At 42.5% G+C, this 71063-nt stretch overlaps 5 protein-coding genes across 11 annotated transcripts in view; 2 read left to right on the plus strand and 3 right to left on the minus strand.

Annotated features, from left to right (window-relative positions):
* Positions 1-3568: 3568 nt before the first annotated feature.
* Positions 3569-13848, plus strand: LOC309594221 (ovocalyxin-32-like; the record flags this gene model as incomplete). Its single annotated transcript, XM_082319627.1, has 6 exons — positions 3569-3796; positions 10678-10740; positions 11673-11847; positions 12549-12685; positions 13537-13599; positions 13690-13848. 6 exons carry the CDS (start codon positions 3569-3571, stop codon positions 13846-13848), a joined length of 825 nt encoding a protein of 274 aa, XP_082175753.1.
* Positions 13849-17365: 3517 nt separating this feature from the next.
* GFM1 (G elongation factor mitochondrial 1) lies at positions 17366-41459 on the minus strand (the record flags this gene model as incomplete). Its single annotated transcript, XM_082319110.1, is given in 19 exon segments — positions 17366-17788; positions 18588-18641; positions 19565-19725; positions 20210-20354; positions 21455-21617; positions 28460-28542; positions 29524-29661; positions 30058-30114; positions 30762-30863; positions 31561-31698; positions 32765-32849; positions 33836-33990; positions 38051-38201; positions 38796-38912; positions 39644-39848; positions 40071-40203; positions 40688-40840; positions 41362-41429; positions 41432-41459. Coding segments are annotated over 19 exon segments (2268 nt in total). The 3' UTR covers positions 17366-17656.
* Positions 22441-28436, plus strand: LOC309593935 (latexin-like). Its single transcript, XM_082319111.1, has 6 exons — positions 22441-22570; positions 23597-23659; positions 24253-24427; positions 25057-25193; positions 27265-27327; positions 28120-28436. Exons 1-6 carry the CDS (start codon positions 22442-22444, stop codon positions 28213-28215), a joined length of 663 nt encoding a protein of 220 aa, XP_082175237.1. The 5' UTR covers position 22441; the 3' UTR covers positions 28216-28436.
* A 1080-nt stretch (positions 41460-42539) lies between the features above and the next one.
* On the minus strand, positions 42540-59705 carry MLF1 (myeloid leukemia factor 1). Of its 6 annotated transcripts, none has more exons than XM_082319504.1 (9): positions 59590-59705; positions 55879-55947; positions 54326-54488; positions 51173-51217; positions 48684-48770; positions 47692-47820; positions 46434-46593; positions 45695-45827; positions 42540-44731 (listed from the first exon to the last, which is right to left on the minus strand). In XM_082319504.1, exons 1-9 carry the CDS (start codon positions 59634-59636, stop codon positions 44629-44631), a joined length of 936 nt encoding a protein of 311 aa, XP_082175630.1. In that variant the 5' UTR covers positions 59637-59705; the 3' UTR covers positions 42540-44628. The 6 variants fall into 6 exon arrangements, with proteins under 6 accessions (XP_082175630.1, XP_082175629.1, XP_082175633.1 ...); XM_082319503.1 differs by having other exon boundaries at positions 48684-48773; XM_082319507.1 differs by lacking the exon at positions 55879-55947 and having other exon boundaries at positions 48684-48773.
* Positions 59706-70734: 11029 nt separating this feature from the next.
* The window catches only part of RSRC1 (arginine and serine rich coiled-coil 1), a 175392-nt gene continuing 175063 nt past the window's right edge, over positions 70735-71063 (minus strand). For both annotated transcript variants that reach the window (XM_082319340.1, XM_082319339.1), the window contains one exon: positions 70735-71063. This exon is cut by the window's right edge and continues 1187 nt beyond it. The gene's annotated coding sequence lies outside the window, so the exon portion shown is untranslated.

A 71063-nucleotide genomic window follows, 5' to 3' on the forward strand; every position in this document is an offset into this window, starting at 1 on the left:
GTAAAATGCTTACACAGGATATAGAAATAGTCTTCAAATATGAAACAAATTAGAAATAACTGGCCTCTAAACAAGCATTTGATGTATGAAAAAAGATGGTAAGAAAAAGAAAACCTCAGAATGCTTTTTAGACCGGCTGCCTGAAGCAACCCTCATTTCCATTTCTATAGGGTCCAAGTCAGATGTGACATAAGCATGATGCAAACGGCCGCACAATCTTAACGTTGGGAAATCTGCCACAATGTACAGTTTGCTAAAGAAGAACAGAGAAGGGAAGAGTGAGAGAGGCTTATTAACATGTAACTTACACCACCGCTGTCCTCTTTGAGTCTGGACCAAGTTAACTGGGATGAGAGGTAAAAAGACATTATAGAAGGACAAAGCCTACACGCACGCATTCTAGCTAACTAGAATATATATGTCACTTCAAGTTACATCACTCACTTCGGTTCCTTTTGTTCAGATGTTACATGCTGTAGAGCTTCATTTTTACTGTCACGAAAAAGTCTGAAGCAAACGAGCGGAGCCTAGCTTGAGGCCTGGCTCTTAGAGGGTGCACTTTCAGCTTTTAAAGGACACACAAAATCCAGGCTTAAAATAAATACATTTTCTAAATGTTGTGGAAGCAGCAAATGGCTGTGTTTGTACATATTCAGGAACATCCCCCCCGACCCTGACCTGGACCTGTTCAGCATTTGAGCTTTTGTTTTCCCAAGTCAAAATGCTTTGTAAATTCAGAGTCATGTTGGATCAACAGCAAATTATAGCAACGTAATCTCTACAGCAACTTAGGAAATTGCCATGGAAATTCCTTCTTGTCCCTGCTTTGTGATACAGGTTCTCTGTCCTTGTCGTACTGACCCTCGGGTCTCGGTTACTCACAACCTTTTTGTTGGATTTGGGAGGAAGGAAACAACCCTATCACTGACAGCGATGCTGACCGAGAAAGCAGGAAAAGGAGGAGAACACAAGAGGGAAAAGGAAGTACATAGAAAGCCATGGATGGGGTCAAAGCCTCACGGCTCAGCACTGAGACATCAGGGGTTTGCAGGCTTTTCCAGCACAAGTGACAAAGAGCCAGAGCTACAAGCTCTTACCTCTTTTGAAGCTCTTAACTCTCATTTAAGCCTCCGAACTCCCACAAAACCTAAGGCACCAAAACCGTGAGTGTGAAACCTCTGTGCAGGGTGATTTTAACTTCTTTCCTTGAACAGGGAGAGCCGCAGCACACGAGTACACTAATGTCGCGAGTTGGAGAAGCTGGCCCCTACAGCCCTCGCCTCTTCCCTCCCCACCCTCTGTTACGCGTCCTCCACCAAAGCTTTTCTCACCAGATCCCTGCTTCACCTCGCTGCTTGCCCTTCCGTGGCCCGTGCTTCCTCCGCTCCCACGACGTCCTCAGCCGCTCATCCTACCTCCAGCGCGCTGCTGTGAGAAATGAAGTGTGGGAAGCGAACTGGTAGCATCAGGAAACAATTGGCACTGCTCAAACCCCTCCAGTGTCAGCTAAGGAGAATCACGCTTTGTATTTCATTTTAAAAGTAACGTTGGAGCTGTCATCGCACCGAGGATAAATGAGAAATGACTGGATCTTGGTTGCTTCCAGCTAAAGAGAAGATATTGGAGACAAACATGGCAAGTGTGCCAATAAGGAAAAAATTAGCCTGCTCCCTCTGCAAAATTTTGTAAACACTTCCCCAAAAAATATATGAAAAATGCCATTACCCTCTAATAAGCGGCTGTGTGACTCCAGATATGATGTTAAGTAAAGCAGTGCATTGTAAAACTGGGTGAGAAGTCAATTAATCAAAAGTTAACCTTTCTATATGGGCTATAACTCATGCAGATGGAAGTTTGGCCCCTAAACCAGATAAAAGAAACTTAATTTGCTGCATAAGTTATTGACAGTGTCAATGACGACTGAAGACAAAAAGACCCAAACTGCATAGCTGCACACTTTCTGTTGGATGCTAAATTTACTGAAATTGTCAGAATTTACTAAAACTTTACCATCTTCTAGTACAATTGGTATCAGAGAACAAATTATTTTTTTTATTTTCCTAATACAAGTCCTGGAGGAAACTGCCACACAGGTTACACAGACTCTCTGGGGATGAAGACAGAAAGCTAAATAATGTCAAAGAGAGAGATGGGAAAAGAACATGTTTGTACTTCTGTCTGGAACCAATTACAGAAAAAAAATCATTAGGCTCGGGTAGGAGTACAGGCACTGTCAGAGGATACTGGGCTAGATGAGCTCTTGGCCTGACCCAATACGGCTGTCTTCGTCTTACATTTTCACTCAAAACATGGCCCATTTTTCTTGAGGTACTTCAGAATTTGTTACAAAGAATTTGTTAACAAGCAACAAAAAGGAATAAAGCAAGCTGCAAAAGGGACAAAACAGAAACAGCACAGGGTTTCTGGGAAGGTAAGAAAAACCAGAGGAACTACATTTGCATCTGCTGCCCCAATGGAAAGAAAGAAAACAGCATGCCAGAGAATGTAAAGATACAAACTATTATTTATTGACAATATTTCAGGAAGGAAAATCATAATCACCAACAAAGTCAGGGCAATTAAATGAGTTGGGTGGCACAGAAAACTGTGTAATAAAGAATGTTATTATGCCTTTATTGTAATAATTCTTTCCCTCACTTAGGAAAGCCTCAAAAATACTGAATTTCAAGTTTATGAAAAAATGTTACAGTAATATAGGCAAATTAATGCTCCACGAGAGACAGTTTGAGTCTTTAACCAGAGTTCTGATTTACTTCTTTGAAGTCCCAGCCCAGAAGCATGCCCCAATACACATGCAGAAGGATAAAAATAGATTCCCAGCTGTGCATACTAATACCCATCTGCTCGAATGGTAATAGAGTAGGTCCTTAAAAAACGAGCATTTTTAACCCAGGAAGTATTGCAGTCTTTTACGTTATACCACATTCAGTCTCTCCGAAAGAGATGCTTCCAAGGCAGCAAGCCCATTTGCGCCTAAAAAATCATCTTTAAGGGAAGCTGGCCGCCGAGCTGCTGTCGCACTTCATTTTCTTCACGCTACGAGAGATACGCCCGTACTGCTTCCAAAAACCTTCGCTTAGTGAGATTTATTGCCGGGAGGAATGCTTCCTTCTGCTTCTTTCTGCATAGTTTTTGGAATATTTCGGTTGTGTCTCAGGGAAAGCGGTGTCTCTAAGCCAGCCTGGTTAGTTTTGGGAAGGGTTGAGTTGTCGCCTCACCTCACATAGGCTCCTCTGCTGGCTGAGGGGGCTGGGGCTTGGCTGAGGGGAGCCTCAGGCCCCCCGGCTCCCCTCAGCCAAGCCCCAGCACCCCTCAAGCACCCCCGGCTCCCCTCAAGCCCCTCTCCCGGGCCGAAGCAGGTGGGAGGGATGAGGGGAAGGGGAGTAGCCGGAGACAGGAGTTTCCCCGAGCGCTTCCCGGCACTGACAGCGGGCGGAGGGAGGGCGGGAGATAGCGGGCCGGGCCCCCCCGCTATTAGTACCGGCCCTCAGCGGATCCCGCCTCAGTGCGGAGCCGACCCGGTCACTCACCGCCTCTCAGCAGCACCATGCAGGGGCTCAGCGCCGCGCCGCCCGCCGCCTTCCTCCTCCTCCTCCTCCGCCTCAGCGCGTTGCTGCTGCCGGCGGCCGCGGCGCCGGGCGCCGAGCGGGAGCTGAACCCCAGCAGCCGCCTGGCCGCCGGGGCGGCGCGGGTGGCACTGCAGTACCTCAACTACCAGGCGGCCTCCCCCGGCGCGCTGCGGGCGCTGGGGCAGGTCCGCAAGGCCACGGTGAAGGTAAGGGGGAAGCCGGCGGGGCGTGGGGGTGGCTGCGGCTTCGGGGGAGAGCGGGGCGGGCGGGGGGCTCCCCGGGCGGTCTTGAAAGTGATGCTGGGAAAAGTACAATTAATAATAATTATTATAATAAGAGTGGGGCAATGGTGCGGAGCTGAGCCGCCCTCAGGTTGGCGTGGTCCCGTCCTGGGCACCGGGCACCTTCCCGCCTCCCTCAGGGGGCTGCTGTCCCGCCGCCCCTTCCTCCGGGGGCTCGGGGCACCCCGGTCCCCTCAGAGGGGGAGTGAGGATCCCTCTCCAAAGATCATTAACTTACTCGTGATTTAAACATCCCCCAAATCCAAGCCCAGCACCCCGTATGTTGGTTGAGGTTGCTCCGAGTGCCCTGTCCTGGAATCAAAAGCAGCGTAGCGCAGATGAGGGAAGGAGGAAACCGAGGCACCTGGCGGGCACACGATGGAAAGAAAACTGTTTGAAAAGGAAACATTTTCAGCAGAATCGCTTCTACTTTGTGTGAGTAGGGGTGGAAAGGACTTTGGCTTTCTATCTCTGGAGACCAAGAGCTCAACTAAAGGCGATGCAGTTCCCATCAGAAAACATACCTTTATCTTCCAAAAAACGTGCCAAGTTGAGGTGACAGAAAGGGGCGGGAGTCCTAGACAGAAGCGGCTACAGGGGCAGAGCTTGTCAGGGCTGCTCGAGGAGGAGCCCAGGGCTCGCCGGGCATACCTGCGCCTGCCTGCCTGGGTTCCACAGCCTGCCCCGGCCGTCAGCCCCCCGCAAGCACCTGCCTCTCAGCCCAACTCTTCCTTCGGCCACAGGTTGGTTTGGTTTTATACAGCTTACTCAGTTTCTGAAAGTAAGAGAACAGGCAAAAATTTTGGGGGAACGTTTGTCCAAGGCTGTAGATCCTGGAAGGAAAGCACTGCCTTGCTGGAGAGCTGAGGAGGGTCTAAGCTATCACAGTGGATGGGATTTAAAACCGGCCCTCTCATCTTGTCTTTCTCGCCAGGCTAGTGCTGGGCAGCTCCCTAAAGCGAGGGCTGCTTGTTTTGGATTCCCAGTCTGAAGTGCCAAATGCAGCACAGGATTCCACTGGATCCTTTTCATGGCTCTGGCATCTGAAAAGGAGATGTTACAACATTTGTCCTTCAGCATCTGCACGGCTTGTTCAATTCAGGCCCTCACTCTTAAAATTGAGAATAAGACAGTTTAGTGTAAAGTCTTCCCTTTCAAGAAAGAAGTTCCAAGCCAGCCTAAAGTGCTCAGGATGTACTACTGTGGTCCTTATAACATTGAACTTGAGCCTCAGTCTTTCACATATATCCCAGTTGACAGTGGTTCCAAAACAATTTGAAGCCTGTGTGAGTTGCACACCATATTTAACAGACCAGAATAATTTCCAATTAAATTTGACAAAACACGAGCTACTGCATAATGATTCAGAACTTGTGTATTACTTTGTGTAACACAAGGCTGAAAGATAGTGTTAGTCATGCTACCTGTCTGGGAATGCAAACATGGTATCCCGCTATGGATTTATCTGAGACCGTACCCTTTAGGTAACTCTCTGTTCTCATCATCATTCCCAAACATGTCGTTAAACATATAGTTTAATAGGTGCTGAGCATGGATGTGCTAGTGTGACATTTAATTCTCCCTATGAAATTGCTGCAGACACCTATGACAGAAATTTACTATGATATTTCATACTTCTCTCGAAATGTACAAGTGCTCCTGTATTTACTGGGCACTTTACTGGGTAGTACACATATGTATGTATGTATATATTTACATATACAAATGCTTGTGCCTCTTTTAAGCACAACCGACATGGCCTCTGGTAGCAGCGTGTAGTAAAGAGACATCAGAAGTAAGGGGTTGGTGCAGATCCTCTTTCCAACCCCAGTGTAACTGAGTATTTGCAAAGTAGTTTGGTTGCAGGGAGGGGAAAGGGTTTTTTCCACTCACTATCAGCCACCTGCTTTTTAATATAGGAAAGAAAGAAATTGGTTCATTACAGAGAAGTGAAATGCCTCATTGTTTCCTCACAGTACTGATGCTGTAGGAGCTCGCTGTAACCCCTTTCTACAGTTTATTTCCCCTTTTTCTTTGCACGCACTGTGAAAACAAGAGGAGAAATGTACTAGACATGGTCACTTCCTTCTTTCCTGTCCTCCACTGTAAAAAAATGAAAAGAATTTCCTGGAAGGAATGTGCTATATCATGTGAATGCAAGAGACAGAAATGTTGGGGTTTGGGGGATTTTTTGGTTGGTTGGTTGTTTTTTTTTGTTTGCTTGGTTTTTGATTTTTTTAATATATTTTTTATGAAGGCTAGTTTCCTATTGGTTAGTATATTACTGGGTCTAGTACAAATAGGATCATTTTATCATGGAATTTAATCATGAGCATTGTATTTTAAAACTAACATTATTAGCCCACTAGCCAGTGAAACTGTGGTAATTAGAAACAGGACTGGAGACAGTCACCAGTACGGTAACTCTGTTAGACATGAAGGATTTTTCAGGTTCAGATAAAATGAGTCTTCAGTGCTCTTCTCTCCCAGCAACAAATAGTAGAGATACGCCAAACGTATAATAATTCCTACCTTGCCATTGGCTGCAGTTTTCTTTTTGTTGTCCCTCTCACTGACGTGGGTTTTTTCTTAAGTGAGTATCTTCTAGGAAACAGCAGCATCTCATGGAATTGTTGACAGCTGCACTTTAAAATACATTTTTGAGAAGAGAAGCATTAGCGTGTGCCAGCTGAAGATCCTAGAATTCGAGAGAAACTTTCAAAACGCTGACGTAGCAGTCTCCCATACCAAGCTGTCCCGGAAATCATAACTGAGCAGTAGGTAGGTGAATCAGGAAGTGAAGTCTAAAGGTAAAATTAGGTAATCTCTTGGCTAAACTGCAACAATTGCTTAAATTGGACTACAAAATACAATTTTACAGATGGATATTTCTCTTCACAAGCTCATCTTGACACAAAACAGTGTAATATCAGGACTACGGTCCTAATATTAGAAGTCAGTTAAAAGATTTCTACTTATTTCCAACAGTCAGGACCCCACGTTAGGGTGAGAAACGTAAAGTCAGTGGCATGGTAGGTAAATTGTCTAGGGAAAGCTAGATACAGAGCAGAAGAGAAAATGGCCATCTCTGCTGGCTTTTCCCTCCTGCCTGGGGCAGCCCGAGAGCTCACCTGGCTGCTTGTGGATCAGACATCTCCAGCGCCTCCAGAAGCCACAGGCTACCTCAGCTGGCTTGCAGGGACCCTGGCAGGGCTGCGAGGTGGGAATCCCCCTAGGCAAGACCCCAAAGGACACGTCTCCCGCTCCTCTCTCAGCAGTGCCAGCTTCTCTGTGCTTAGTGATCAGGTCAGCCCTCTGATCCAGCAACCGAAAACTGGTCCCAGGGAAGAAATGCTGGTGGGGAAACACACAGGAGAAGAGAGGGAAACCTGCAGCAAGGGGTGCGGGAGGGATCACCCCTTTCCGTGCCAGTGGGAAGTTAGAGCAGTTTAAACCAATTGCGAAACTGCCTCCTTCGGGACCTGGAACAAAACTGCTTTTAAATTGCTATTCTGGCCTTTACAGTACTAAAAATCTGTCATGCCAGTTGCATTAATTTCGAGCCCAGAAATAAAACAATCCCATGACCCAGATATTCAGTGGAAAAAATTAATTACTCACTTGTTTTCTTCTCTTTTGGAGATTTTTATCTTTGGCTGCTTTCAGCCAGCCATCATTGTGTGATGTCAAATATTCCTGAGCTCTTACTTAACTCACACTATGTGATGGGTTACAGTGATGCATTTTGGGATGACAGTGGAAAATAATAGTAGAAATAAAAGTGATGTTTTTCTTCGAAACTAGAAATACTTTTGCAAAAGTTAAAGTTATTTCATGTACCTTCTCCCTCTCCCTGGTAAGATCAAAGCAGCTCTCTGGTATGCATACCCAGACTGAATATGTGTTTTAGCTGTGTAGCACCACTTGAAAGCTTTCTAGGTGAGTAGTACTGCTATGGTGGAGTTCTTGCAAATGAAGAGAGAATATCTACTTCAAAAACCACATAAGCACAGAATTACGTATTCTTTATAAAGTATTTACCAAGTTATTAGTCATGAAGCTTTTCTATACCCTTCTATTGAGAAGAATCAGAGACTGAATAATTAGTTTATAAAAAATTCCAATTGATTTTGTTTTCTTCATTAGTGCTCGATACCAGGCAAATGCAATGAAACTGCTGAAATATTTTGTCAGAATCTGATTACTGTTCTCAAAGTTATCACAGCTATAAAAACAGTTTTTTTCTTTAGCAGACAGAACAGGTGACACCAATGCAAGAACAAACAATATTGGAAGAAAAGTTGAACATATTTTAAATGACTGAATATGCTGGACAGAAAAGATCCAGCTTAACTATAATAGAGCTTCTGTTACAGACTTTAAGACCCTGATGTTGTAACTGGGAGGGTGCAGTCAGGCTGCTGTGCTGTGCCCCTTCAGGAAGAGGTTCAGCAGGAAACCCCCATCCACTGTCATCGGTTAAATCAGAGCGCTGAGTTTCTCCCGCTTCAGAGGTGGTGTAGTCCAACTGACTCTGTTTCAGGTTCTCTCACCTGTGGTACTGATGACAAGAAAAGGAATAAGCCTAGGTCACTGTGCTTAAAAAATACCCATACTTGATCAAATGAAGAATGTTAGAAACAATAGAGATAACACCTCTTGGGTAGCTTTACAATAATTAGAAACTTAGACAACTGCAGTGATTATCATGAGAGATTAGGCCCTTCCTTCAGTGCCACAAATTATTGATTCTTTTGTAAGCCTGCATTTCAGAAAGCTAGGTTTTACCGTTTTGCTATGCTAAGAGTGTCTGTTCATGTCATAATCTCTGGCATTTTGAGGACAAGATTTTAGCCAACACACAAAACGGAGGCAGGAGAGAAGGGGAGAACGAGGAGACCGAGAAGAGGCTGTAAGCCTGAACTCATCCTCTCTCCATTCCCTTCACAGTGTCAGCTGGGTCCAGCTCCAGGCTTGCCTCATTGTAAAGCTTCAAGAGGGGATTTCTGAAAAGTAGAGCAAGTGACTAAACCCATTTGCCCTCTTACTGCGGTGCATAAGTCCGTCTGTGTACTAAAGGCAGGTGCTGGGCTGATGGCCTTGCCCTGGGAGTGAAACTTTGCAAACACTGTGCTATTAATGGCTTCCTGGAAGAAAATAAGATGGCAACACAAAGGCCGAAGTTTAGATAAATGAAACATGTGCACGTTTGCTTTGGGTTCTAATCTTCAAAATTCTGCCAATAGCCAGAATTCCCCTCCTGTTTATCTGAAGAGTATTGTATTTGAAAAACAAATAGGACTAACAAATCAGTGCTGTTGCTGGAATGCAGCAATTTGACTTCAACGTACACTTTAAAAGGCAGCTTGCATTCTCCAGTAAAATGCATTTTCTACACACTACCTCACACGTGCCACACAAAGGAAAACCTATGTAACAATATATCCTACACCAGTAGCAAAAGGAAGCAAAAAGAGGTTTATGAGAAGGGAGAATGCCTCTTATTAAACCAGGTAATATATGCAAAAGGAACAAACTTTCAGACACAGAAGTGACCTGGCTTGTACATCAGAAAGCTTGTCTAATAAACCACAATATAGCATACAAAAAGACTTATTTTCTTTCATTTGTTTCTGGCTGGTTTAATCAAAGGAAAGGCTTGGGAATGTACCAAACAGTTAAATGACACGTGATGTCATTTTAAAAGGAATTAGTTGAATAAATATAAAGTTTTCCATACCATTTGTTGCTCGGACTCCTCACTCAAAAATAAATATAGAAATTTCAAAAGTGAATATACAAGTTGGTAGGAAAATATGAGACTGAATAATGAAGTGAAGAGCAGATAACACAAATAGTTTTTATTAGGCTCTGCTCTTGCACTATTAAATGAGAGATTGATCCTGTTTTAAGGTAATTAATATCTTTCATGGCCAACACTAAAAGCTAGTTTCTGTTTCAGCATGTTTGGGGCCAGGACAGGCTGTGATATCCCACACCAAAAATACAATTTGTTAACTGAACCATTTCTGTCAGCAACAGGAAAAACAACCCAAAACAAACTGAAAAAAAAACCAAATCCAAGAAAATGACATATTTCAAATGTGTACATTTCTAAGGCTTTTCTGATGTTTTGTGCTACAAGAGGTGCTGCTGGCTGCTTCCCATCAGCAAGGAGTATTCTTTTATTTTTCTTTAACAAGTGGAGTCTCAGATAGTTGACTGAGCAACTTAATGACTGGTATTTTCAGGGCAAAAGAGAGCAGACAGATCAGAATCCTGATCTGTAGTGAAATTAGTCTCATTCCAGTCACAATAGAAAAAAAAACTAGAAAGGTTAGCATCCCTAAGATTAAATTAGCCTTTGTAATTCCTGTTCAGCTGTGAGTCAGTCAGCAAGATTTGATTCATTTATATATTCAAGGGCACTCTGATAGCCTGTGCAAAAAATACCTCTTCGGAAGCTGAACACTGATTTGTAATTTTATTATTTTTAAAGTTACTCAGTATCAATCTGTCCTGTGAAGGACTTTGAGCTGCATTTTTCTTCTTGCATATCTCTGCGAGGAAAGGCTTTCAAACATTCCTTAATATAAAGGTTATTTATTGTCGTTGTTAAGACCCTTTGTGTTTGCTGCTAGGATCATCTCGGCACATCTCATCTGACCGATTTCCTGATGCTACAAGGCCACGAGGTAGCCATGGCGCCCTCGTTTTCCCTCCTCAGCGCTCAGGGCAACACCTCAGCAAGTAAACAGTACGTAAGGCTATAGTTACACTGATGGCTGAATCCTTCTCTCTTCCAGAACATCCCAGACTCCGGTCACAAGTATTACCTGCAGTTCACTACCGAAGACTACAAAAGCGGGGTGAGTTTACGGTCCACCATGTTTCTTCCGCGAATGTGCATTAAATGAACTTAAACATCTTCAGAGCAGGGTAGATTTAATTGCTTTCGTGAATGGATCTTTCACAGTGGAAAGCCTTACCTTTATGCTCCTACCCGCCTGTCCTGCATGGGGCATGGTTTGCTCTTAGCATCCCCCGAGTATCTCATCTCATCAGTCCTCTGCCTCCGCCGGGGTCCAAGTGGTCAGAGCACCGCAGTTACCTGCTTTGCTCCGGGCCTGAAGCGACTGTCTCGTTTAAGTCACATCAGGCAGCCAAGCGCCTGAGCGAAACTTTGCAATGGTCCAGACTCAGTGTGACAGTATGGTCCTCATTATCCAGTTGTAGCTCCTGCTGTGTCCACACCCCAAAATGAGAATAAAGGGTTGACAGTTATGTGTTCTTTTTAATTATAACCCCTCCTCTCCATTCATTTTGTCAGACAGTTGTCATCAGCAATTTTACTGTAAGCATCTGCTTTTCCATTACACACATGCATTTTATGAAATTCAGATTATTTTCAGAATTTAATATGAAGCATTAGATTATTTTTGTTTTAAGGCTGAAGTATCATACAGTGAAATTCCCTGTTATCAGTTAATATTATTTATCGAGAACTCTCAAACATATTTCCAAGAGAACTTAGTGCATTTCTGCTACACTTTAATTAAAAACTTCTGTTAAATCACTTTAGCCTTGTGGTTTTAACCTATTTACTTTTCTGGAAAAAAATTTATATCCATTTAAAGACTTTCTTGACCCCTGTACAACTTCATACAGAGCGTCTCATAAAGACATGTACGTACTCCACGTGTATACTTCACATGTTAATACCCAAAACGTTTTTTAAGAATGTGTTGCTAGTAAATAAAATGTTAATTAAAGGTAACAGTTTTAAATTCTACCTGTACAGGAAAATGCCGGGAGCTGCCTTGCTACAGTGTTGTATCCGAAGACAATGTCTCCACCTGTTGTCAATATCAAGTGCATGCCTACCAAAGACCAGAAGCAAATCCAAGAAGAGGACAACAAACTTTACCAAAAAATTAGGCACCAAACCAAACCAATAACTGGAAACAATATTCCAGGTATATTCCTCTACATAATCAGTCGTCTTTCATTTTATCTCAAAGGGTCTGGGCACTTTTAAGAACACAAGCAAATGTACCCGCATTTGAAAAAGTAGATGCGTGTATTTACAGTAGCACCCTAAAACCATAGAGCTAACTATCGAACCAATTCCACCTTGCTGGCGATTCTTGGGGAGAAAAAAACCTGCTGTGTTTAGCAACAAGAGTAGTCACCACAATGGTGTGAAGGTGTTCGGGATTCAAAAGCAAGCCTACGCAATTTTATATTCAAGTAAATGCAAAACGTCCTCAAGTAATAACAACTGCCTTAACCCACACACCTGCCCCAGCTGCAGGTGGGAATTCACAAGGGATGACTAACAGAATTTTTCCATCCTGGAAAGAGAGCACCTCGGTCCCTCTTTTCCTTCCAGCTACGTAAGGACCTCCATTATCACGGATATTGGGTTTCTCACCTCCTTGTGGGGACCCTGTGAGCAGTGTCTCTTGGCAATTTCAGTTCCGTCACGCTTTCATACTTTTACTGTGACGGCAGGTTTAGCATCCTCTTCCTCCCTGTTCAAGATTATAACGCACCTGAGAGAAGAGTCACTTCCCAGGCAGTGTGCTACGCCAGGCAAAAGTGTTCTGTGGTTATCATTTTTCTGCTGGACAGGCAGAATGAATCGTTTTTATACTGCTCTCTTTCTGCCTTGCAGACAGCTACGGAAATATTGAACCTGCCCTGGAGCCGGTGTGGGCTTTGGCTGTTGCTGGCAGCAGTTACATAATGTGGGAAAAGTCAACGGAGAGCCTGGGTTACTTCATGGCACAAGTCAAGTCTGTGAAGCAGTGGGTAAGCGAAGTGGAAATTACACGTCTGCGTTACAGAAGCTAACAGTGTCTACCAAGCAGCAGAAAATAAACCAACCATCAACAGCTCACGCTCTCTGTAATGGGTGTGATTCTCCCAAAACCCCAGTGGCTTCTCCATACAAGCATGCCCACCTCCGGACAAATATTTTGTCCAGGCTTTGGTGGAAAAATTTTACTCATTTGGACAAAATTTGGTTTTCTTTGTTTGCATGAGTGGATCTGTTGGCTTCTACAGGTTTAATCAGATTTGAACATCTGGTCCTGCAGTTCGTCAGCCCCATACTAAGTCGCTCCTAGTACTCTTTGCCCTCCTAGCCGAGCTGGACGGTAGCATCAGTCTCGTACCTGAGCCGCTCTCTGGGGAACTTATCTTACACCTGCAGCAAACAGAACAGGAGTTCCCAAAGCTTTGTTTCCCTCAGTCATCTGTGATCAATAGACAGTGTTCGGTTTTTACTCCCTATTTATTTAGAATGAGATTTCTCTGAAGGAGAGATTAATAGTCAGGTAAGATTCTCGAATTTATTTGAGGGTTAAACTTAATTAATTAGCATCTGAGTCAGCCTAGTTTCATGTCAGAGAACAGTCAGACTGCAGAGCCACGCTGCAGTTAGTGCCTTCAAAGCTTTTATGCAGGAAACGCTCCCAATTCCCCGTCTCTCCACATACAAAACCTGTCTCACTCCAGCCAACGACCACAGCCATCTCGAGCCCTGTTCATCTCGCTCCCTCAGCCAGCTAAATGCAGTCAAGTGAATCAGAGTCGACTCTAAACTTCAACAATGTAACTCATGTTCTTGATCATTTTTTTCTTTTTTGATACGTGCCCAGATAAGGAAAGATGATTTTCTTGAGTTTGACTACACTGTCCTGCTCCATGAAATTCCAACGCAGGTAAGAAAGCGTATGTGTACAACACCTTTCATCAACAGAGGAACAGTATAAAGATCATAAAAGCTGTGTATTTTTAAATCTGTTCTCCAGGAAATTATTTCATGTCACATGCGCCTCACTTGGCTTCCTGGTCACCCTCTGAAAGTGAAATACTTCTGTGCTTCGGAGAATCAGGGGCTCGAAGATGGATCTGGAATGGAATCTGGATCAGCTTCTGCGATTTTACATGAGAGGGGAGCGAATTTTTAAGAGAGATTGTCAGCTTTATGTGTATGTATTAAATGAGAAAATCCTTGTGTTAATAGACCTGGAGTTGTGATAATTTTTCTATACAAGTCGAAGAGTGAATCTGAATGCTTTCACTGGTCTGTTTTGTTCCCAAATTAATTCCTATAAATTCTTAAACTGAAAGACTCACGTTCTAGAGTTCTACCTAAAAACTTCTGCTACTACATATATACACAGATAAATGTTCACAAGTTGATTTTATGTCACTAACTTACTGTTACTTAGAGTAACACAGTTTCTGAACAAAGTTAATATATTTGGATAAAAATCTTAAGAAAAGCATTAATCTGTCACTAAGAAATATTTGTCTACTAATTTTTTTTTTCATTTTTTGGGATAGATACATGATTTTTAACTTACATCTCCAATAAAACAAATACCATTACGCAGGGTCAAGGCTGGGTTTTCTGTCACGATGCTGCTGTTGGACCCCAGCTTCCCATCTTCTCCCAGTGTCTGGCCTTTCACAGGATGCGGACGAGCGGAGGCAGCGAAGCGTCTCCCCGCAAGGCTACTGAAGCCAGTAACCAGCATCCGCGCGGCCCTAGTCCCGCTGACGCACCGCTGTTCCCTGCGCTGTGAGCTGACATAAAAAGAAAGTTTCTTCTCTCGTGTTTGTGAAGGCAACTCAGAAAATATTGATATAAGGAAAGCATGTTTTGTTGTCTCCCCGCATCTGTCACCAGTCCAGAACGCTGCAAGGCGGTGTTTGTCAGAGGGAAATTGAGGATGTTGTCTTAGTCTATTTGCAGTATGACACAGTTCTTGCTGTTTTACCTTGAACGAAGCCAGACAGAACTGCAAAGACAGGAAGGCTCCGTACGGATGAATTTCCACATTGGGGTTTGGAGGGGAACAGCCCGCTGCCAGAATACCCCGTCAAACTGCTCTTCTGTTAATGACTGCCATGTCTGGTACCCATCCTAAATACCACAAAGTCCTGCTGCAAGAGCACGGTTGTCCCTTCACACCGCATTCTCCGTTTGGTGTTACAGCAGACCCACCGTCCTGCCTTTGTTCTCCGAGATTGTGCCAAACTGTCTCGAGTTCGGCTTTTTTTTTTTTTTTTCCCCATTAGCAAGATTTCTGCCAGCTTAAATTAGCTCCGTATCCGTAAGTACACCTTACTTAGGACAACAGGCAACGGTCTCTGCCCTCTGGGATGGCTGTGTTCTTTGTAACTTCTGGTATATTGCGCTGTCATTGATCTGTAATCAGTAACGATGATGAAGGGATTCAACACGGAAGCTTTAACTGGGGGATATTTAGGCTGGGTGATCTGTTAACCCTCCAAATTCAAGCATTTTTAAGTGTATTAGTCCGATATACTTTTACTGACTGAAGCTTTTTATGTCAGCACGTAATAGGCATTACAATAAATTCAGCGAAGCAGCATTTCACATACTCTTGGTGTTTTCTTTTGTGCTGGTAAAACATTTCTCATCATCAAAAGCATGAAATCAGCGCTTATAATGGCAAAGAAATTGGTGATGAAAATATTTTTTTAGAATTGAAACAATAAAATAGCATGGATTTTGCACTTTGGGGCTCTATTTTAGCAATGCATTTAACCCCAAGTTTAGTTTCCTTACCTTGTTTTTGCCACTGCTCTCCAGACCTAGAACAGAGGATCAGGCACTCTCAACTTGCCAGATCGGCGTGACTTTGACTGCTAATAAGCAACACGAACTTACATCAGTTAAGGAACTGCACAAGAACTTCTGGACAAGTAGCAAACCTGTTGGAATTCAAAGGCAAAATTTCCGCCAGCTTCAAGATTTCAGTCAGTGGATCGGAACCTAAAATCATAGTTTTTACTCAAGCAAAATTCTTGGTTACATCAACGTAGACATTATCCGAGTCGAGGCTCAGACGGGTTCACAGTGAATTCTTCACGCTAAGAAAACCACGTGCAGAGCCTATCTGTAAGAGGTTGTAGAGGCGAGAGAAGAGGAAAGTTGAACTCTTCCTAGCAGCAAAGATGGAAGACAGCCAAAGTCAGACATACTACGAGCACTATCTAAATTTTGATTAAAGAAAAAAACCCCGTCACGCACAAAGAAACAAAATCCAGGGCGCCCCAAAATTAGGCTCTTGCGAGTGCTTCTGTCCTTCTTCCACTGCCCCCCACCATCCGGTAGCCTTCCCCTACCCGCAGGTCCTCTCCCTCGCATCTGAGGTCAGCAGACCCCGCTGTCCCTACGCCGTGCTCCCATCGGCGGCCTTGGGTTTGGGGAGAACCAGCAGACATCTGGCGGAGCCCGTTAGCCAGGAATTCACATCATCACCGGCCTCTAATAAGCATAATACAGAAAGCCATAAATATAAATAAAATAACCACCTCATTTATTTCTTGCATTCATACTGCCTTTCTAAGATGTCTTTGAATTTTGGTAAATATGCTACGTCTGCTTGTTTAAGAAAACCTCCAAACGTCAGAGAACCTGCAGGGCTTTTCTTGAAATGAGTTCCAGCCGAGTATTTTCACAAAAATAAAGCTCTGAATGTAAGGGAACCAAGAAGGATTTGGCCCAAAGCAACATCATGCTCATATACAACGTTATGCCTGTGTTTAGTTAGCATTTACACGCCCCTGACAAATCTCCGAGGCTGTACGTTTTTTAAGGTTAAAATAAATAATTTTTGCTGTCTTTCTGTGAAGGCTGAGGAAAAAAGCCCAGCCATCGCAGTTCTGTCTGCGTCTGGTAAACATCAACCGCAGTCCTGCGCCAGGAATGTAGCTGGTTTTGAACTGGAACCTCATTCTCTGTTTACTGGAAGTCTGCAAAAATGCTGTTAAGCTGAGTAGGTCAGGAAGAGAGAGCACGCAAAGAAAAGTCAGCGTGGATCTTCTGGTAGCAATTAAAAAAAAATATTGATGATAATATCTTCTCTTTCTCACCGAACTACAACATCCTGGTTTTATCTCTTCTATGAGTGAGCAAGGTCTATGCACCTGATTCCCAAGCTGAGCACCATCAGCAACACGCCCTTTTGATGGTAAGATTCTGGGAAAAGGAATCTTTTGCTTGGTTTCCTAACAAAGAGCCAAGAAAGCAAGCCCATAAAATACATCCGCATTGTTCATAGTTTTGGAAAGGGTTAACTTCCACGTATATTATTATCAACTCTTTCCAAACGCCTCGTACCATCGGTGATGAGCAGATGTGGTGATAGGCAAGCTGCGCTGACCGATGACTTTGCCCAGCTCGTCAGGACTCTGGGGGCTCCCGGCGCTGCTTCTGAAGGACGAGGAGGGAAAGCTGACAGTCGCTCTCTGGACCGTATGCTGGCAGCGCCGGAGCTAACGGAGCTGCGCTTGGGCGCGTATGTGAAAACTGCTCCGTACTGGATGACGATTCACCCTCGGGCCTGCCCAGCAGTTTATATTTAGTTTAGTCTCCTAAACTAAGATTTTTAAACTTTCAAAACCAAAGAAACAGTAACTAGCCTAGTTACAAAATAATGATGTATCAAGTAAAAAGAATAAAATTATTTTAATACAAATGGATTAAGACAAATTATTATCAGTGTTATAACATTTATATATTTCGTTAATGAGTAGCATTTACATGCGAACAATTCTGTTGTGATCTCCTGGCGGCTTCTGAGAATGCCACGAACGAAGGATATTATGACGAAATTACAATCCCAAGTCCCACTGCAGCCTGCGCTTATCCCGCCAGCCTTGATTGCTTCTATCGCTTGAGCAACTCAGTTCTCGGAGAAGACTGTGAAAAACCGTTCCATGTACTCAAGAGGAAAAAAGTCAGCTCTTGGCTTTGCCCTTTTTTGCAGGAAGTCGCCCTGTTGCTTCGAGGTATTTGTTAATTATTTCTTCTTGAGTGCTGGGCGAACATGGTTGGTATTTACAGTACTCCATTGTATATTCACCCTTTCCCTGTAGAGTTGGACAAGAATAGTCAAGGTGAGGATGCTAAATGTGTCATTCTATTTAGCAGTAGGCCACACCCTAATCCGTGAAATAACATGCCATAATCATTTACAATTAAGTATACCAGCCCCGTGTACTGAGGCACGCAGACAGGAGATGCAGAGACATACAAACAGTCTCTGAACGTTGTCTCTTTGATACGAGATCGCCTGTAGTTCCCATCTCGTCAGGCTGACATTCTGCTTCAAAACTGAAAACGATCCCAGTACTAATAACCACCCATCCCAGGGCTCACAGAATACCGGCGCTCGCCTGCCACGAGGCGTGGAATAGCACATTTTATGTAACACACAAACTCACCTGACTCAAACGCAGTCTATGAGCGTGTAACTACAGGCATATATATTATTGAAAAAGGACATCTTAATAACGTGAGCCCTGCTGTCAAAAATCGCTTCTACTTGCAGGCATTTGTAACTGAAGGAGCATGCCTCACCTTTTCCAGCCTGTGAATTTAATACCTGTACTAATACCTATCATTTTGTATTACTTAGGACTCTGAATCCTTCCCTCCTCAAAGTATGAAAGAATCTTTTGGCCAGAAATGACACAGCTAATTATAGCTCTGTTAATTAAAAAGCAGTTAAAGCAACAGTAAAAACTCTAAGGTTATTTTCCTGTTCTGCATTTGTTTTGGTTTTTATTGCTTTTACTGCTACACATGCTATGTATGTGGTGATGCAAATGAGCACACTGGATTTACAGAAATAAACATGTTCTAGCAAAAAGCACCGAGAGTACCTACCTCTGTGCAAGACCTCAGCTCAGAGGCATATCCAAACATATCATTCAGTGGCACCTGAAATCCAAGCATACTATTCTTGTAAAAACAAGGTATTTTTCCATCAACTTTGGGTTATCATCCAATTAACCTCAATTACAATATAAAGAGTCAGTAAAATCTGGTGCTCTTTGTAAACAGTACTGATCTAATTATCTACTTTTGTAAGGTATCTCTTATTTTAAACTCAGTTATATTCACCATGTGTTTTCAGCAGGAAACCCCAAAAATCTCAGAGTTTGAATGCACCAGATACCGGAGTATCCCGAATTCGGCAATCTGCGTCCCCAGGCAAGAGACCCTAACGTCTGAGATTTCTCCAGACTGCAGCTGTAAACACAATTTACGAAGCAGAAGCGACACGGCGCGCGGTTTGTCATTAGCTCCGGCTTTGCTGAGCTGATTTACCCTACCACCACTGTTAGCTGCACACTTCTATACGACCTAACATGAGAACAAATATGGTTTTAGAAGGCACGTAAAAGAAGGAACACTGAAGACAAGTCATTTGTGTTTATCTGCAGTTATTACAGTTAATGCAGGTAACAGCTGAGGGAAAACAGCTGACAAAAAGATCTTCCCCCTGAATTCTGTGCACCCGTATGGCTGCACAGGTGGGTTTCATGCTGAGGTAGCACAGCCAGCCCATCTCGAGAAACCCGAGGAGTTCTGTCCCCTTCTCTGCCACCGTGTGACTTCAGGTTCGTAAGGTGGCTTCTCTGGAGCAAGACAGATTTATAATAGCTTCACTAATACTGCACAATACACTGCCACGAGTTGAAAATTAATGTTTTGCTTATCCACTGAAAAACTAACCTTATGTTTATCCACTGAAAAACCTGGCTCCAAGTTTACGCCTATTAGTCAATAAGTAAAACAGTAACGGAGTCGAAAGGCAAGGCAGGAAAAGAAAAGGTGAGGAACCAGTGAAGAACACAAACCTCAGCATAGAGAGTAAAGTAACCCTCTGTGCCGTCCTGTCCTGTGATCACTCCGTGACGGCGATTAATGCCAGCTATCACCGCTCCTTGGAATTCAGTGGGTGCCATCACCTCCACTGCCATGATGGGTTCGAGTATACGCACGGCAGCGTTTTCCATAGCTGCAGAAAACAACTTCACTAAATAATCAAACATCAAAGAACAAGCCTGGTATAATTCAAGATACGCCTGTGCATAGCACAGAAGTGTTTTATGGTTAATGCTAAGTGTTTCTTACATCAGTGGGGGAAAACAATAATGTGGAAATCCAGCTCCCCTGCCTTTTATTCTAAGACCGTAACGCTGGGAGGCACACAGTTTGATAGAATGTTCTTTTCATAGCTGTGTAAGGATGAAGCTGTTGGTGTTTCTTTACTCTATTCTAGGAAAACAGAATTTCCTTCATACAACTAAAGGAATTATTGTGCCTCCCTCAAAATGTCTATAAACTCTTGCATATATTCTGCTCTACACAACCGGCCTAACTCTGAATGTATGTATGGATACGCCAGGCAACAAACGAACCTATAGAAAGGAGGTCGTTAAATTTAGCTCCAACAATAAAGAAGCCAGCAGGACTATGCGTTCAAACGACTAGCTTTATACCTTGCTTCAGGGCTCCTTCTCCCGCTCTGATGAAAGAGATTTCATTAGAGTCCACCATGTGATGTGCACCATCTTCTAGGACGAAACGGACTCCAGATATCCTGTGCCCTGACACTGGACCTTTTTCACATGCTTCTCGGAACCCCTGTCAAATAACGTCTCAGAGTTAGCAGTTTGTAGACCAAAAGGAAGCTTAAAAAAGACTAGCATTAACATCAGCCTATAAAAGACATTAAACCAAAAAAACCAAAACAACAATAACAAAAAAACCCAAAACCTTTCACAATTTTTAACAGCAATCCCATATCTCCCCAAGGGACCTTCTTGCTTGGTAAGATACTGGCAGAAAATAACAGTGGGGAAAGCTTTTCATTCCCAAGCGTTTGAAAACTTTGTACTGTCATTCCTGGCACCTCGGTTTGATACTGGTATTTTTCAAGAAGAGAAATCATGTAACAAGCTAAGGACAAGAAAAAGAAATGTATGCAGGATTTTGCTTTCTTAAGGGACTGTATGATCAAAAACTGAAAGAATGCTCTATGTGGAAAGAACTACTCTAACCACTTGCCTGAAGAACAAGATTCTTTTAAGACGGCGTGCTTTTTGCAGGATTTGGCAAAAATCTTTTAAGTGTTGCATCATGGAATAACGAAGGAATGATTTTTAGGTTCATCCATTATTATAGGAATTCAAAGATCATGGTAGGTACTACTTAAAGCACGTGATAAATTATACAGTTACAGAGAGACAGACCCAGAGGAATCCCACAGAAGAGATTAAAAAGAAAGAATATTTGGTAATTCATGCAGGAAACCTAGCTTAATTACAGTTTCCTACATAACTGGCCTCAGAGAAGTCACAAAAAATATTACATATTTTGGGGTTAGAGATGAGAATCGCGTGGCCACAATCAAAAGCAGAAGAGGGCCATTAAAAAGCAGACTCAATAGGAGGAGGCTTGTTTGACTGTACGAAAGGAAAGCCTACCTTTTGCACCGCGGCACTGCTCTGGAAACAGAGCAAGCACACACTACCAAAGAAAACAAACAGCAGCTTCTAAATTAAGTGGAAAACCTAGGAATGTAAGATATTAAGCAAATCCACACAAATTTGATTCTGCTTCCACTGAAGTAATGGGAAAAGCCTGGCCCGGGGCAAGACAGTCGCAGTAAATGTGGACAGCACAGCAGGAAAACAAGAAATCAGTAGTTCTTATATCATACACACACACAAAACGCTTTGTACCTTTTCAACAGCGGGTATGAATTGTTTTGGAATATTTGTGCCAACGGTTCTGTCGTCAAACTCTAATTTTGTGTAGTCCTCCGGATCCAGGGGCTCAAGAACGCCTATCACTTTGCCATACTGGCCTGCTCCGCCCGTCTGTTTCTTGTGCGTATATTCAAACCTAAGAACAAACAAATCCCCCCAGAATACCACGTTACTCATTACACAAACCATAGTCCAACCACAGTCTTCTAAGGAAAAAGTTCCCATTCTGCATTTTGCATTATTCCATTTGGCTACGTGTAACCAAAACAGCTAAATGCCATTACAGGGGCTGAAACAACCGCTGAGGATATTTAATGCCCGAAGTGGGAGCACTGCGGTTCTTCATCTTGCAAGCAGGAAGCCGGGAGGCTGTGAGGAGTTTTAACCTCTCAAAAAACAACTGCAAAACCAAGATTCTTCCGTGTGCGGTAAGCAACGCTAATAAAGCCTGCTTACCTTTAGGCTTGTGCTTTTTGTTGACTGAATAACCAGTTTTTTTTGTTGTTTCTGCACAGACCTACAGTTTCCACCCACAAAGTACTTTGATGTTGAGTCCCCATCCCTGGAGGTATTTAAAAGACGGGTGGATGAGGCGCTCAGGGACGCGGTTTAGCAGTGGCCTTGGCAGCGCGAGGTTAAGGGTTGGTTGGAGTTGACGATCTTAAAGGTCTTTTCCGACCCGAGCTATGATTCCACGTTAAGTGCGGACACTGAACACGGGGATAATTAAGGGGAAACCTGCGAACTGGCCGGGGCTCAGGCTGGGGGGTACGCGGTGCCCCGGCGGTGGGGCAGCCCCCGCCCGGCCCCGCGGCGCCCTCGGCCCGGCAGCTCCGGGCGCGGCGGGACGGGGCGGCCCCGGCCCCGGCCCCGCTCCTCCCGGGCCGCCGCGGGGGCGGGAACCGGCGGGGCCGCCCCGCCCCGCTTTCTGCGGGAGGAGGAAGCGGCTTCCCCGCCGCCATGGAGCTGCCGCCGAGCCACCACCTCGCCGCCCGGGCGGCGGGCCTGGCCGCCGGCTACGCCTGCTACCGGCGGGGGAGCCCCGGGCGCGGCCTGGCGCTGCGGGCCGTCCGCCGCGCCGGCAGGCAGGTGAGGGCCGGCGGCGGGAGCGGGGCCGGGTACCGGCTGCCGGAGCGCTGGCAGCCGCGCTTACCCCCGGGAGGGACGAACCGGCGGGGTGCGGGGAGGGCCAGGCCGCCGCGAACGGGCAGCGGCTCGTCCTGCAGAGAGCTCTGCTCCCGTTCAGAAAGGCCTTTGCTGTCGTGCGCTGCTCACGGCCGGACAACCGGCTCCGCTCACCCGCCCGCCGCGCTGCTGCGGCCAGGTGTGACGGCAGCACCTGCGAGGGAGGCAGGAAGGCGCCCCGTTTCTGACCGTCGCCCTTGGGTGGTTTGGGACCACCACCGCCCTTGGGTGGTTTGGGAACACCACCGCCCGCGCTCAGCGTGGGAACGCTGCGTCTGCCTGCCCCGCTGGCCGCCGCCGCCGCGGGAACCGTGCCCTGCGCCGTGCCCCGCGCCGTGCCCGCAGTATTTAATCACGGCTTCGGTGCCTGCTGAGCCTCCCAAGCAAACTCCCTGAGGAGGAGGATGCTCTTCTCGTGACTACCAGGACGGACCTCACCACTGACTTGGACAGGACAGGACAGACCTCACCACTGACCTGTTCTGGACTTGCCGGTAAACCTGCTAGAACAAAACCAACCTGCTTGCTTAAGTCATTATTGTAGATATCCAAAAAATACATGACGTGATACAATTCATAATGAAGTGCAAAACGGACTTAATATAAGGAACCCAATTAAGCCTCCTACCTCAGGATTTAACCAAGCAGCACATTATTAGACAGAATCGTACAGGGAGCCCAAATACGGCAATTCAGTAGTATACAAGACGAGGAATGGACAAGGAGGTACTAATCAGATGCTACACCAGGTGCAATATAAAATAAGCAATCTTAATACGGCAGGAAGAAATAAAAGACTATCCTAGCTCTGTATGGGCCCTGCAGAGAACGGCACTGCTGCAGCACTGCACAGTAACAAGAATCTTTTCCACAATGCAAAGTAATTCAACATTTTACAAAATAAATGTTCTTAATGTTTTCCTTCTTTAGGACATCGATGATGTTGGGCATAAGTACCATCTGGAATTGGTGTTAGAAGACGTCCTTGACAAAGTGAGTTCAGATGTATTTAATTAATACGTTCTGTGGGCAGAAGTTGCCACTACTGATGTGTAATAAAAAGCCAGCGCTTTAATGCTGCTGATCCTAGCTGAGGCCAGTGGACACACCACTTATTAACACTTGGGTATGGATTCAGATTTTTCTATACCACAAATCGGGGCTGGGGGGGAAGGCTTAACTTTACCAAAAGGGAACCCCCATTTTCTACACCAGGAAAGCCCTGAATATCTGGTGCCTACCACTATGATACAAGAAAACGCTTGAGAGATGACTAGGACATTTCAGTGTCATTCAAATTCAAATTGAAGTTATTTGAACCCATTACTCCAACTGAATAGCACAAGTGACATCCTGCACCACAAACACTGCCCTTTCTATCACTGCAGAAAGAAAACTGCCCTTATAGTATAGTCACAGGTATACTATGAATTTAACCTTGTCTTAAATAATCACAAATCTCTATGGGCCAGACTCAGAGAAAACGGCAACTACATAAAGAAAAAAATACATTTTAGAAGTGCAAATTACCAATATTATCCCTGTGTTTAATCAAATATTAACACACATAATTAACTCTCTAACAGGACAGTACTGTTAACTGCACTGCTGAGGTTCTTTATCATCTGCCCAACAAGAACCTTCCTCCAGATGTGCAATTCACAATTGAAGGAGAACTTAAGAACACAGATGAAGCAGATAGCGTATTCTACAATCGAATCAAGAGCCTGGAAAAAGAGCTTGTGGCAGAAAACATACCAGGTACTAAGAAGGGGTCTGGGCGAGAAGGAAGTTTTGAGCCAATGTCCTCCGTGGTCAGAAGCAAACCTGAGCTCAACTGGTGGTGGTCCATGATCCGTATGGGAGCCCCTTCCAACCGAGCCAGGAAGGAGGGGATCAGGCCATTAGCCCTACTCTGAATATATGCTGCATGACTTTCTGTTATTCGGGGTGGTGTGTCAGTCACAACACTACTGAATTTATTCGTCACTTCTGAAATCCAGAACTGATACATGATTTGCATGCGATTTTCTTGAAAACCACTTGCTCTTGTTTCCTCTTCCTTTACCAGCGTCCTGCTGACTGTTTGTGGCTGTCCTTGGCACAGTACATCAGACACCCTGACTGTAGTACTAGGGTCTGCTCTTGCTTTAGAGCAACCCCTGCCTCGAAGACCTTATAGAATATATATTAAGAGAAAGAAGTGGGAGGAAGACAGACAAAGTGGTGATGCAGCTGCTATTCCAAGATTATGTAGAAGGTCTCTGACACAGCAAGGAACGCAAGCGAGTGACTTTAGCACCAAACTCTGCTACGAGGTGATAAGGTTCTGTTAATGGCTGCCACTCCGTGAATCTTGCTTAACATATATTATTCATTTTGCTTGCCAGACAGCCATGGCAACGTGGCCCCAGAAATGGAGCCCATCCGCCTGCTAGCGTGGGTCGCCTCTGGCTACGTGATATGGCAGAACTCAACTGAAAACACCAAGTTCCAACTTGCCCAAATTAAACGTGTGAAGCAAGTGGTAAGTTATAATCAATGCCCTGCAATAAAAAATAGTATTTAGGAGCTAAGCAGTTGTGCATATACTGGACTACAGCTGAAGATAAGTTCTTAAGCAAGAAACCTCAATTGTGTCTGAACTTCTTGGTCCGGTTTGTTTTCAAGCCAGTGTTTGCTTTTTTTTTCCCCACCTGCCCCTTTCCTCTAGCAAATCATGAAGGCTTTCACTGACGGCTTGAGTGTTTATTTTAGATCATTACTCCTCTTCATAAATTTTCCTTACAGAAACTGTGTATTCTTGGCAAGAGCAGTATTCTACGCTTACTTAGTTACGACAATTGACTCTTCCACTTGGAGGTCATCACATCGATTACAGTTTTATATTACTTTCCTGCCTTTCATCTGTAGTGTAAGCCCAGCTGACAGTATTCTTGCATCTGCATAACACGCACTGGAATATTGTCCTTTATCTCTTGATCTACACCACGATCTAGCAATCAGTCACAGTAATACTGCTTGACATCTCTGCAATAGCCGTGTCTAGACAAATAGCAACGGACTGCACCTCAAATTCAATAAAACACAACCTACATTGCTTTTGTTTGCAGTACTGCAGTCTCTATCCGTTTGCTAGTCTACCTCAAAATGCTAATCAAGAAAGAAAATGTTGATTTAATTCCACTCTCAATATTAGCTTTTTCACTTGGTTCTTCCCAAACTGACTTTTACTAATTTTTTTTTGGGGGGGGAGAGAGAAAACGTAAAATTAATTTTTAGTTGAGACATTCATATTGCAGAAGTGCTCTCTAAATTTTTTTTAAATGACCCAGTTAACAGTAACACTTACTTCAGGGATAGCTTTCTACCTGATCCGAAAAATTCCGTCAAATTGGAGCCATGCTCTTCAACTTTTATTAGCGTGATGAGCATCAATTAAGTTTATGATAAAAAAATTGAATTCAGGAAAATGTGTCACAAGGCAAAAAGGGAACAGAATACTTCAGGACAAAATATTTTCTATTATCACTTATTTCTGAGCTGTTACAAGTGTTGTGTTTATCTTCAGCAGATCTGTATCTTCCCTAAGCTAAGAAATAAATATGACTGGCAAATCTCACTATACCTATTCAATTAATTGCGTCATTAGCTGCCACTATCAACAGGCCTTGCAGACTTCTTACCTGGAACAGGCTTAACTGATAAAGCAACTTGCTTTCAGAAAATTTATTATCAAAGTTTTTGGTTTTGTTTTTAAATTAATAGAATTCTATAGATTCTCCCAGTTCTTCGCTGTTCTATTTGCAGAAAATATACCATGAGTTAAGAATAACTACTAAAGAGATGGTCAACTCTAAATTCAAGGAAACGCAGTACGTAAGCTAGAATAAAGCAGCAGGACTTTGTATTTAGAAAACCCAATGTATCACGAGTCTTCAGAACAGACTTTCAGAGCCTGAATGTTTGGCCGCTCAGAACAGCCAGTGAATTCCCGTGAAGTTCTGGGTATGAAGGCAAGGCAGAAACTCATTCTGGGAGCACGATTTGTTAACATTTTGCTCCCTCTGATGGCTACCTGAAAGCAGTTCACAGATGCTGCAGGGATATCCACAAGCAAGATTTTAAAACCCTCTTTAACAAACCAGATGAATTTAAGGATAAGGCAGACAGAAGGCTATTAAACTAAACCAGCTCTCATCTCTAGTAATTTTGTCCCTTTTCTTTTCCCTGAAGAACAGATATATGAAGAATATGCTCCAAAGGCTAGCGGATATTCTGTCGCTCACACAATCACTGATAGCTTGTTATCCACTATAAGGCCTCTGGAGCGCATTCCAAGTCTTATCCTATTGACAATTTTATTTAGGATTATTTGGCTTAAATTGACACCTTGTAGAATCAGGTGTTCCCTTCCCAAACGAGTTCCTGAAATTGAGATATATCTAGCTTCTTTAAGGGAGGAATTAGCATGGGTTTAGGTTTCACATTCAGTCTCTCAAATCAGAGAATTTTTGTGATAACCAAAGAGAACTGATTCACTTCTTTTAAGGTGGGGGGAAGCCCCAAATTCAGCCTTTTTCATCTTGTCTCTCCAGAAAAGAAGTGATGAATATCTTGAATTTGACTACAGGATTCTACTTCACGAAATGGTGTCCCAGGTAAAGTCTTATTTCAAAAAAGCCTTTTTTTAAGACTGCCAACTGTGTAACCTCCAACTCAGACATGCAGATGGTGGGGCGTTTGCAGATCTGATGCCGGCAGGTCAGTTAACAAATAGGATGAGGTTAGGGCAACGCTCACTATCTGTTGCAGTGTTATGGGCTTCTGCCCCTATGCAGGCAGGACACAACAGGTCTCCAATTTGTGTCAGCAGACAGTGGTTTTCAGCTATTTCTGGGCCCTTCTTGGGAATGGCAGAGGTTCAATATACTGGTCATTCACAGCTCTCTCCTCTTGGGAGATACTGTTGCCAAACTGGCCAGGGATAAAGGGAAGAAGCAGCTGCCAGCATCCTGGACTGCTTAACCGCATTCCAGCTGGAGCTGCAGAGTTCTTCTATGCTAGAGGACTAATTGCAGGACAAAGCATAGGTTCTTCATTGTACTCTGTTTGGCGAAGGGCACGTGTCACAAGATATCAATAACACTAACAGTAAGAGGGGTAATCCAACATAGGCATGCTTGAGCTGCAAAACTTGCCTAGATGAAAGAAAAATGTAGTTGCAGCAGCATGGAGCACAACACAGGCTGAAAAAAGCTTGCAGAACTTCAGATATTTGGATAGCTCAGCAGGACTGCGTGTTCTCGTGCTTACCCTGCACTGTTACTGGTGCGTGATCAGCCTACTTATAATCAGCCCAGGTATGGCTGTATTACAGCACTCGATTCCTGTTCAGTATCGTTCAAAGAAAACGCCTTCTCACTTTCTACAGTTTTATCTTCCACCCACAGGAGATCATTCCCTGGCAAATGACAGTTCTCTGGCACCCACACCATGGTGTTCAAGTAACACAGGACAGCCGTCAGCCAAAGCATGCCTCGGAATAACGGACCACCTGACACCGCAATGGAAGAAGCTCAAACGCTACAATAAGCATTTGAGGGGAGGGCAGATAAGTTGATGAGGGTGGATATGCAATCAAGGTACGAAGAAAAAAGTCCTGCCTCAGTTAAACTTTTCCTGTACACTGCACTTTTATCTGATAATCCAGAAGGCACTCTGTCTGCTACGTAATCAAATTCTGCATCAAAATAAATTTTAAAAACCACTGTTGCCAGAATGAATACTTACGACACAGGCGCAGCTATGTTCTCCCTAAAGGCGACTTTCGGCTTTCCCATGGTGCAAGGGCAACTATATTCCCTTTCCATTCGCTGCAGAAAAAAAAACAGAATGAAATAGAGTTGTTCCACTGGAACAATAGATTGGAAATTATTTTGTTTACAGATCTTTCTGAAATGAAAAACTTAATTAGGGTTAACCATTTTTTTGGTTTGGGGTTGGATTGATTTTTGGGGCCTTGGTGTTTGGTTTTTTTTTTTTTTTTTTTAAATGTTACAAATTATTCACTGTCATTCTGCAGTCAACCTTGTTTAGGGCCTATAGCTTTAGACACAGGAAAAGGGACCAGCATTAATTATTTTACTCAACTTTAAGTTTTTCAAGACAAAAGCCATCTTTTCTTCATTCTGTCAACATTTCAGATACATCTACTGTGTTAGGCTAAAATAAAGTACAGACATCAGCTTGAAAGAAACAAATAAATCACTGTAAGTAACTATTCCGTCCTGCCTGCATCATCTCTTATTATGGAATGATACATTTAAAAACAAAGAAACAGAGTATTTCTCTCTCCTGTAGGAAATGGCTAATGGTAAAATTCATTATAAGCAAAGGCTGCTAAAGAAAAGCATAGTGCTTAATACAACACTTTCAATGGATACGTACCAAAAAGTGAAAATATTCCAGGCAGAAGTTTCATTTAAATAGATTACAAGCCTTCAAAATAGAACCACTGGAAAGAAACAATCTTCAAAAGTTGACTAAGAAGTCAAGCTCTTCCCTAAGCAGCTAGCATTGTTCACATTAACGCCATGGTGCCTTCTGCTAGGAAGATCTCAAAATAGTTGTCACACAATAACCCTGATTTACACTAAAGCAAGTGGAGTTGTACACCTCCAAACATCTTGTAAACTTGACGTGCACCTAGGCACCCAATTACAAAATCGGGCGTAAAGGCTGGCATCAGTTAGCCCGTCTGCAGATAGACTTTGGTCTCAGCCAGAAAGGAAGGAGAATTCTTGGTTGGCAAAACAGTCAAAAGCAGAGTCCATGGTATCTGCTTTCCAAATTACCTGGGCATAGATTTCCAAGTGCAGTTCCCCCATTCCAGAAACAATGGTCTCTTTGCTCTCATCGTCAAAATGGATTCTAAAAGTGGGATCTTCCCTTGTAAAGCGGTTCAGGCCTTTTGAAAATTTATCAAAGTCATTCTAAAAAACAATTACACACACAAGAAAACATTAACTCAACATCCAGAAGTCACACAACAAAAAGGCCTCAAATTTTCCTATCAGCTGCTTAGCACTTCTTATTTTCTGAAACACAGCCATACATTTTTAACTGTATTTATCCCTCCAGTTAATTCAAGGCCATGTTCACCCAGGTGAAAGACGTGCATCTTCTGTATGGCTAAGTGATGCCATCTAACACAGTCACATGCTGAGTTATCTGAATGGTATCTTCTCAAGTACTTTGCATGGAACATTTTAAAACACTGCTCGTTCTAGTCTGTGGTTCCATATTTAACTGCTAACCTGCATGAAATTATAGAAGCAGCAGAGGAAAGGTAACTCAGTCAGAAACAGGTTGATTCAAAGGGCTCCTACCTTGTTGGAAGGCTTCATAGCTACGGAAATAACAGGATCAGGGATGTGAATTGATTCCTGCAATGGCCATAAAGGAAGAGATCATACAGTCGAGTTCCACTACACCTGGGGATGTTATTTCTCCAGAAAAGTTTGGTCACAAGAACTCTGGGTTACAAACAGGGATGACTGTTTTACTTATCTAGCTTGTATCTAATACCATAGTGTAAAAAAATCATGTAACGCTCCCGAGGATTACTACAAGGCTATAACGTAATGCATGCCGTACCGCCAACCACATTATTTCCAACACCGTTTCCCAGATGCAAGTTGATCTCTGGATTTCATATGAGTTAGAAGACCCTGCTTCCTATCAGATTTTGTAAATGTATATATAAATAAAACAGATGTATTTCAATACATATACAAATGCATCGCTTTATATTGTGGGGTAACAGCATCCGCTTCTAACAGCCCAGAACAGTTTGCTAACACTGAAGTAATACATTTGATGTCAAGCGTGGTAAACAGGTGCGTCTGTCTGTTGCACATACCATACTTCTACATATTCAGGCTCCTTGAGGTATAACAAATAATCACAAAAAATATTTACAGTTGCATATACATCAAAAAATATTTAAACTGAACAAATGATTACAAACTTTTACAACAAAATCCTGGTAAATTCCAACGCATGAAGCATACAGATGAAAAGGTGTACTCACCATGGAAATGTCAGTACTGGTTTTATCAGTGAACGTATCCCCACTAGCACAATCAATTCCAAACAACGCACATATGTCTCCTGCATAAACTTCATTTACATCCTTAAGAAAGAAAAGTTTACTATTTAGATAACACTGAAAGATATGCTACAAACTACACCTGGTTTTAAGAAGATATATAAATACTGTGTTTAAAAGCTTGAAGTTAAGCTCCTTTGAAAATTCCAGCTTTGATAAAATGCTCTGTAAATCTTCTCTCTCTTTACTCAAAGCATGAAAAAGGAGACCTCAGCTTGGATGCTAACTTACTCTAGTTTAAGGATGTGCAGCAAGCAACGTACTACGTTTCAGGCAGTCCTGACCCTGCTGTGGAGTTCAGGAATCTTAAACAGGAAAGGGTAGTATTTGCAGCAGTTTGAGAATCAATTTTTAGTTTAAGAATTGTATTCAATTATCACATGGAAGAAAACTTTTTTGTATATTTTGCCAATCTTATTTCCCCTCTCCCAGAAGAATGGAATATGGGGATAATACCACAGCTGGCTTTCTTTAGCTCTCACCTCAAAGCCATTTTATAATGCTTCCTGGGCAAAGATTCTTTCACTTCAGTGGAAATAATACACTAGAAATCATTCCAGTTTCTTGTAGAGCTCTGTTAAGTGCTACAGGCAAGTAGGATTAACAACAAAAGCAGAAATTTGACATACTACATCATTCAGAGACAGCTGAAAAGCAAGAAGCTTGTTTGGTACGAGCGGTTCAAAAGGTAATCCGTGTGGATTGTACCTCTCACACTCACCTCCATGTTGTCGGAATGCATACGGACAAGTCTTTGCACACGCACTCTCTTCCCAGTCCTGGTGTTATAGATATAATCAGATTTCTTCAGCATCCCCTGATACACTCGAATATAGGTTAATTGCCCGAACCGTCCAGCCTGGAACCAAAATTCATTAAAAATCAAAATTAACCTTCTGGGAGTCAAGACCACTACTACTCAAAGCATGATCTGCACTGACTGACTAGATGTTTCTGTTTTTAATTTAAACACTAGACATGTAAATGAAACTTTTTTTAACGTAGTCTCAGCTTTCACTTGGCTCTGGAATGGAACTTGGCATCTTCTGGCAATTTTCTTTACTTCTCCAATTTTACCAGTCCTAAACCTTCCCAACAGGGGCACATGTTAACTAGCAATTTGGCCAGCCACTTTCCATATGAAAATCTGAACTGCTACTCTCTAGGTAGCAAACAACTTGTTTGGTTAAAACAGTGTACTTTTTCCTCTCCAACTCTCTCATGTTCCATTATTTTCAACTTCAAACAACTTCAAACTTTCTCAGAAAGTATTTGATATAAGCAGATAAACTCCCCAGGTTTTAACTAAGAAAATCATGAAGAATTTGAGGCACACAGCCCATTTTAAAACTTCCAAATTTGGCAATGTTTGATACATTTGTGGATTTTATGGTTGCAACTAGTTTTTTTAGAAGACGTTAAATTTAAATTGAATTTAAACAAACTGATTTTAAAATTTGTTCCACATAAGTTTTGGTAGTACTATCTGTTTAGACTCGCTCTGTTTTCTACTCAAATCACAACTAATGAACCTGGATACCTTCTTTCCTCCTTCAGGGTTAACACAATGTGAGTACAATTTTTGAAGTCCCTCTGCAGAGGTCCGATACTGGGAAACTTGCAAGCAATTGAATAAAGTCAGCTAGCTAATGTTCTGGGCATCCGTTCTCTAGAAACTTTCAGTTTAGCTTTACCATATACACAGTGAGCAAGTAAAAAAGCCATCGTGTGCATAAAGATACACTGAAAACGCAAAGCTTTAAATGTGTGCTTTTCCCAAAAAACAAAAGGCATTTCCCAGGTCAACGACAAGCCACCCATAGCTCAGTGCAAGCAGGACTTGCGTACACCAACAACTCTTGCAGGAAAGGCCCGGCTTCTCTACTGGTTTTGCTGCATTAGAAAAGAAACCATTAACAGCTTACCTCCAGTTTAAAAGCAAGGCCTATAAAAGGTTGGGAATCGTCTCGAGCAGAGTTCAATAGGAACTTGCTTTTGTCCTCAGAGTCCCTTAAAAACAGGGATGGAGAAGGAGTTTATGTTATGAAGCAAACATGGCAGCCTCCTCTAAACATGAGCTCAACCTTAGAAAGTCCCAAGGGCCTTCAGTTTCACAGGTTTATAATAGAGACAAAGATGCTCACATATGTAGCTCCCATATGCTCAGGAAGTAATCTCAGAGAAAACTGCCGCAGATCCCAAAAAGGAGGCCGAAACTATGACAAGTATCACTAGTCCTTCCTATCATCCAACTATTTTGCCATGAAAGCAATTAATCATACACTCTGAGACAACTCATGAGCAAGTCCAGTTCTAGAGTGAAGAAAGAGACATTGCAGCAACTCTTCTGACAATGCTCATGAGCCTCGTGAGAAGTTTTAGTCTATGCTAGTAGGCAGATCTTAGAGGCAGCGAGAGGCACAGCAGCAGTGAGGACTCGAAGAGTCAGGTAACTGCTGGGAGAAAAAGTCATAAACTATATTTATTAGCAAAATTTCTACTTAGCTATCATTATATTGTCTGAACAACTCAAACACATTAAGAAGAGCTGACGGCCACTCCTAAGCCATGACTGGAATGTTAAGGGCTATTTACTGGCTCTAATGTAGGGTTTCATGCTTCTTAATTGTTAAGGCACATCTACTTCAACAAACACGCCCAAAGAATAAAACATTGTTCACACATTTCAGATGTGCTCTCTCCTCTACTGTAGGCATGGCTTTAAGGGTTGCCATTAATTGCTAAAGAAATATCTCATCAGATAATAGTTTTTGAAATGTAACATTTAATGTGTGTTAGAAATACCAGTATAAACAGTGACCCTCAAATGAGAGATAAGCTTTCTTCGTTTTGGAATTTGGTGCGAAATTATGATGGCATTATTTCATACGAATGCTAAATGATTGTGCATTTTGCTAGTAATGTTTCCTGCTACATATTACGCTGCTTTGAACCCTGATTCCAAGACCATTTCACATGCTCATGAATATACTTACCCCTGGTTAAGAATAGCATAGTTCTCAACCTCTGAAGGATTGGGGAGGTATTCCAGGACCGCATCCAGCAACGGCTGTACTCCTTTGTTCTTTAAAGCACTTCCCAGAAGTACTGGGGTAAAGGACTTCTTCAGTGTTGCTCTTCTGATTGCAAGCTGAAAAATATCAGTGCGTTACTCTCCTCCTGCAACAACTTCAGGAGACTGACGCAGTACCAACCGAGCAGCGGTCGAGATTCTCTCTCTCTTTGCTGGTCATCTCTGCTCCTGGAGTAAAGCAGCCGCTCCCACACAGTCTCCCGTACAATCCCCTACACAAGGGCTTCCCATAAAACTTCCTCACTGGAATTCTAGAGAAGTGTGAGGTATTTTTTCCCCTCATCTTAAATTCAACTTAAAAATGAAAATGCCTAAGGTAAATATAATGATAACCCCAACATACTCAGAAAAAGTTTCTTGATTCTCTGCTGGTAAAGTCAGGATTCTTCATTTCTGTTTCAGATGTCTCATTCCCCCTATTTAGTTATGTTGGGAAACCACACACATTTAAATCTGTGAAAGTAAGATGAGATGCTTCAATATCTTTAAACTATAGGAAACTCTTCTGAAAGAAGAAGTTAGGGAAGGGATATTTGGGTAAGTGCCATGCTCAGTGAATCATCATTTTTGGATGAATAAAGTTTTAAAGGCACAACAGAAGAACCTGTTCACATTCATGTACAGACCTGCTGAAGTTGCACCAACTGTCCTGGGAATCTTTCCAGGACGTCCTAGCAAACTGAGCAAGATAAACTAACTGCATGGTAATCTCACGCTTCTTCGGTGTCTTTCACCCAAGCATCACACGACGTTGCAAAGCATAACTGAGCACCAACAGCTTCCATAGCCGTCTTTCATAAAGGCGGACAGAAGCTATTTGCCCCCCTCCCGATCCTCCAATTAATTACTGAAGGCAAGATTGCCACCTCGGTCTCACCTCTCCCTGCCACTAGAGGATGCCGTCTCTCTAGGCTTACTGAGGCCCTCGCTCCAACCGAAAGCAGCTCTGGTCTTCTTTGGTAAGCTAGAAGAAATGAATTCTCCTTGATAGCCAAGACAGTTAACCGCAGAGAGTTAATCTGGGAGTTTAGAGTACAGACGGTTAAACTATCTTCATGATTAACAGACAGAACAGCGGGTTCTTAAATTTGTTATTGTAATGACTTCACAAAAATAATACAAGGAAAAAATCCTACATCAGCAATACTGCTCATCTACCCCATGTTTGTTCTCATATACCAGGGCGCTGGAAATACGGCTGTGCTGATGCCCGGTGTTTTTATTCAGTCACATGTTTTCGAATGAAGCAACATGACTGCAATTTATCCTCATTAACAATTATCTTGGGGAAAAAAATAAAATTATTTTCACGTAAAGATTATTGTCGCTGAGTGCCCCACTGACTATCTGCTGCACATGGGTTCCTAGAGTATAGCATTAGGGATAGCAGTAAATTAGGTGATGTTTAAGCAGCTGATCTTCAGCAAACATCATATGCTACAACTGTGGCATCCAGGAACGATACTTAGCATCATTCCCACAAAAAGATATTTTCAGTGGAAACTTGGCTGCTGGCCACCGAAAGAAAATCCATCTTCAGGGACATATTAGTACAAATTAACCTGCATCTGCAATACTATAGCCATTAGAGCTGTAATTAATTGGCTTTCAGAAGTGGGAAGCAGAGGCGTGCTGAATAGACAAATTTATCTTGGTAACAGATTTCCCTCCCAGCAGGAGCTATCAAAAATAGCTTCCTGCTAAAAATCTCTCACCTCTTACAGCAATACAGTGTATTCACATCAGTACCATTCCCTCTGCCAGGTGAGGGACAGATCCTTATAGGTCTCTAAAATTGCTGTTCCATTTCTGTCTTTATCAAAGCGAGAAGGGCTGCTTTGTAATGGGAACAGCTCAGGCTTCATAAAATAATATTATAATTACTGGAATAACTAAATGCCTAGTTATCAATAAGAGATACATTTGCTTGGTACTTTCAAAAAAAAAAACCCTTGTGCTTTTGTCTCAAGCCAAGTTGGGATATACAGATTCCTAGAGATATTAATCACCAGTAAATCACCCATACAGACAAAACTATTAAAAAAAAAAAAAAAAACCCACCTCCAAACCCAAGGTCTGTAGCAAAGTTAAAAGCAATCAGAATTTAGAGGTCAGGAAGATTCAAATAAATAAACCTTAAGAGGACTTGCAACATGCATCAGCTTTGAGGGACTGCCAGTCCTCTATATCCCAACAGGTAAAGTGGGCAACTTCCAGGAGAGCCAGCAGTGCCAGCGCTAACAGGGGAAGGACTACTGCACAGAGGCAACCAGGCACTGCTACCGGGCCAAATACTTCGAAGAGGACTTAAATATCAAAGCTATGTTTAAAGTGGCAACCTCAGTGATCACATCTGACTCAAAATCAGGTGGCCTAGCAGGCTCCACTCAGAGAAACAGCTTATAACATTTATGTCTCAATTTGGCTTGTCTTCTCCAGCTACCAACTGAAGCACTCAGCTGCAGGCAAAGAAAAGCAAAAGGAGGTAGCAAGTACCACGTCAGGCAGGCTCCAATCCCAGGGAGACTCTGTGCAACACCACTGCTCAAAGACAAGCTGTTCTAGCTCCAACAGCAGCTCCCTTCGAAAAAGCCACCTGCCTGCAAGGCTTCTCTCACTGCAACAGGCTTTTCAGACCTCGCTTTTTTATTTAAACACATTAAGCAACAGGTTTCCTGTAGCAGTTTCAATGTTTAACTAATTAATAGCTATTAACAGCAGATACTAGAAGATTACTGCTCAAGTTAACTTCCAACACTGGCAAGAGGTGGTGGCAAACAAGATGCATTGCACAAATCCTTGCACCGAGCGTGCATTAAGGGCAAAACCCAACCATGCTGAGATGAGGCCTGCAAACCATACAGCCCTCAGCGTGGTTCCCTTACACTACCGTCTGCCAAGACACAAAGCCCAGCAGACTGCTGTGTGTCGACAGCTACACGTCGTCGTCTTGAGTTACACGCCTACCCCATGGGGCTGTGCGGAAAGCGCAAACCAGCTTAGCACTTCTTCTCTAAGGGCAAGCGTCCTCAGATTACCCTTACGCTCACGGCACAGCAGAAGCAGGTCCACGTGCGGCACAGGCTCTCTCATGCTCACGCCAGGGTAGCCAAGCTTTTGCACCTGTCCTAACTAATGCTAACACCATGGTAACTCAAGAGGCATCATTAGGCAACTACAAACCTTAAAGAAGGGACTGACATCCCACGTAACAACCTGCTATGGCACACATAGATTGCCAAGTCTGACATAAAACAGTCTAAAAGAAGGAATACACATCAGGCTGCTGTCCAGCCTCCCTGGAACCACACAAGCGGATCTCGTCCCAGAGTGAACATAACGACTGCACAACGGCAGCTGGTCTTCCCAGGCCTCCCTACCACCTTTTCTTATGTGGACATGAGCTTGAAGAAACAGTGATACCAAACTGTGACGAGACCAAATAATTTTCAGTCTACGGCCATCTGATTACTTCTGTGAGCATCCTTTTATGTTGGCATGTTTGCCCTTTGATATCTGAAGTATTTCATAAAATAAATCATGTATCAATTTTTTCCGCTCTTTCAAGAAATGCAATTCTCTTTTTTTTTTTTTTTTTGAAAACTGTATTTTGACCTGGATTCTTTTCCTCTGGAGTCTCCAAGTAAAGTCATTCCAGCTCCTTTCTAGTGTACTGCTCTTTTCACTTCAGATGTAGTCAGTGCAAATACAAAACAAGGCAGGATTTCCTAGGCACAGACAACGTACAGCATCTCAACAACTGACTTGCTGTGAGACATGAAGCAAGTCATAGCCATCAAGCTGTAACACGGCAAGGCAACAGAATGACAAAAATGACTAGATGTACCTTTGAGCCATTTGCTGGTCCCTAAAGGGCACACGCGAGCTCACACTTTCCAATGCAAATCAAAAAACAAACCCGGAACGCGCCCTCAACAGGGGGTGAAGTGGGAGTCCACCTGTGGGAGGTGACACTCATACCAGAGAACTCAGGCAAACAGAATTTCTTCAAGACTTCAAGAAATTTTTATTGGGGGATGAGGGGAAGGAGGGGGGAATAGGGACACAAAAGAGCGAGATAACAGCGCTACAGGAAGAAGAACCATAATAAAGTTACCTTTAACTCAGCAGCTGTAGGAATCTTTTCTTCCAAAAACAGCTCCCCAAGTTGATCATCCGAGTTAGCAACACATTCGATCAACTCCCGACGTCTCTCTGCAGCCTCAGCTCTAAACTCAGCTGGAATTTCATCATACCGAAGAGTCTGGCTATGCACACATAAATAACATAACCACTCTAAAGGAATACCGCATGAATCAACCTTTCAATCACTAATCATTGTGATGACCAGCCTGACCAAGAAAAATTCACTGTTGACATGGATATTGGGGAAAAAACAAAAAAAAAAAAATCACAGAAGAATATCAACGTGTTATCTTTGATGCTATAGCAGAAGAGTGTTTCTTCCCACTGTGGTAGGAGTTTGCAAGGATGCAGGATAAGCTGTTCAACAACCTCACCCATGTCTTATCTTCATCCCAGTAGCTTGCCCCAAACGTACACTATCAGTTCCCGTTATGAAGCAAGTCTCCTGTTTCTCAGGGTGGCAAGTGTGGCCACCGCCCCTTCACACTACTGCAGTTAGCAAACAATTCATGCTGCAGCTACCCATCACTAAACCCGACCCTGCAGAATCACTCTGCTCTAACTTGGAGAGCCGAAGGGAGACACCTCAGCCCTAGCGCAAGCCACATCCCTAACTTCCCAAAGAGCAGGCTTTTTCATCTCTGAAGAGAAATTATAGGTAGCTCCTCATACAAAGACTAGCTCCGGCTAAGAAATACGCAAGTTTCAAAACTTACCCAAGCGCACCATCAAAATATATAGCTTTTTCTTCAATAAGATCTATAACTCCTTTAAAGTTTCCCTCCAGCCCAATTGGAATCTGAACAAAAGCTGCGTTGTGTTTTAACTTGGATCTGAAAAAGTGAGCAAATATAAATTAGTTCAAGAAAAAAGCCGTTTCTATATATGTGCTCCAGATGGCATTTGAACAACATCCCACTCCTACAAAATCACTATCTTTTGTTCTTTGGACAGTGCCAAAAATTCTACCAATACTGATGCAAAATGCCTAGTTGCATTTTAACCTGAGTGGCTGCCAGCCCTCTGTATCCCAACAGATACAGTGAGCAACTTTCATGGGAAAGAAGGCAGCACAAACTGGTTTCAGACCAATTACTTGAGTATGGGAGTTGCTTCTCCCTTAATGCATATTAATGCATGTATCTCACAGATCAAATTAGGCACAGAAATACGGCAGGTAAGGAGCAAGCAGGACTTCTGGTATCCAAACTAGAAACTGTCCAGCCCTATGCCATCTCCCTGCTGTAAGCTACAGCACGTTTGTTATCAGGATCTAGGAAAAAGTAAAAGGTTGCTTTCAAAGTGGTTCCAAATATAGCTCCATCAACAAAATAAGTATCAAAACCCCAACTCTCGGTCACTGCAAGCCTGGGCTGACATGAACATTTGTTTTTCTTGAGAACATGGAGACTTGTTATAGGCCTGATTAAGACTGAACTTCAAGTCATATCCTCCAAACTGCAACTACAGACCCCACAAGAGAACCCTTTTCAATATCCTTAGTATTAACCTGCTACGTGAATAGTTCAGAATTATTTCACAAATAATTTTAAATGCTAAATACCTCAATTGTTGTACTGCTCTGGTTGGACTCGAGCCCAGTCTGTCCAGTTTATTGATGAATGTTAAAAACGGCACACTGTAACGTTTCATTTGCCTGTTCACAGTTATTGTCTGGCACTGAACTCCTCCAACAGCACAGAGAACCAGAATAGCTCCATCGAGAACTCTCAAAGATCTCTCCACTTCAATTGTGAAGTCCACATGTCCTGAATAACAAAAACGCCCCGTTATTCACAGATGATAAAAGGTCATGAGAAATTGTTTTCTCATACATGCAGAAAAGAACAACAGCCAACAGAATCGGTCTCCAGCTATACATAAAAAGTTACATTAGCTCAACTTGAATGACTAATGAACGTAAAGATGGCGCCGTGCTCTTCGTATACATGAAGGAACAGCAATCTTAACGCGTTCAGAACTGTCGTTACCTGGTGTGTCTATGATGTTGATGTTGGTGTCTTTCCACATGGTGTATGTTGCTGCAGACTGAATTGTGATGCCACGCTGTCGCTCTAGCTCCATTGAATCCATGACAGCTCCAACTCCATCCTTACCTCTCACCTTAGAAAAAAAAAAAGAAATTAAAAGAAAAAATTTAGACCAAGGGAGTTTACTAAGAATTTTGCACGTGCAGGAGTGACGCTTTATATACTGAGCATCATCTTTCACGCAGTGAAGAAAAGCAGACGTGGCAGAATCGCTTATAACTCTTGAACTACAAACAAGTTTGATTTTTTTTGCAGCTTCATCTGCAACTTCAATGTATTCTGCTCTCTTGAGGATCATTCCTGAAAAAAGTTATCAGAAATCTGCAGGAAGCTATGCTTCACTGTGAATTTAACAAGATAACATGCCTGAAGCTAGAAATTACATCCCTAATGTTCTCTGTTTCTCCCAGTCACCTTTGACTACATCAGAAGAAACATATATCTTCCATTGTATATTTACCACAGAGATGGTAAGGGAGAAGTAAGCCTTGAAATAAGATTTGATGTGTTCTGAAAGAGGGAGAGTGGCTCTGCTCTGGAGCCCTCTGAAAACTGACCTCGTGCATTTGCGCTATCCTGCCCGTATAGAAGAGGATTCGCTCCGTTAACGTCGTCTTCCCCGAGTCGATGTGGGCCGAGATCCCGATGTTGCGGATCCTCTCATTGGGAAGGACTCCTGAAGAGCAGCGCCTGCAGGAGCTCAGGAGAAACTGAAAGGCAAGAGAAGAGCGCCGTTTTAGTTAGGAGCGGATCAAACGCCGCTCCCTGTGCCAACAAATAAACTTCCAGCCACACTGCTTTCCCATGGCAAATGGGTCACTTAAAGCGAAACGCCCTCTCCCAGCACCCACAGGGTCACCTCACAGCTCCGCGCCGTCACTCGGAGAAACCAGGCGGCCCCGCCACGCTAAGCCCGGCCTTGCCAGTCCCGCCTTTCCGAAGCCGGCCGTTACTTCCCCCGCCTGCCCCGCTTTGCCTCCCGTCCCCCTGACCGAGCCGCTGCACCCTTTCCTGCAGCTGACGCGGTGCTTTCCGACGGGTCCGTCCCCTCCCCGCCACCATCCCCTTCTCCCCGGCTCCCCCGCCGCCGCCTCGGTAACGGGGGAGGCCGACACGGCGCCGGGGCGGGCCCGAGCACCCTGCGGGAAACCGACATCTTGCGTCCGGCCTCCCCGCCGTCAGCCCGCCCCGCGGGAGCCGCCGCGCCCCGCGAAATGGCGGCGGCCGGTACCTGCCGGCGGTGCAGGCGCCTGGGCGCCAGGCCGGCGCGCAGCAGCCGCAGCATGGCTCCCTCCGGGCCCCCGCCGCCGCTTCCGGGGCGCCGCGCATGCGGAGCGGGGCCCGCGCCGCCCTCCCCGGGGTCAGCCCGGCCCCCGGCCCGGCGACCCCCGCCGGCTCTCGGGGGGCTTCCACAGCGGGAGGCGAGGCCCGCGCAGAAGGAGCCGGTGCTGGATCATGGGGTGAGGGGGACGGCGCCTGCCGGGCTAGTCCCGAGGGACGCGTGGGGACCGATCCCACCTCGCATCTTAATTAGTGACCTTGACGCAGCCAGGAGGAGTTACGCTGCTCACTGATGACAACGCTTGGAGACATTGAATCATCAGAGCAATACTATAATTGCAGAGTAAGATCAGCTGGTTTTACAAGAAAAGCGACTGGGACGAAGCCCGGTGTCGAGCGGAGGGGTGCCGTCCACAGGCGCGTCCAGCTGAAGTTTACTAATTGGAAACAACGGAAGAGCTGGGCTCCTTGGCAAAGCCAAAACGGGGTGGCAGCACTGCGTGAAAAGGGAAAACACAGTCTCATGATGTACAGCAGGATGCTGTGTGGAGCACAGGTACCAATTCATAACGTTGTATTGTAATAGCAAGAAAGCTTCAATTAAGTCAGCATTACAGATACACCGACAGCACATCCCCGGCCGCGCCAGGCGACTTCGATGTGGCCACTGCGGTGACTCCCCACTCAACACCGCAGTGAAAGAAACTCACATTGGGTGCCAAGAGCTTGCATGATAGCTGTTAGAACAGATGGCAGAGTAAGGTTCAGGTCACAGCTCAAGGAAGCCACAGTGCGTACCTCTATTCTCACATATAAAAAAAAAAAAAATAATCCCCCACCATTAGGATTACACCAGGAACAGTTCGTCTTTTGTACCAGAAAAGACGCCAAGAGCCGTTCTGAAGCAGAAGAACGGCCTGGCCATCGCCATACTCAAGTCCTGCCCCCATCTGTTTCCTTCTAGCAAAACCTTTTTGTGATAAATGCATGTTTTCCTTCTGGAAGTGCAGGGGCACACCTTCCCTCATTGCATTGCTGTTCATGTCGCATAAAAGAATGGTTCAAAGCAGCCCAAAATAAATAATGCACAAGTCATTTTGTAGTGTAGAGTAAGCCAAACAATAACCCTAAGTAAGAAATACCTTTATTAAAGAACTACAGTTTCAGATGTTTCTACATAGAACAATTTCTTTTGCATTACATTTTAGAACATTGTTTTGCATAACAAAGTAATCTGTAATGAGTATTAGCCTCTTTCCAGTATAATTTTAAAACCAATGTACTTGTTTTATTCATTACATATATGTATCATGGCTTTTTATCTCGGTAAAGCATAGACAAAAATATAAGTTGTCAGGTGAATACTATTTTCTGTTAATAGCAGCGTCTCAAATCAAAGATTTCTTCTGAAGTTACAACATGAAAAACTTTTCGGCTGTTTATTACTGGGAAATTTAAGTGCCGTACCTGGAAAATGCCTGCACGGCCTTATAGTCTCAATGACATTAATTGTGAAATCAATGCTGTCTTCCGTGTACGGAAGATCAGGCCCTAGAGTTGTACTCTTACTTTTTAAGGAGGGTAAAAGCATCCTTTAGATTCAGGGTTCTGGCAGACGTCCTCTGGCAAGCACGCCTGTGGTACCACACGGTTTCAGGCTGTCCTTCTGCCAGAGGTTGCCACCCCCTTACCACCCACTTACCTCGGCTGCTCGTAGAACGCTTCAATAGCATAAACATTGCCACTAGTATTTGCTCTAGTAATAGGAAGAGACCATTGCATTAAACAAGCAAATAAACAATTGTCTTTCTCTTGTCAGAGTTCAACAAAAGTACTTTTGATTATTTTTGCACATTAATAAACATAGAATTAAATAATCTGGGGAATCTGCAGAAAGACAGGATTTAAAGGCCATTTCCTTTTTGACCAAACCAGTATTAATCTTAACTTACTAAACCTATTTTCTTTTATCATATAAATAGTGCCTTTTTAAAGGCTACACTATAATGTTTTAGCCTTGAAATATATGCTATAGTGCTAATGCTGTAACATTACAGAAATTATTTATGCTACAACATGGGGCATCAATTCTGCGTAACAAAACGGCACACAAACTGAACACTTCTAACATAAAGACCTTTCCTGTTCTCCGTCACACAGCTGGCTTTCCTCTAGAACACCAGACTCTCTAACCAAACGACAACAACGTCAAGGGAGATCAAGTGTTAGATTTAGGATCATTCTACATCCACTAAACCAGGACACAAAAGAATACAAACACATATCTCAGCTGAGGGGGGAAATGGGTTCCTGTAAGCAGGGCTCTTTTAGCTTTTTAGAACAGAAGAATCGGTGTAATCATCCGTTATCCAGTTAAACTACTGCCTACTCAACTGATTTCTCTCACATCTTTTTTCTGATTAATAACTAATAGTTACAGCTGAGTTTCTTAGGTCACAGTGGTATTGTTACAGAATAATTAAAAGGTACTACAGAGAATCTTCAAGAATGAAAAATAATGGGCCACCTCCAGAGGAAACATACCAAGGATCAGAAATACAAAACTGACAGTCTAGGCCCAGAAAATAAGAGATGCAAGCACAGCTTATGAACACAAGAACACTGATAAACTAAAATTTACTTGAAGTATTTGTCATTTCAGTATCCCTCTCACTTTTCTTCATGTTAAATCAAGGTGAATCTGGGGATTCTGTAACAATTTACAATATAGATAGATAGATATAGTAGCTATAGTGTATTCAAATTGCTATATCACCTAGAAAATTAATAATTATTTCAGCCACACAAAATAAAAAGAGAATTTACTTTCTGTGAAAGTTATAGAGTGTGGAAAAAAGTAGTTTCGTTACCAGGCTTAATAAAAAGTCTGAGATTGGTGCAGTTGTAGCAGAAAAAACTTGCACATCAAAGTTGTTTTGTTTTTTTTTTTTAAAACAGAATTAGTGATAATCCATTAAAGTGCTTTTAAGCAGAAAGTTGTTTTTTTACGTTACTGAAACTAGGTAGTTTAACCAAGGATCTGAAGTTTTAAAGAACATTCAGTTGTCAAAAGATGGGAGTAGCAAGGCACGCTAATACTCACTAAAACAAAAAACAGAGATTGGTCATATATACGTGTATACTTATATGAACATAAGCAATGCAGCACCATTATCTTCTCTGAAGAAACTCCATTCAAATGGAGAATGGAAGCAATTTATTTTTTGCTGCTTTTGATGGGGACGTGCGTTCCTTGCACATTGAGATTCTCCACAGAAACTCGGGGCTCCCTGGAACCCGCAACTGCAAGTGGCTTCTCTCTGAAACAAACAACAATAAAAATCACGACCACCATATGATATGGGGTGGGGGAATATACATCTTGTTAATTACTTATGTGGAGGTATAGTTATTTTAGTTGTAAAACAGATTTGACTGTCCCCCCAAAACGACTTCCATTGTTACCAGCATAGAGTTGGACTGTTTCCCCGTCTTGCACGCTCGACGAGAAGAAACAGCTCAGTTTGAAAACTGAAATTGAAGGTAAAGTAGCCTCTGCAACAAACCTCTAGAACTGAAGAGGTGCCAGAGGGAAAGTGCTCTGTGCAGTTTACAGAAGAGGAATGTTTCCCTTCTGTAGCATTTGCTACCAAACGTGCAACCAAACGTGATAAAGGTGTCACAACTTCCAGTGAAACTATGGCAATAGCAGGGGAAAAAAAAGACAACCCTGAAGCATAGCAGTCTGCGCAGGGGAGCTCCTGCGTTTACAGATAAAAGTCCTCACTCCTACACAGACTTCCTGATTTTAGGATTAGAAGAGGTCTCGTTTGAAATCTAACCCTGAAGAGAAGGCGGGGTGTCTCCAACTATATGGAAGGTGTCTTTCCTTTTAGCCAAGAGAACAGATCAACCTAGCCCTCAATAAGGATTACACCTTAATGCAACTAACCCAGTTTAATGACGGTGGGGGCAGCTACGACATTTGGACATCGTTGAGCTAAGGGCACTGGCATATTTCCCTAGAAAAAACACTCACCACTTTAGCCTGTCAATTAAGTAAGTCATTTTCAAAGTCAAAACCACTGAATTTCTTCAAAATTTAGTTAACAAAATACTGCCTTACACTGTTTATTGTGGCATCATGAGAAAAGGAGGAATAAAACATGCTATTTCTCCTCAGATTGCCAGTAAGCATTGTTTGGTCGTGAACAGATTGCTTCAGAATAGAATTTTCATTCTGCTGCTAATATTTCCTTATTCTGCTAGGAAACTATTTCTACCTTCTTAATCCATCTTCCTTGGGTATGTGATGAATACTTCGGTACTTTGGAGCTTCTAAATTGCACCTGGTTCTAGATGGCTTGAACTTCATAATCTCTTTCTGCCACTCTTCATCAAAGGTCTGGGCCTCAGCTGAAAAACAGTTACAGTTTACTCTTATTTTTAATAAATGCAAGCAAGATAGGAAAAGATGTAATGAAAATTAAGTTTTTTGAACAGTGTTTTTTAAACTTGTGGTCTATGGCTCCCCGCATGGCCTGCAAACTATTTCTAGGGGATCTGTAAAAGACAACTAAAAGCTTACTGCCAGTAGGCTTATGTTTGGAAGATAAAAATAAAAAAACCTGACAGTCACTCTGTTGTAAAAGTATATGCACATTTTAAGCACACATCTCTTACATATGTATTTTCTATTAGCCACAAACAAACACACAGCAAATAGTAAAATTCTGTGAAAAGTTTGTTTGAAAACATAAAATATTATTAAAAGTACTTTCAAATATGAGCAGATACTGTACAAGCAAGCAGTACCAACTGCATTATAACACAACATTTTCAAGTCTAACTGGTTACTTTAACTTCGGTTGTCCAAATTTATATCAACTAAGGAAACGCGATTTCCAGACTTCACACTTTCTGAAAAACAGTCCCTTTTAAGATGTCTCAAGCTGGAACTTCAAAATTGTTATGTGAAACAACAGTGTAAAGGACATTAGAGAACTGCATAAAAAGACAAACCCTCATCCAGGTTGATGAATTCTTGGTTCATTTCTTCATCACCAGTCTTCCTGTTCTTTGATTTTTTAATGACATGGGCACGATCATGAATATGATGACCAATAGCCATTTTTTCCAGTCCACTTTCAGAATCCTTAAGTGCTTTTCTTGTCTCCTTAACCTGTACAAAAAAGGGAAATAAGTGTCCTTCCAACCAAAAAAAAGAAGTTAGAATATTTTTTTTTTTAAAAAATCAAATTTTCTTCCCCTAAGCTTTTATATCTTACTTTTGAAAAAGTTAGGTTTTACAGGCTTTTCCAATTGTCTTATTTACTGCGTTGGCTGAAAATACACTAACAAAGCACAAATCAAGTCTATTTTCTTTCTGCCAACAGACAGGAAGATTAAACAAGAACACCTAAAGCTTCTTAAGTAATGTACATACTGGGTATTAATTGTTGGGGGAAAAAAAAGCCTAGTCTAAATATACTACATGCAGACAAGTCTTCAACATTCTCCTTGACACCAGAACGAATAACAGCCGATGCCAATATTCTCAGCATGAAGGGACAACTAATTACTAGGTTGTCATGTTGACTGGCTTGAAACCCAGGCAACCACTTATCACTGTGTTCATAGGTATATTATTAGAACCTTTTTGATAACTGAGTGTCTGCTTGAGCTTGAACATATCCCACAGCCAATCACGCTCAACGGCCTTTACTGCTCGCATATAGTCTTTCATGAACCTTGCTTCAGGGTTCAAATTCAAATTTCTTAGCAGAATTAGACGCAACAGCTGCAAGGAAGTGAATGAAAGGGCATCTTCATCTGAAGCGTTACGTAAGCATTTAAAAGTGCTTGAGTAAAGGGGATGATTCGAAGCCACGTTTTGCATAAATAGACTGCCTCTTGCTATCTCATATTTTAGACAGAATTTTAAATGTACAAGAGGAGGATTAATTATAGCAAAGAGAAAGACGTTGGAGACCGCCTTGAAGAATCAGCTGTTCTGGCACTCAATTTTTCCAGTCTTTGACAGGCATACAATTTATTTAGATGTATACTTAGAAGCATACAAATTACAAGGAAGAAAACAGCACTTCAGCTTAAGAAGCCTTTAATATAGAGCAGTATTTAAACAGACGTATATTTTTCTAAATTATAAGAGTAACTGTCTCCAGTAAAAAGAACCTGACGGAAACTGTGGTTTGGTGTAGATGAACTTAAATTCCAATAATTGCATACCACCTTTTTGCTGCATCTCAGGACTACTTACGCCTCCTGGAGCCGTGCGTGTCTGAGCTGAAGCTTGGAAAACTTTTGGTGGTTCATCCCCTATTTTGGAGTATGTCATCACAGAGGAGGAGCTGAATGTGTGTGCATCTGGATGGATGGACAGGTCATCCTACAAGCAACGTAGATTTCTTTTATTAATAAAAGTTAAAACTTGTGGATAATAGGTACTTCTTACATTCTGAGACGAATCTTATTATGAAAAAGACTACCCCTCTGAAAAATTAACCCTCAGTCCTGGCACCATAGATACGGCCAGTTGGGAAGAGACCTTGGCATTTGATAAGCCCTCACTCTTGTCCTAGCCTTGGTCTGGCCACAGGTCTCCCCATGCCAGGAAACAGGACAACACATAAAAAGCATGGGCAGCAATAAGCAACTGCTCGAACGTTTGCCCTGGCATAGTTTAGTTTAGTAATGAAGATATAACCTGTAACATCAGTCTTGCCACGTACAGTATATAATAAGGCGTGTCAAGAGTTCAGGTGAAATATGACTTGAGCAACAATGGTTACAAGCCATTTTACAAGGCCAGTACAACACAGTCAATAATAGGCATCAGGGTTATCTTCACAGACTGTGAAGAAAGAAGCAGCACTGAAAATAAAATCAGAGGAAAGTCTATATGCAGGGTGGCATTTAGGTGTTTGCGGTTTTGTTGTTTTTAAGTGTACAGCAACACTTTAAACTGCTCCTTCGCTTAAGGTGTCAGCTCTGGCAACAGCCAGAGACCAGATAACTTACAGCAGTTCTAACCCCTAGAGAATTAAGCGTACATTTAAAGTACTATTGTTAGCAAATAATCAGCGACAGCATAGGGAGTTATAACCACGATACAGTCTGGAGAAAAAAAAAATTCTTACTATCTTCTTGCGACTAGTAACCTTTTTCTTGGCAGGACTTTCTGAGTAATATTTTAAACAGCTTGTCATTCTCCAGTACAATTAATTTTAGAACAAATTTTTAAAAACTTACAAATTTTCTTTGCATTTCCAGCATACTGTTTCTCATGTTTGACATCATCCTGTCCATTGCAAAAAAAGGTTCCCCAAAATCTGCATCCTGCTAGAAGAAAAGACATTAAAATTAAAATAAAGTCTTTTGCCTCTTCAAGTTCTGAAGCTTTTTTTTTTTTTTTAACATGCATTTTTTAATGCAAATCAGACCATCAAAAAGGTTTTCACAGACTGCAATTCAGAGACATAGACAAGCCAAAATACATCTTTTCAAACGAAAAATTGAAAGCTAGCATGGGGAGCTTGATTGTTAAGTTGGAGATACTGGAAAGACAGAAGTGAAAGATTTGACACTCAAATGTCAAAACAAGCTCATATTGTGGCCAATTTACAAGAACTATTTTCATGTACCTTCTAACCTAACTAGCTTCTGCTGTAAAAAGTACTATATGACCCTCCATGCCTTATACTATTGAAGATCAAATTATCTCTATTATGCAAATCCCTTAGTGCATAGGGAATCACACTGAAAATGCATCCCAGCAGACATAGCTGTTCCTTTGCAGAAGTAGCGTACATCACTCAAAAGGGCAGCGTGGAAAAATTAGAGAACCATAACTTGGTATTTTAATGGCAGCTTAATTAATTGATGCTATAGGTGTATTCAACAAAACATTCATTCGTTATTTTTACGTGAAAGCCGAAGATCCAGTGTTGCACAAAGGATAGATACTAAGACAGGTTTACGTGCACAGAATTTGATTAATAGGCTCTGTGCTGATGGCATATACTGACCACACTGATGAAAGCTACCCTTGGAAGAAAACAAAACGCAAAGAGAGAGGCAGCGAGACAGAAAGTAGGGGAAGGGTGAACCCTCCTAAGGGACCATCTGGGAAGACAGCAATGCTGTCCCAAATGAGCATCCTCCTCTGGGCTCCTCTCCAGTGCAGCAGGTGGGGATGATAAAGATGATTTTTGCCGTGCCTTTCCCCTCCTGCTATGAACTTTTGCTCAGGACCCGTTCAAACTCCCTGCTGAGCTGCCTGGTTTCTAACATGAGCAGCTCAGGTTGGAGCACGCTAGTTAAGAGCAGACACCGCACTATGGGTTGGCTGGTGAGCTTCTAGATGCATGCATGCCTAGCTGCTTCCCAGGACAGCCGCTGTGCCACCACCACGCTCTGGTCCACAGGAGCGAGGCTGTGAGAAGAGCAGGGAAAACGGCTCCCAGGGGCTCTGCAAAACCCAGCAGCTTTGGCAAGAGGCAGGCTGCCGGGCTGCACGTAGCAGCCCTTCGCACTACTAAGGCGCTACGCGACACCAGGATGCTAATTACAATAGCAAACACCCCACGGTAGTCCAACTACTGGAAATATATAGAATAAAATTTGAATAAATTTATTTAAATAGCTATATATTTAAAAGTTTAAAAATAAAATCTGCAGTTTAAGCACAAAACTAAGTAAAATTCAGGTATAGAAAATCTTCAATTTGCTTCTTGAATAGTAAGAAACCTGAATCCTTAAGGGCTATCAAAACTTCGGCGCAATAATTATAGACAATTTAGGGCATCAAATCATTGCAAGTGTCAGTAACTCCAGAAAACTGCCTTCTACAGTTAGAAATCTGGACGTGGACCAATGACATTACATAGTAATCAGCTGTACCTATGGAATTACAAGCCATAGATTGGGGTGGAGGGAGTAAAACCATAGCCTGTGCAGTTAATAGCAAAAGAACATTGATTAGCTAATACACTTTTTGCATAGAGAAAGTTGCCAATTTGTGCTTCTGCAAAAGATAATTAAACAAGTAACACTTTTAGATCTGAAAATTCAAAGACCCATGCCCATTTTTCCCCGCTCTACGAGTGAGACCCGCTCTCTAAGCTACTGGTTTTCAATCCGAGGAGTCTTTAAAGCCTTCCAAAGGAAGCAAAAACCTCCGTGAGGGTCATAACAATAAACCTGCTTTTCCGTGGGTACTTTTTACAGACCTTTTACAAGATATTCCAGACCCCCAACAAACTACAGCTGAAGAATGTTCCAAGCCCAGCTGCAGTGGAAGCTCTGTCGCCAGAAGCTGGCCCGTCGTAGCTGTGACCAGTGCTGCAGGTCTCGTCGGTACCACACCCACAAACACACTCCAAGCCGCTAGCGTCTGTCTACAGCAGCACTTAAAGTTTGGCGTCTCTTTCCAGGGATTATTTCATTCCTATCCATCAGAGATCAAGCACCAACTGATACATCGCCGAGTAGAAAAGCCCCTGCTAAGTAGTAACTTTTCCAATCGTGCTATCAGCACATTTAATCTACCCCTGCATTTTCATTTAATAAGGAAAAATTAATAATAAATCTTTCTTGAGTTATATTGTTCCATGTATCTAAACACCAACAAAAGCAGTTTGCAAGCACACTGAAACTAGCCTTTGCCCATGCTTTAGTTATGCAGACAGGATGCACATACTAGCAAGAGCCACAAGGATTATTGCTCCTGGGATACTAACCACTCTACCAAAGCCTGCAAAGGGTGTGAGGGAGCAGGTTGTTGCCTGGAAGAAAAAGGACCAATGTCTTTTAGTTATTGTAGCCGTTACCAGACGCAGCGGAAGTGTCTAGTGCGCTTTCATATACAGCAGATGATATTAAACATTTCTGATCAAATAAAAACAGTCACTCAAGAGGACCTTGGTAATTTATAGTGCGCTACAACAATATAATATGAAGTAGTCTCTGGGTATATAGAAGTAATATATTTTTACTAATGATATTGGAAAGCGATAGCTGTCACCACATTTAATAAGTCATAGTCATATGTATAGTCTAGAAGCACTTAAAGCTAGAAGTTGAGAAACATTTGTATAACATAGCAACCTTTGTACTAAAATTATTTAAAACATGGCACAGTGCTTCAGACATCACCCACTTCTCTGAAAACACTTCATTCTAGTCATGCAATAGAACCCCATCACTGAAAGTTGATTAAAATCAACAAATCAACAGTCCCCTTAATGTGAATTCATGTAATTAAATTTCAGAAGGTTGGCATATAATTTTAGAGCTTAAAAAATTAAGTGATGCAGCTGACCTGTTCACAAGCACTCTTTATGTATTACAAGAGATTAATGTAAATATAAAGATATTTCTTTGTCCGTGCACTCCTTGCGATAAACAAAATTAAGTCACACTTGTCAGCAGTTTCAAAGGTCATTGCAAAGAAGTTCTAGGTAAATCTATCATCATATACAGAACCACCCAAAGACAAATCCCCATGAGCAAATTATATTCTTCTGCAGTTGTATAAATAGATGTAGCTATAAACACCGGCAAATACAGTTCCTGTTTGACCAACTGATATTGAATATCCCTATATGACAGGGCAATGAGATGCTGGAAAACAAATTGATGTTTCCAGGAAACTAAGATTGGAGAGTTATATAAAAGCCTACCTAAAGAAAGACTGGTTAGACAGAAGTCCCAAACACTTTATAATAACTTCAAGTACAAAAGGAAGGCATTATCCGATTCTTGAATACCTTTATGAACTCTTTCAGGTTGCAGTTCTGTGTAATATGTAGTGACAGAAAAGAATATAATATATATTTATATATAAATATCAAGTGCAAAAGGATATCCTCAGAAATAATAAGAGGTGTTAGTCAAAAAGTTTATGAACTCTGTGGTTTTATAATACACACTAAAAGCTGTTAAATAGTTGCCTAATATATAGGACAGTCAGATACCCAAACAAAACCAAATGACAGTGTCTCTTAAGATGTTTTACCCCATTCCTCCTGTTCATGTCCTTTCCTCTTTCTTCCCTCCCCCCAGGAGGCTAAAAAACAACACTGCAAACCTGCTTGAGAAAGGAAAAGCATTTTCAAATTTCAATGCTATATTGATGCACATTGAGTTGTTGCAACAAATTCTGGCCCTTGTAAAGCAGTTTCAGGCATTCTATAGTTTACTTAAACATAGAATTACAAAATCAGTAATCAGTACGGGTAATTTTAACAAAGTGTATCTTACATGGTAGTAAAGATATCCATCTTTTCCTACATAAAAATCTAATTATTTTAAGTGTTAGAATCACTTCTGGAGGGAAACCAGTAAAAGCAGTTTGAGACTACTACAAGGCTCAAATAATCAGTACCAAGTCTTCTGTGACATCCAACTCTTAGGTGAAACATGAGGAACATTGGAAGATACTGGAAAGATTTTAGTAGGTGTGGAATTCTTTTGTGCTTATCAAAATAATACAGCACTCTTGCACCTTTAACTCCTTTCTGTAAGCACAGATAAAGGTTTTCTATGCCTCGCATTTATCCCTCACTGCCAAGAACAAGGGACACAAACCCTCAAGATATTAGGGTAAGGTTTGACATATCATTTTTCTGAAGGAAAAAGAAGTCTGATCTGTTTTTAGGCATCTGCTGAACCAAGGCCTAAGAATCTGTTTCAGCAGAGGAGAGATCATGCCCTAATTAGATCCAGCAACATCTATATTTGAAACTAACTGGCAACGTATGAGCACGGAGGAAAGAATCTGACAGTTACCCTTTTGACTTGTAGGTGACAGTCCGTGTTTCAGCTATGTTTATTAAGCTCTTAACTATCTAGGTTTGAACAACCACCACCAAATCTGGCCGAGTTCCACAAGCCCTTGTAATCTGTTTTGTCTTCCAACTGTTTTTTTTTAAATCAAATGTGATTCATTAAAGTAAGAGATCATTCAGCTGCAAAAATATGTAGCCTGGTGGAGGGAAAGGAACCAACTTCAAACGTATATCCTTTCTAAATAAAGCAATTAGATAAGGTTTAGCTACAGAAGCAGAATATATAATTGTCCTGCATGCCCAGAGACTTGAAAAGGTACTTTATGTAAAACATAGATCATTGCCGACTTCTCAGTTTCAGGTGGTAATTTACAGAACTACTAGGTTTCATATCAATTTCCCTGATCTTTAATTCTTACAGTCTTATATCTAGAGGAAACATTAAGAACCAGACCAAACACAGAATGTGAAGCCTTTATTCACAGTTGCAAAGTTGAAGCAGGGTTTAAAATATCTGTGTAGCTACTATTTAGGTGGCTGAAACACAGGTTTGGCTTAAATTGAACTTCAACATAAGTAAATAGACACAAGATACTAAAGTGCAGAGTGAAGGCATAAACAAAGAAGGCTCTGTCTTTGGACATTTTTAATGCCTTTCTGCAATAGAAACATTTAATACATAACATTTATTAAACGAAACAATTGATATATATGTTTAGCTTGTTTCATTAAATATTGTTAATATTAATTAAATTGTTAATTAAGTTATTAATCAAATGTAAATTAATTATAAATTAAATTTAAATTAAATGTTAATTAAATATTCAATGTTCAATAACATACAAATTTGTTATTAGTCCTAACAGAAACAAGTTTGTCAGTGTTAAGTAATAAATGCTTAAACAATAGGCCATTAAAGAACAAAGCGAGATATTATTCACATTTTATTCAGCGATGAAACAATCTGACCAAGGTTGCAATAGCTGAGCCAGGCCTCTGTTTCCACTGTACCAAACTTAACAGAAATGGAAATGTGAAGCCGACTATATTACCAGTAAATGTAAATTCCATGTAGCAATCCTTGGAGATTAAGAAAATACTTACTCTGCGATTTCCTCTCAGAGCAACCTGAGAGTCCTGGCGTGCTCTTCGATCTACTGTTCTCTCCCCACCATCTGTTATACTGAGAAATGGATCTCGTCCAAAAGGATCAGAAAAGCTTCTCATCATCTGCCGCATGTATTCATGGTGGGCAGCAAAAGGATCGCTGAAAAAGAGATGTTTTGCATAGAAAGTCATCAGGTTTTATTCCAAGCTACGTAAAATGGCTATGAAATTTTTAAAACTCAATTTTTTTAAATCATTTCGTATGGTTCTTTATTCAAATTCTTTATGTTAATAGGACCCAACTGGGCAATCTCCTGTTCCTTGCAAACTCTCACTTCTTTCACTCTTCCTCCCGTCTCGCAGGTTGGTTGGATGTTTTAGTTCTTTTGTCTTCTCAGCTGCCTTCATTGCTCTCCTGTGCTCTTGGGTGTCTGTATTGCTTTTACTCTTTCCTCATCTTTTCCAAAAATATTCCGTCCTTTGCAGCCATCTTTCACTCCAGCCTATGTTTACTATCTGCCAGGAACTATAAAACTGACCTATATTTTATTTATCACTACTTCTACCTCCAACCCCTGATATTAAAAGAATTACTTTTTTATTTTTCCTCTCCTTTTTTCACTTTCATCTTCCAAAGCTTAGCACAGTACTGCTCACTGAACTCACTGTGGCCCACTAGATTCCCCCCACCCTTACTCCTCAAATTCATTTTGCTGGCCAATCCCATTCTACTTTTCATCCTCCTTGACCCGCATGCGCAAAAATGTATACCATCCTCTAAATTAAAGCCAGCTCCATCTCCTTCACTTTAGTCACCCACTATTGCATCTTTGCCTTCCCTTTCCATCCCCTCCACAAATCATGTTCTCACATCCTTTTTTCCTGCTTAGTAAGAAAGATTCTTAGTGGCTCTGTGCTTTCCTGATAGTTTTCCCCCTTTTATCTCCTCTTTCTAAACGCTCAACCTCTGTTTCCAAAAACCTGTAGAACCCCACCAGTAATTCCAAAGCTTGGCTTGCAGGTAAAACATTGCTAAAGTTGCTCTCCATTATTACTTAATTCTTTGCGTTCTCTGATTTGGCCAAGAACTAAAGATCTCAAACTGAGGCCAAAAAAGCAGCAAAATATATTGTGCTTCTGACAAATTCATATGATCAGTAGTGTTGCCTGTGGTCCAAGGCTACAAATTACTTCATACAAAAAACATGCTTCGTTTCCTCTCTTCATCTCCAGTCTAATTGTCCCCTTTGCTATTCCGCTGAAAGCCACTTCATTAACGTTAACAGTCACTTCTCAGGTATGCTTACTTAGACTTAATAGCACCTCATCTTCCTTCCTATCAATTTCCTGGCACTCCCCAGACACCTCACACCCTCATTCTCTCCAGGACACCGCAACCTTTCCCGTCCCATCTCATGCCTCCATGAAGAAAAGCTTCAGGGTGTTCCTCTGGCTTCTTCAATACCCAATCATCTCTCGAAAGTCTCCTCAACAGCTTTTCTATTCTCCCCACCCCTTATCTCCAGCCCCATGAAAACTAGTTTCCATACCACGTGGCCACTTTGATCTCTTTGCTTTGTACTGTCTCTTCTTGCGCTGAAGTTGCATTTATTTTTTTCCTTTTTAAGTGAAAAAGAAATAAGGTTACAAACATAACACTGGATTAATTTTCCAGCAAGATTTTTTAATGCAACAATATCCCTTTAAGCTACGCATATACTTAACTCACTCCAGTGCAAACAGACCTTTACAGTTCAGAAGTAGTTTTACCATTAAGCAGACCCTAACCTACCCCTCACATGACTGCTAGCTTTAACTTCAGCCCTCATGGGATAAGCGGCTCGCACACAGCAAGCGTCCCCTCACTTTTCACAGGATGAAGAACAGATGGAAAAAGTCACTGCGCAAGCCAAGATGAGGGAAGCACACAAGCACTACCACAGCATACGCGTACTTCCATCACAGCTATTTTGACACCACAAGCTTCAGATAGGTTTGCTTATCAAAACACAAATAAATATGAACTGTATTCCACCAGTAACTTATGCGTAACAAAATTTCTTCCCAGTCCCTTCCAGTTCAAACGTAGGACACACATAATTTATCTACAACGCATCATAAGCAAAACAAGATTCCTTAGAGTTAATGTAGATAAGAAAAACTGGCTGAATTTAGTGTGCTTAACATGCTTTCATACATCTCACCTGACATAAAATAACACTTCATACCTTGTGAAATTGTCCTGTTTGCCTTATTTCAATTTCTCTGGCAACTTCTCTTGGCTGTTCACCCTCCACTACATCTATTTGATACACTCATACCTGCATCTAAAACTGTGGGGTTTTGTTGGTTTTTTTTTTTTTTTTTAAAAATGAAAGGTCTATGAAACAATTTAGAAATACAGCTTCTTACTATCAGAGACAAGGAAGAGGATATATACTGTGGAGTGACAGATTTAGGAACAAAAGTGAAGTCTCCCGATTCCCTAAGGACATTTTAGGGAGCCAGTCATAAAAAGATCTAGTGTTGTCAAGCCTCAAAAGAAATACTACAATTTCAGGATGCTCTGGAGTAAGGCAAAACCAATGGAAAGTCAGCCGAAAATCTGTCTGGAAGACAAGGCTTCCAAGGAATTAAACCTACCACCTTGATGGCTCTGATGACTGAAACTCAAACCATAACTACAAAAGGAGTATGTCACCCTCACTATATATTTTATATATATATATAAATATATATAAACACAAGTCAAAGTCTCTCCAGTAGAGGATGCAAGATCTTAAGTTCTTTGTTCAAATCACAGATTTCATAGGATGGCAACAGGTGGAGAGCACCCTAGTTTAATTACCATTGATCACATCTGACTTAAAATCTGACCATTTTTATTGGGGGGGTGGAGAAAGATACTTTTGATGAGATGCACGTGATTTCTGCACACTTTGTACTATTATACCATAAAAGCGATGGGGAAAGAGAAAGAGGGTTCTATAAGGGTTTTGCACACAGAATTTGTGCCTTTCACGTGTTAAGCACCGTAAGTTATTTTCAAAATTAAGTTCTGAATGGAAACAAACGATTTGTACATTTGTTGTCCGTATACGTGAGTGAAGATTTTCACTAAGATGCATCTCACTTGGTAAGTTCTTCTATGATTCAGACTTAAGCTCCAAAGTTTAAGGCGCTCTGTTCCGGCTGAAACCCTTTAGGGTGTTACAGTAGAAGTACAATGTTACTCCTTACTTCAGTGTATGTTTCTGGCCAGTTGCAAAGTCAGTGTCCTAGAACAATAAATTCAGTTTATTAACTTTGGAAACTGTACTTCATATTAGATGCACTTTTTTTTTTTTTTTTAAATTAGGAATTGTGTAAGCCTGAAGTTGTGAAATCCCACTGGAGATAACACCTGGAACAATAAAACAAAAGCTGTGTATTGGTAAATTAAAAACAGAGGCCAACCGCGCTTGGCAGAGGAGACCCAACTTCTGCACCTGTGCAGGCTATCGGGGCTGAAACTCAGCTGGGCCAGGGCAGGCTCTGCTGACAGCCTGGTGCTTCCCCAGGACAGCTGCTCCCAGATGGAGACGTTTCTTTCAACCCAGGCACTATTTCCAGTTCAGCAGTCCAAATCTCTCCTTGTGAGGCAAGAGAAGCCTATTATTACACTATTTTGGAAGCTAATCTTATCTGAAGTAATAAGCTCATTTCCTTAACTATATGCAAAACAGATTTACAGGGACAGTGCCAAGAAAAATGATTCTCAAGATCAATCGCTCTCTCATCTCTTTCACACACGCTCCCTTCCTCTATCTTCTGCAATCTTTTTTTCTCCAGTTTTAAACTGCATCAGTGGCTACGACAAAAATGCATAAATAAAATGAATAAATAAGAGGAGAGCAATTGATATTTCAAAAGCACGCTACAAATGACTACAAACAAGACTTAATTTCCATTATTATTTTAATTTCATGCAGAGGGTTTGCATAGTGAGGTTCTCTGCACAGCGTATCCTACACATAACTGATGAGTTGTTATAATAGCACACATATTCCTAGAAACCAAGCATGCTAATCCCTCTTGCACAGCTTTAGAAACTGTCCCACTGCTAGGAACGTGCTTTTGCAGCTCAGCAGTAGATTCTCCTTTAAGAGGTACACACTCAACCTCAGCTAGAACATCCCGTAACTAAGAGATACAGTCAACAAACCCACATCACAAGGCCCGATGTGTTACCTTTCCTTGTCCACCCACTGGCGTTACTCCTTATCTGTGCTTGTAATTAAGCTCCGCATAGTAAGTACCACGTCTTTAGAAAAACTAAAATAATTCAGGCTCCTCTGAGTTCTCCGATCCTGTTCTTACCCACTACAGATTACAGTTTCTGACAGAAGACATAAATTGGGGCCAGACGAGATACTGCAGCAGTTTCGGCTATCCCAGCACTCTAGGGGAGCATTTGCACGACACGCTACTTCGATTTAGGTTCCAGTGGCCAAGGAAGATTCCCATGGGAAATAAACTCATTTCAGAGTTTAATACATAGAGATGCTCCACCCCAAGCGCTACCATTGTGCTCAGGGTACGGAGATCAGAACAACGCAGTGGCTGAGCTAAAGCATCAGCACCCGCCGAGGAACCCAGCAGAAGGTGGTTTGCCTGTACCGATCTCACAGGCACGTTTGCAAAGTTTTAAGGCAAGAACACCCGGTGTTACCGTTAGCGTATGCATCGACAACGGGAGCTCAGAAACGGTCTATGGGGGGGGGGGGGGGGGGGGGAAAAGTCCGGAAAAGCTGGAACATCCAGCACCTCTCCACTTTTTAAGAAACTGAAGAAAAAAACAAAATCAAGAAGCTCAACCCGATGGAGGTGAGGGTTTCTCCTCAGCCGCTGTCACTATGGAATTACGATTAAGCGCTTCACTGCGTTACTGAAGAGGGGAGTAAGCGACAAGACCCTGCTATTTAACATCACCGCCAACGACTTAACCCCTACGTCGCCTTAACGGGCACCCCGCGCCTTCCTTCGTGTCGGGTAACCGGAGGCGCACGGCTGGGCACCAAGGGGCCGTTAACCCGCACGGACGCGCGTCCTCCAGGCGACAAGAACCAAGCGCTTCTTCAGGCGGCGGCCCCGCGCCCCCTCACACCCACCCCGCCAGACCCCTCGTAGCCCCCACGCCCCCCTCCCCAGCGCTGGGGCCCCGCGGGCCCCCGCCCGCCAGCCCGACGCGGGGCCCCGGAGGCCGGGGCCGGGCCCCTCACCGGAAGAAGGGGTCCTCCTCGAAGCAGCGCCCCAGGCCCCCGAACATGGCTGCGGCTGCGGCTCCGGGCCGGTGTGAGCGCCGCCAGCCCCGCCGGCCCCTGGCGGCGGCGCCCCCTCCCCCACGTGACGCCTCCCAGCGCCGCCATTGGCCGCCGGGGCCGTGACGAGCTGAGCGGGGCGGGGCTCGGCGGGGGCCGCCGTTGCCGTGGCAACTGGCGCCGCCGTGCGGCCCCGCTCCAGAAGGTTCGGGCCCGGGCCGGGGCCCGGCCCGGCGGGGAGCGGGAGCAGCCGCGGGCGCGGAGCCCCACGCTGCTCCTCGGGCCGCCTCTCCCGAAGCCTCGCTTTTGCCCGGTGAGACCACAGGGTCCGGCCCGGCCCGGCTTGGCGGGGTGCGGGCCCCGGCGGGGAGCAGGCCCGGCCTTCACCCCAGCTCCCGTCAGGCGTCTGCGGGTCGGTGCCGTCGGCGCGGCTCAGGCCGCTGCCCCCCCGTCTTTGGCAATTAAAAAAATAATTGTATTTTTTCCAGTAGGTGGCAGTAAAACAAAGCGACCGCGTTGTGCGAGGCAGGCTGTGTTCCCAGCGGCTGGGGAAAAAGCGGGAGCCCGGGCGGGAGCCCCTGGCGCGGCAGCGGCGCCCCGGGCAGCGCGGCGAGGGCCGGCGCTAAAGGCAGCCCTAAGCAGCTGGTCCAGCAAAACCGAGCAATGAGGAAAAACCGAGGCCGGGACGGAGTAAGGATATCTGACCGCAGTTGCAGCTCTGGCTGCGGGCGGCCGTCGCAGCCCTTTGTGGGTCAGGGTTACCTTGCGCTCCACACCGGCTAAGCGCTCTACAAGGCATATCCGATATCTGAGGGTCTACGATAGTTGCCTTCTGGTCAGCAGTTTATTGTGTATTGCTGAACCATACCGGCTTTGGGAGTGAGACTGGTTAGGATTAGTGGTTAAGCAGAAAGGGAAAAAGAGCGCTTTGTCTTCTCGGCAGGAGGAAGCAGTCCTGCGGCCGGCTGTAAAGGAGAAACCCCTCAGCAAAGCCTGTCGCTGGGCACAGTCGGCAAGGTTTCAGTAAAAGAATGGGGCAAATACACAGGGAGCGTTAGCTGGGTTTCCTGAAGAGCAGAGTGGTTGTGAACATGTAGAGGAGTGTATAAGAACCATGGTTACATATAAACTTACTTCTGAAGGAGGACAGTTTGAAAGAACTAGAGGTATAGGAATCTCCCCTTCATTCTTCATAAAATGGGAGAATTGTGGAGAAAAATGTTTATGTGTTTGGAAAAATTCTCCTGGTCTGGATGGCAAAGTTTCTTCGAGCTGTGAGCCTGGGGATTGTTTCCTCTCTTGCATCTCCTGTTGAGAGGCTGGTGAAGGCTCTCCCCTCCTCTCCTCACATCTCTTTCAATATCCCAGTTTTTAGGGGAAAGATAGAAAATGTGCCCCGGATCACCAGGTGGGATTAGAGAGCATCGGAGTATTTGTATGGCAGTCATGAGAGTAGATCCCTCGTTCCACTAAGATCCATCATGCTGCAGAAGGAGCTCTGCTGGTATTTGGCCCAAAATGGAAAACCGACGTAAAAGATGAATGAACTGAGCCTGCAATATTTTTGAAAAATATCTGTAATCGGGTGAGCATTGATTTTGCTGTCTACTGATGTAGACTTCTCTTTAGATCCTAGCAAGTGGTGATATAGCAGCCTTAAGATGCACTCCAAGTTTGAGCAGTTGTTACGGTGAAAACGTTTATACCGACTGACTGGTGGGCAGGGAAGCATGACAGAAAAAGGGTTACCCATTGATTATCCAGGTGAAGTCTGTGAACTGTTTGTACATTTCTGATGAAAGATTAGCAAATAAAACAAATCAGGCGGTAGTCATGGAAGTGAACTCTGCCGCTTTGGGGCTTTTTATAACGAAATCTTGTGCCAGTTATGATGTTATCAAAGACCTCTTTTATTGCTCAGAGACAGAATTCAAGCTTTGTTTCAAACCGCACACAAAAATATTATAAGCATTGTAGTAATATCATCCTTTGCACTCCAGTTAGTCTTTCAATCCACAGATTTTAAAGCTCTCTAAAACTTCTCTGAAGCTAGAGTGTATTCATACTAGAAAAGTAATATGCAGTAGCTTTACCATAGTAATTAAGTCATATACAGCGCTCATTTATTAATTACTTGTCATTCTATTGTGATTAATAGGCAGATGCCCTGGGTCAATTTGGTTTTTGCTGTTATAGCAGTTCATTCATGTCCATGACATGGTATAGCTAGAATGTTCACTTACCACTTGCTACAAACCAGCAAGGTGAGTTTTCTTTAACATAATTAGTGCATTGAATACAAAATCCTGCAAAGTACTATCCTTCTGCAGCTTTATCTTCTCAAAATGTTTGTTTTGGTGTGGTGAACTTGTTTGCAGTCTTCTACCAAAACCTAACTAGGTATTTTTTTACAGTATTTATTTACAGCTTCTGAACACAGAGACAAAACAGACTGCAAGTTCAGTTTGTGCAGTGGCGCCTTTGTATAAATACAGCCTTGTGAAAAGAAACCCATTCCCTCTTCTGTACAACAATGGAACAGAAGTGTGGACCCTTCCAACAGCTGTCCAGAGTACATCAGATCAGCTACAGTTTGCTTCTTAATTTTATGCGGACTCCGACTGCAAAAGATGAAATTTCTTGCCAAGTCAGAGCAGATCCAGAGCTGGGCTACTGTGCAGATAACTAAGCAATATGAGTTCTAGTCATTGTTAATTTTTCGGTTGCTAGTGGTAAGATGGGCCCCGTTAGAAGTGAGCTCATTACGAGAGGCTCACTAACACGATAAAGTCAGTACTCTATTTGCACAGAGTGATATCTCTAATTGCTCAGGCCTTCTTATGGTTTGTGTCTGCTTGAGTTAGATTTCTTTTGTGTAGATAAAAAGACTTCTGTAAGAAATCACCTCGGTGCTACAGCACTGTCAGTCTGGAGGGCATCTCCAATGAGATTAATGATGTCTGCCTTAATATAAGAAAACTTTGCATAAATGAGATTATGGTTTCTGCTGAAACCTGCCAACTCTTATTCATTTGCAGTAAATATTATCTTTAATTAAAAGTTTCAAGGTATCTTGTTCCTGAACTAATGAGATCTACAGTGATTTCCCTTAGGAATTAATTTACCTTCTTAATTCTTATTCATTTTGGTGATATGACTATTTAAATCTGATTCAGACTTCAGAGCTTTGTTGAACATACTCATCTAGAACAAAAGGTCATTTTGCCATATTGACGTTTTGTTGGTATTTATAATTCTCTGTTCTCTCTCGATTCCAAAGATATGTGCTTAGGTTCCTGCCCCAAACATTTTCAACTAACACTTCGGTTCATCTTAACTCTTTGTGCTGAGTGGCTCTTTCCACGGCTGTTTTACTTTGGCTTATGTTTTCTGTTCCGTCCAGAGTACAAATTAATTACAGTGACGCTGAAAAAAGATCCTAATTGCGATCACCGTGTTTAGAATAGCACGGCTATGTGAAAAAGACTAAAATATGTGGAAAACACTCGGTGCAATTGCTGAGAAATACAGAAATATTTCTGCCTTTATATCTGGGTAGTCATCAGCTACAGTTTCTCTACAAGGATTATTTTTAACCAGTAGGGATGCTTAACACTTGGAGGTGAAAATTGCATTCCTGCATACATGTTTAAATAGGCAAAGCGCCAGCCAGCAACTGGTTTGTGAGAACGAGAGCCAGAACCCATCTTAAGATTGTACACCAAAGGACTATATTGCTAGTGTGATTTTAAAATATGTAATTATTATAGCTAAATTACAAAGTCCCTTTGTTTTAAAAATAAATACATATCAAAATTAAAAAGTAATATTAAAAAGAAATATCCAGTTTGCATACTCAAAGAAGACACCAAGGAAAAAAAAAGAGTAAATGCTCCTTAGTTCATTAGCAGGAGACTTTTCTATTGAAATCTAACCTGAATCATGAGACATCCTCTCAGTCTCTTCATTGGTGCTCCGCAGCGCTGGGTCTGACACTGATGAAACGTCAGCTGGTTTAAAAGGGGGGTGATTACCCTAATGAAGTAAACGGAGCAAGGCAGCAGTAAAACTCTCTCTTGGTGTTAACCAGAGGCATTTGTTCTTGTCTCTGATGAAATATAGAGTACCTCTTCAGAAGTATATTGTCAGCGTTAAGTAGATAAGTTGAACCATATTTTATGTGAGAGGCAAACTGGAAAGGTTAATTCCTGCTTTTTATAAGAAGAGATTTTTGTCTTGTTACTGTTATTCCAAATTTTTCCATTTTCCCATCCAAGAATTGGTGAGGGAAAACATTTCTGTGTTCACTCTGAGACTCTCTTTGGGCTCCGTATATAATTAGGAGATATCCTTAAAAGCTCTTGTTCTGTCTTTGAAGTTGATCTTTAAAAAATTGTCTGACTATTATACATAAACTGGAGTAGAAACTCATGGCTGCAGGAGATTCCTAACCCCATACTTGCACCACCGCCGGGTAGGAAACATGTTTTGTGGCATCAGCAGAGCGCGCGCTGGGACCAGCTATATATAGAATAGTCACCGACTTCTACAAGTTGTTGATAACCTTCCATTTATAACTTGCTTGCAGACCAACTTCCTCCCATCGCACACAAATGAGAGGATTATCAATAATGTATGAACTAATAAATAATGCTTGTGTGCTGTTGTCAGGGCAACAAATATCATTTAGACTGCAAGAGAGATCCTCGTGGTGTGTCAAGTGGATTTGAAGTCTTCCATATCTGGAAGGCTTCAGCAAGTAAAAGAGTAAGATTTTGCTGTGTTTCTTTGAGGCAGGTGAAAGAACTGGTGAATTATATTCTGTTAGATTCACAGAAACGTGAGAGATTGGCTCCCTTTTAAAAATCAATATTTTATATCATTTACTTATTTAATAGCTGTTTACAAAATACCAAGATCAGCAATGTAGGAATTGCCAGATTGGATTACCTGGTAAGTCTGCATGGTGTCCGGTGTCGTCTTTACGAGGTACCCGGGCTAGATGTTTCATCAGAAACTGCTAGGAAGTGCACAAGAGCTCTGTGCCCTTGGCCTGGCGCATCACTGTAATACAGACTCATTCCCAAGACCTGCAGGATAAGCTTTTGTTTCTTTCTAAAAGTATTCGGATGTTACTTTTCAAATCATCTATACAAGCAATAATCCGTTTGAGAGTTTCTAAGTTGTTGGCTTTAATTACATCTTGTAGCAATGAATTCCTGAGTTTAATTTTCCATCAAGTGAAACAGCGTTTCTTTTAACCAGCCCTAATTTCGCGACCTTTCCGTCTATCTTCTGTTCTTGTTTTGTTTAGCAGAGTGAAAATTGAGGCATATAAATATACATACTCTCATTCTTAAAAAAAAACCAACATAACAAAAAAACAGTCAAGACCTGGCCCCAGCGGGAGCGTTTATCATTGATGCCAGGATATGATCCAAAAATAATATTTGTTTAAATGGGCTCCGCTGCCGTCGTGTACAGTACCTATTGATTTATAAAAACTTTGGCAGCACACGTTAAAGTATTAGGGAGCAGAGGGAGTTTTGTTCCTGAGTTACTTCAGTAATTTGCAGCTATCTCATCTTCCCGCTCCCAATGGCCAAACGACCAAAAAATACATGTTGAAGATGCTGAACAGTCTTCCGTGAGATGACATATTTATTTCTTAAATCCTGGCGACTTCTCTTCTCTCTGGCACTGGGAGGGAGAGAAAGAAAAATCGTACTCTAGTCTCAGCACCATGGTATCCACGAGTGGTTTTCTGATGGTTGGGGCAAAGCCACTTGGCACTCGCCTTGGTGCCTCCTCCAGCAGCGCGCCAGGCTAAGGGCACGCGCGGGCGGTGGCCAACTCCTCTACAACCCTGGGCACCAAGAGAAGAGACCCTCTTCTGCTGGGCTGCGCGGTGCGGCCGTTTCTCTTACAATCAGAGATAATAACGAACTGCTGGCACAGGGAGGCAATGCAGCACGTGTGTTCCTGGGGCAAAATCTTTACCGGGTTAATGGTGAAGATCGCCAAAATCGAGCTCAGAATTCGTCCGTGGCCTCAAGCTGTAAAATCAGACAAAGAAAAATGCAAAATGTATAGCAACACACGCCCAGGGCTATAAATCAGCTAGGCAGCAAGAGCTGCTTGATTTACCCAGTGCCTGCAAGAGCCAATTTCCACAGGAAAGTAAAAACCAAGCTTTCCTGCTTCAAGTGGTTTGCACCAGGTGAAGCCAGATTTCTCCACTGTTTAAAATTTGTGACCACAGCTGGGACAGTACTGTGTTTGTTCAAGTACTTGAACTAATTCGAAAGGTCTTGCCTGCCTTAGGCTGTCTCTAAAACTAAAAATTAATCTTGCTAGTTGAGCAGCCATTATTAAAGCTGTATTTAAATTGGCCCTGTAGAAAACAAGTATATTAAATGCACAAGTTATCACAAATCATGTTTATACAGCTCAGAAATGATCACAGTATATGACTAGTTTCACAGGTAAGGCAAGAATTGTCAGTTTTAGTTGTCAAGAAGAGTTTTCACTGTTCACCTAAAGAAAAAAAATCCCAGCTCTTATTACATAATTACTTTTTAATTACATTTGTTGCGGCCCCTAACTTCCAAAAGCGTAGGAAAATGTTTAACTCTGTTTACCTAACTATTGAGAACCAGCACAGTATATTAAAAATAGGTCTTTTTCCTGAGCTATTTTGGAAGAACCTGGTCAGAGAGCACCGGGGGGCTGTGATCAGCCCTGCGCTGTGTGCTTCCACGCGCTGCCCAGCAATGTCAGAAGCAAGGTTGAAGGTAATTTGAGAGGACTCAGACAATCAGTGCTCAATCCCCCGTCAGTTTTGTAAGGATCAGCAGTTACTATTTAAATTTAAAATGTATTGGCATAAATGAGGTAGACTTACCTCTTACCGTTAAGTTCTTTTACAGGTAGGCTTAAAGATGCAGTGCAATTTCCAGGGGCTTAAGCGTATTTTTAGTGGAAGTGGCCTTTTGACAGTGTTGTTACAAAGCTGATTACATTCCATCTGTAACGTTGGCCCAGTGCAGAGTCTTTTGCAAAGGCAGTTTGTTATAAATTGTTCGTAAATGTCAGATAAAAGCATCGTTCTACTGTAAGCAACTCGAGGTAGACATGTAATAACATTTACATTAATATTTTATTTAAATATATATTCAATTCACATAGTCGCCTGGCTCTGTAACTTGCATGAACGCTGAAATAAGATGGCAATAATTTATAAAAAAATACTCTCAAGTTCACTGAAAAGGTTTCCAAAAATGCAATTTGACATTTTTACAAATGTTAGCTGTATTTAGTTCCCATTACTAATAATTAATGAGATTTGTTTGTGTCTTCCTTTCAGAACTGTAACATGGAAATCCTGCCTCCGGCAGACGTGGAGACCTGCAGCGTCCAGAGGCAGGTGCCCGTCCCTCCCGTCGATCCCGGCAGGCCAGCCCCAGAAACCGGCCGTGCTGGTGAGCGAGGGGCGGCACGGCGTTCAGCAGCTGGTTTTGCTGACGAGAGAGGGGAAGAATCCACTTTTTCTTCCTATAAACTCTGCCAGGGACTGCACCACATAGACAGTAAATATTTGGAGCTTACCTTTTTGAGCAGTATTTTTGATTTGAAAAGATGTAGCTTGTAAAGCAACAGAAAACTCTGAGACAAACTGCTCTGTCTTGTTACACTAACTCCAGCTCTGTTTAGGAAGTAAAAAGGCAAATTCAGACTCCATGCATCTCATTTCTATGGCCTTTCTAGACGGCCACTGATGTTCAGTGTGACAACTGCTCTGGGACGGCAGAGACATCTAGTGGGAATGAGATTATTACCGTGGCAGCTCAGCAGAGACGACACCTTTTAAACTACAGCCTTTTCAAAATAGTGCGTTCAAAAATGATGCCCAAGGGCCGAAAGGCTTCTCATATCATCACTATCCCTGCAACCATGCAGCCCCAGTCTGTGTTCTATTTCTGAAGAAGCAAAATGATAGCCAAGGAGCGATTTTCATTTTCACCTGGGTTTCAATCGTGGCATAACCATTTACCAGCTCAGGAGGCGCACACCTTGATGGGGGGGAGCCCAGCTGGAAGCGAAGCACAGCTCAGCGCTGGTGTTAGCACTGGGCTCCCTCCTCCCCTCTCTGGGCTGAGCTTCAGCTCCTGCTTCCTTCCAGAAAGAGTAGACGTATCGTGTCACGTCTCACCCCCGAGTGGCAATTCCAGAGTGACTCAGTGTCTAAGTCTTGCTCCCCAGCGTCACATAATCCGGCCCAGCCACTGCAACTCTCTTTTCCTAGGTCTTAGCAAAGGAGGGGGACAAGGAGAGGAGGGAACAGTCAGGAAAAAAGAAATTAGGCAATGCTGCACCAAGTCAAAATGACAAACGATGAATATTTTAAATTCTGGAGTAATAATACTTCTAGCATTGCTTTTTATTACTGCTGCAAGCTGAAGTTGTCACAGCCCTGTGTCATATGTGGATTAAGTCATAGGTTCAAGCTGATCTCTCCTGAAACAGGTTTCTAGAGTTCAAGGATCTCCACTAAAAATAACTTCCTTCTTGTAACTTGACAAATGGAAAACTGTAGTCATCAAGAAGGTTGGTTTTGTGTTACTGATGGAAAAATGGCCTTCGGGATCATCCAGTCCTGCTCATATCAGAGCGACTGAAGCAGAAGTAGCAAAATTGGATCTCCTGGCTGGCAGGGTTTTCTTAGATACCATTATTTTAGTAGCAAAATCTTTCTAAAATGTTGTAACAGTAATTTAAAAACTAAACGCAGCTCCTTTTCAAGCAATTATCATAATAAAAAATAGTTGTGGACATGCTGGATGACTCAAGAAACCAGAAAGAGCAACTGAACATTTTACTAAAAGTTATCAAATCAAAATCAGCCTGGTTTGATTTTAATTGACGGTGGCTGTTCAGCAGGCTAAGTGAAATGAGTTTGCTAATGTAATTTCTAGGAGTAGAGGTCTTTGCTGACTACCAGAAGTCTGAACGGCTCGAGTTACAGCATTATCTTTTCACTCTTACACACCATTCGTCAGACTTAAGGTAGTTTGGCATTAGGAGGAACTTTGTGTTAGAGCTGATTGTATCGGAGACACCCTGTCACGAGTCCTGAATGACAAAACCACGTCACTGCTGTCTCTACAGGCTGCAAAACACAGCTAAAAGTCCTATGTTTTAGTTGGATAACTAACAAACAGCTGTTTCTTTCCCTTTCTTAATCAGGAATCCATTCCCTTTCACCAGGAGCACGGAGCAAACTGGAAAATACAACAAAAAAATAAACTTTCCACAGGGAACAGTCCCAAATGCTAAATGTGAGAACATCAGAAGACCTTAGGAGCAAAGAAACTAACAAAGCAGGATTATTGTCGGAAGGTGTCACTCTTTTTTGGATCAGCAGAAGCGTGGGTTGAGAGTCAGCAGTGCATTTTTCCAGGTTAGTGGCGATTAATTTGTACACATTGATATGGGTTTCATGTCCCCGTTACAACATAGTTAATTAACTTTGTATCTGGCTGATTAGGTGACACATGCTGTCTTTTCCTCAAGCAAAAAGGCCCCACGCATGGAATGGTAATCCATTTATCATGTGTCCAAGTCTTGTAAAATAATTTTAAGTGGTAAGTTCGTCAAAATGCTCCTGAATGCAGAGCTGGTTACAGAGTGAAGTTTATTTCTGATGTTGCTGCCTTCTTGCATATCTCATTTCTGATACTCAAGTATCTGCCTACCTTTGACAGGAAAAGGAGTAATTCATCACAGGATGCTATTCAAGTAAAAGCAAAATAGTTTACACAACTTGAATCAAGAGTGCTGCAGTCCAAACATTTACACTTACAACCCTATGACTGGCCTTACACAACCTTTATTTCACTTGCCAGGAGCAAACGCAGTGGAACAGCGTCTATTTTTGCTGAAGGTTTAAGCTGTGGAATCAGCGACGGCAGGTTCTCGGCAAGGCAGAGCACTGATCCAGCGCCCCTTCGACAGGGCTCAGCTTCGGAAAGCAGCGAGCCTCCCTGCAAGTGAATCTTGCAAAAGGCCACTGTTTTGGATATTCAGCTTAGCCATACCCAATGAGGGATCCACCGTAAGATTAAAACTCACTTGCAAGACAGAACATCTGGCATTGGTAAGGTCGCCAGTCCGCTCCACGTGAGCTCTCACTGCCAGGACACACACTTGAGCATCGATGACTTGCTTTAGGCATCTTTGGAAATCTGTATTGCATGAACTTCCAGGTTTGTAACAACAAGCAGAGTACATTTTCTAATTTGTAACAGATGGTATCTAGGCAAAAACTCCATCCTGACAATTCCTTCATCTCCCAACACCGGTAACTCCATAAACTTCAAGTTTACTGTCCTGGTTTCAGCACAATGAATGTTCAAAGCAGGAACTGAGACAGGGTGACAGAACATAGGGCTTAAAACAGAAAAAACCCTCCTCTTAAATGAACTGCCTCCGCACAGGCAGACACTGGGGCAATAAACAAGCTATGTATTTCATGAAGGCTACAGAGTTCTTATTTTTTGGTTATTCGGAGCACTAATCTGCAAGTGAAACTATAAAAATCAACTTTATAATGATATGGTCTGTGTTTCAAATTATGTTTGGCATATTTCAGTACATATTTCTAGTCAATTCAGATTATCTAAATGCTATTTCCATTTTCTTTCCAGATCTTGCTCACAATTCTCCAGCATGGACTTGCTGGACAAATTTAGTTATTGACTGATAAGCAATAGTAGGTACACCCTGTTATTACCACTAAGTCTTATTTGCTTATAACAGACCAGTTTGTAGAATTTTTTAATATCCTATAGGGTTGTGAATTACATAAAAGGAAACATTTTGCATCTAATAAAAATACCAAAATTATCCAACATAACGTGTGAAAAAGAGGAATTTACACCTGTACCTTGCATGGAGATCAAATAGTTTTTATTTACTATGAAAGAAACACAGAAGGAGATTAGAAGACAGAACAATAACAAATATTTACCATTTGAAAATGCTGAAATGAAACAAGGGAAACAATTTTTTTTCCACTTTTTGTTGCAGACAAGAGTAGTCTTGAAACACAGACAGCCATTTTAATGCAGGACCAAGTAAAACTAGCACTGTTCATAAAGAAAAAGTAAAAATATATTAGAATGCACATTTAATACATTTTCCTTTTGCATCAGTGATCTAAAAAAATAAGACAACCAAAGTACATTTCCAGAATCATCCTCCATTTTTTTTTTCAGCACAGATCTAAGGACAAGGACAAATAACACTAAATGAATTTCTTCATTCACACGGGAAAGCTGATGCAGGTAATTTCCAATGAGGTCTGTCCAGAGGTGGGGGGCTTATTTTAGTCTTCTACTTATATAATAGTTTTCTCACAGCTTTGCTAGATACCT

This window comes from Platalea leucorodia, assembly GCF_965183815.1.
Source record: "Platalea leucorodia genome assembly, chromosome: 8".
In the NCBI taxonomy this organism is placed as follows: Eukaryota; Metazoa; Chordata; class Aves; order Pelecaniformes; family Threskiornithidae; genus Platalea; species Platalea leucorodia.

Excerpts from the sequence above, each read along its gene's own strand:
- LOC309593935 (XM_082319111.1), top strand. The coding sequence starts at position 22,442 with ATGGAGCTGCCGCCGAGCCACCACCTCGCCGCCCGGGCGGCGGGCCTG. Across the intron at positions 22,571-23,596 it reads TCCGCCGCGCCGGCAGGCAG|GACATCGATGATGTTGGGCA; the intron begins GTGAGGGCCGGC and ends TTCCTTCTTTAG. Across the intron at positions 25,194-27,264 it reads TTAAACGTGTGAAGCAAGTG|AAAAGAAGTGATGAATATCT; the intron begins GTAAGTTATAAT and ends TTGTCTCTCCAG.
- MLF1 (XM_082319503.1), bottom strand. The coding sequence starts at position 59,636 with ATGTTCGGGGGCCTGGGGCGCTGCTTCGAGGAGGACCCCTTCTTCCG. Across the intron at positions 55,948-59,589 it reads GAGGAGGACCCCTTCTTCCG|GAAAAAAATAAATGCAACTT; the intron begins GTGAGGGGCCCG and ends TCACTTAAAAAG. Across the intron at positions 45,828-46,433 it reads ATTCATCAACCTGGATGAGG|CTGAGGCCCAGACCTTTGAT; the intron begins GTTTGTCTTTTT and ends ACTGTTTTTCAG.